We start from the raw sequence: 72089 nt of genomic DNA on the forward strand, positions 1-72089 counted from the left end.
CAGGCCTACAGGGGCTGCATGCTTCCAGTCAGAAGAGACCCCTGCATGTAAGTGCCACGTTAGTATTTAAGGAAGCGTAGTGCAGACAATTGGACATAAATGCCTTGACAGCTTCCCAGGTGACAGTTGGCCTCCATTATCTGACTGTTTGCTGTCAGCCGGTGGGATGATCATGTAAAACCTGTTAGCCACAGGGATTTAAATAACAAGACTTCTTGACACAACTGCCACAGGCTGAGAAGACATGGCAGGACTTGCCGATGCTACAAGCAGGGCGGGCGGCTGCCTGCGGGAGCAGGCCAGGGGAGCCGGGGGCTGCCTGCCTTGGCAGCACTCACTCCCAAAATCCTGGCACCTGCTTGCCCTGGTCCTGCTTTGCTCTTCCACCTCTTCCCAGGACCACAGAGTGGCTACACGCTTGAATTTTGCTTATGCCGCTGAGAAACCCGGAGGCGGCTGTCACGTGCCCAGTTATGGTGCTTCAGTTGACAAACAGTAACTCATTAATCACAGTAATTTGCCCTTAACACACCACTGCAAGAAAACGGATCAAATTCTTCTCCCAACTCTGTTTGGGCAGTTACATGACTTCCAGGAGCTTAAGTGAGGGGAGGATCTGGCCCCTAATCTCCCAGAAGAGTCACGGTTGCTACTCGGAGCTCCTCCTCCCAAATCCTCTGAGTTCTCCAGCAGTTTTCCTGTTGCAAATTGCCCTGGAAGTATTAAAAAAAAATAATAAATCTGTTGAGGCAAGCTTGGCTGAATGTTTCATTGTTCCTTTGTTTCTAAACACGTGGAAGCTGATTTACTTCTGCTGCTGTCCAGATAAGAGAGGAACAAGCGCTTTAAAAAACCCCCACACCTCTGGAAACACAAGCGAAAACAATTGAACATGAATGGTCATAAGCCCAAAGAAAACCATGCCTGGCAAAGAAGAAAAAATAGATAGATCCACTCCTGCTATATATAAAGCAAACTGTATGTTTTTTAACCCATAAGAACAAACACCCTTTGTTTTCTTTCAAAAATGGTGTCATCGGTAGCAGGGAGAAACAGTTTTAATGCCTTGCTGGGGGAACACGGCATCAGCACTTCCCGTCTTTGTCAGCGAAACGTTCCCCAGCCTTGGCAAGCAGCCAGCCCCCTCCACTGCATGGCCCGAGTGCGCTTGCACTCCTCCCGAAAGCCTCGTTTCCCCCTTTCCCTGGCTCAGCTGTCGAGTTCAGCGCTTGCTCTGAGGTCGCTGAATAAGCCTGTTAGATAAGCATGAGGTATTATTAACATTGAAATATTCCTAAGCTGATCTTGTGATTTTTAACAATACTACCGAGGATATGCTAGCGCAGTATTTCTTGCCAGGCAGCAACTGCAGAAGTCAAACATATGATGATAGCTACAAAGGTATTTTCGTGGTCCATGGAGGGCTTTACTGAAAGCGCAAGAATGAGCGCTAGTGTCTGCACACTCCTTTGCTTGATTTCTTATTCATTCTTCCAGGATCCACAAGAAATTTATCTTGCAGCAAGAGATGATTTTGGTTTTGCTATGGGAACAGAACAAATGAATAGTTTTCACCTTAAAATCTTAAATTCTTCTCTAATCTTAACTACCAAAAGATGAGAATAATTTAAGAGAAACCACTTAAAGCACTTTGCGACCTAATTACACTTTTGTGTCCTCTGGCAGTGGGAAAAGGCTTTAAAATGTGGATCCACTGCAGGCTATTTTACCTTGCCAGAAAGATGTATGCAAGTACATATGTCAGTAGTGCAATAACCACCGTCTTCTGTTGCAGTAATTTGAAATTATATGCCATTCTCTTACATCTCCTGCAAAAGCGACAATTAAGGACAAAGTCTAAATGCAGCAAAGTCACCCACTGCGCCTTCTGGATTTTGTAAAGAATGAAGCTTTTATCAAAATTATGCTTTTTGTGACTTTTGTGTTACTTTCCCTGTAAAATGCACAATTCAAATGCAACATTCAGAAGGGGAAAATGCTCCTCAGAAAGAGCTTTCTCTACCCCTTTGATGCTAATATCCACTGTAGCGGAAAGGACCGGGCATCAGGCAAACATGCTGTACTCCTGGTCAGCCTTCCTCTTATAAAAATATTAAACAAATTTTTTCCCCAAAATAAATTCAGTGTATTTGCAAAGGACTTTAAGGATATTGCCTTTATATGCTTAAACAAACCCTGACTGCAGGTGCAGGTTATATAACATTGCCAGTGAATGGATAAGCAGATAAGAACAACAAAAGATAATCTGTTTACCCATTCCAATTGCAAACCCCTCCTGCTGGATGACTTTCTGCTGTCACTTATTGTTGGTGTGATGCTGAGGTAACCTCTGTGCTGTAAGTCCAAATCTATCGCAACACAGGTGAGAGAACCACAATTTGGCTGCCTGCCTCTTTGATATAAAATGCTCTGGACATCCTTTGCCATCAGGCAATGGTTTGCACGGCTCTGCACAGTCTTCACAGGTAATGCATCTCTGCTTTCAGGTGCTATCATCTTTGTTAGACAAATGCCATACGCCTAGTACAAGTTGTGCTTAAAAGACCAGGAAAGTTTCTCCAAGCACTGAAAATGATCTAAGGAAAGGGCACCAAGTTGGAAGTTGAAGGCAAGCATCATTGGGAGTATTTGGGAGGGAGGATATGAGGGCATCATTCATCACAAGCTGGGTACAAAAAGAGATATGCTCTGTTCTGAAACAACTAAAACCAAATTGTTGGTGTGAATTCCTGACATCTGACATAGGTAAAGGCGCTGCAAAACATTCATTAATACAATCAGGTTTCTTGGTACAAATTTGAGGAAGTACGAGAATTATTAAAACTCCTTCATCTTCTCTACATTCTGCTCCCCTCTGTGCTTCTCCCTCTCTCTGTTTCTCCTTTTCACCACTCATTCCATCTCAGGTCTTCAGAGGAAGGAAGATCTGCTTTTCTTCTACCAGCTGCAGCCTTACCCCAACTGCAGGTTGATCCCAGAGGTAAAAGGTATGAACTGCTTGCAGCCCTGCAGCTTTCCAAAGGTGCCAGGTTTCTGCACGTGTCCCGGGTATGCCTAGAAACAGAGGAGTGGGGAGACAAGGAAGAGGGACACCCACAATACCCTCCTTCTGAACATCAGGACATGCTCCTTTCATCCTGTCGAAACTTCCTGATGCAGTATTTAGGCCCCAACAAAACTTTTGCTTGCAGAAGATCCCTTCCTGCCTTGCGTTAAAACATTTTGGTCTCAGATATTCAGAGCAGACCTAAAATGCTCCATCACAGACAGCAGGCTGCCCAATCCAAGAAAGCAACATCATCCTCTGCACCAACAATGATACATCATTTTCTGCTCTTCTCATCTCTCTGTTCATGTGTGCCTCTGCCACAACTCAGTCATTGACCATTGGACTAGATTATAAAATCAGCACAAAGCTGAATGATCATTCGTTTTGTACTAGTAGACAGACCAATGTGGGTTATGTTGTTGTGGGTATCTTGAAAAGATCATCAGATGGGGAAGAAGTAGAAGATGAGGTCTTCTTCACATAACTGGAAGAAGCCTCATATGATCAAAGCGATTTGGAGTAGTCAACATGGATTTATGAAGGGGAAATTGTGCTTGGCTAACCTGATAGCCTTCTGTGAGGAGATGAGTGCCTTGGTGGATGAGTGGATGTTTTTTTATCTTGACTTTCAGCCCTGTCTCCCGTAACATCCACGTAGACAAGCAGAGAAGTATGGGCTTGATAAATACAGTGAGGTGGACTGAAAACTGGATGAATTGCCAGGCTCAAAGGGTTGTGATCAGTGGCACAAAGTCCGTTTGGAGGCCTGTCACTAGTGGTTGATACCAAGGCCAATATTACTCAACATCTTCATTAATAACTTGGATGATGGGACAGAGTGCTCCCTCAGCAAGTTTGGAGATGATACAAAACTCAGAGGAGTGGGTGATGCACTGGATGGTTGTGCTGCCATTCAGAGGGACCTGAACAAGCTGGAGAAATGAACAGAGAGGAATCTCTTGAAGCTCAGCAAAGAAAAATACAAAGTCCTGCACCTGGGGAAGAATAAGTCCATGCTGCAGTACAGGCTGGGGGCCAGCTAGCTGGAAAGCAGCTTTGCAGAAGGCAGCCCTGGGTGTCCTGATGGACAAGTTGGCCGTGATCCAGCAATTCTCCCTCAAGGCAAAGAAGGCTAATGTTATCCTGGCTGAGGGAGGTGATCCTTCTCCGCTGCTCAGCACTGGTGAGGCCATACCTGGAGTGCTGTGTCCAGTTCTGGGCTCCCCTGTACAAGAAAAGTGTGAACTTACTGGAGGGGTCCCATGAAGTGTCAGAGAGATGATTAAGAGGCAGGAGCAACTGTCATATGAGAAGAGGTAGAGAGAGCTAAGACTGTTCAGACTGGGGAAGAGAAAGCTCAGGGGCATCTTTCTGGTGTGTATAAATACCTGATGGGAGGGTATGAAGAAGGCAGAGCCTCTTCTCAGTGGTGCCCGCTGACAGGATGAGAGGCAATGGGCACAAACTGAAACGCAGAAGGTTTCAGCTGAAATAAGAAAACACTTTTTTACTGTGAGGGTGGTCAAACACTAGCTCAAGTTGCCTGGACAGATTGTGGAGTCTCTGTCTTTGGACATACTCAAAAGCTGTTGGGACATGGTCCTGGGTGGCCTGTTCTAGCTGACCCTGACTTGGAAGGGGGATTGGACTAATCTCCAGAGGTCCCTTCCAACCTCAACAGTTACGTGCTTTTGTTCTGTAATTTCTAAATTGCTGTGCGTTTGAACCACACTTTCTTTTATCAGGAAAGCAAATCAGTTCCTGCCCACGCTACAGGGAACAGGCAGTGATATTAGACCCTCTCCATGCATGAAAACATCTGTTTGCTATTTCAGACTCCAAGTCTGGATGTAGATTTTCAAATGTTTTACAAAAAGTTGGACTTGAAGACAGTGTGTAAAAAGAACATTTGTTATATGAGACTCAAATGCTGTTTGATTTTTCACAAGGTTGAATCATAAATTTCTGAGGCATTGCCTGGAGCTGCAGTACTTGACCAGCCTCCTCATCTGTGAAGGTCTCCTTGGGTCCTGTATAGTACATGATGTGCCATCAAGTACTGCTGGATATAACTACAAAGGCATGACATTCCTCTAGTTCTGTAGAGAGTGTGGTGGCAAAATCAAGAAAAGATTTGGGTACAAGAAAGTTAGATGTCATTATGCCTGATTTATAGATATAGCCTGTTCTCAGCAGTGGAAGTTGGTGGGGAGGTACATATGCTACGTCCATACTAGTAAAATGAAACAGTCCAAGGGGGCCAACTCACTGTGAAGCCAGCACAACTCGTGTCCATACAGCTGAACTCCCCTCTGAGCAGTGTGGACACATCCTGCCTGCCCGTGTAACTCTTGAGCCATGCCAGCAGAGTGCCGGTCAGCTCGGGCTGGGACCGTGTGGGCAGTAAGCTAATATGGTGGTTTACCCTCGGCTGGACACCACGTGTCCACCAAGCCACTCTATCATTCCCTCCTCAGCAAGGCAGGGAGGGGAGAAAATAAGATGGAAAACCAACCCCAAACTCGTGGGTCAAGATAAAAGCAGTTTCATACAGCTAAAGCAAAAAGCCACGAGCGGAAGCAAAGCAAAAAGCAAAATATTATTCTCTACTTCCCATCAGCAGCCGATGTCTGGCCACTTCCTGGGAAGCAGGGCTTCAATATGCGTACTCCTTACTCTGGAAGACAAACATTGTAAAAAAACCCAAATGCCCCTACCCTGTTCCTCTCCCTATCTCTCAGTTTCTAATTGCTGAGCAGACATCATATGGTATGGAATATCCCTTTGGTCAGTTTGGGTCAGCTGTCCTGGCTGTGTCCCCTCCCAAGATCTTGCCCACCCCCAGCCTGCTGCTGAGGGGGGAGAAGAAATGTAGAGACAGCCTTGATGTGTGCTGGCACTGCTCAGTAGTAGCCAAAACATTGGTGTGTTACCAACACCTTGCTAGCTACCAATGCACAGCACAGCACCATGAGGGCTGCTGTGGGGAGAATTAACTCCATCTCAGTCAGACCCAATACAGCTAATCATATGTTTTCTGTGCTTCTGTGGCCAGCCAGAACTGTTTGGTTTCCTAGGACTGTATATGAGCACCAAACTTTTTCCAGCTCATGAGTAGGGTTAGGTATCTCCATGGTTCAAAGCAACGAGTACTTCCATCAAAGGGGCTAGTTAATGTTAACAGGCTGTTAAAGCAGTGTTTCCCAAGATGTGGGCTGTTCCCATTGCTGAGGTTATAAAACCTGCTTCAGAAGGCAGTTGGGGCATGACAAAGAACAACTATAGGTATACTAATGTATTACTTGAGTAGTTAGGGAGAAGGGTGACTGAGTTCACCTAGAGCAGGAGCATGGAGCAAAACAGTTGGAAATGCAAAGTCAATAGGAGACACCGAGGTTTTCCTTCTATCCCGCTTACTCAAGGTTGTTAGAGAGGTAGCCCTACGACAGCACTGAGTCCGCTCAAGAGATGAAGCACGTATGTATTCTGCGTGACTGCTGAGAGGGCTGGGCGGGCTTCAACCTTCTCTCAAGGAACACAGCAACATGGCTGCAGCTGATCTAGTTGTCTTCTGTGCAATACTATTGTGTTTGGAGGGCTCGCCTAGAGACCTGAATACTTTAATTCAGTTGCATGCTTGGCCACAGGATGTTCAAATCACTAACAACCACCCCACAGAAGGAGTCATCAGGCATGGTCAAGGCTCCCACCAGAGGAAGAGATGTGTAGGCCTGGTGATTGGGAATTTACCTGCTACGGGAGAGATCTGAGTGGTCCATATTCTCTTTTTTTTGTACCCTACTAGTGACTGCTTGAATACTGATCCAGCTCCCCAAACCCAGGACTCAACGCTACACCTGCCTGCTAGGCTGCAGTCCTTTCTTTCTCCTATGCCCTCTTGTCAACTAACATTCAATTGTGTAAGAATGTAACTCAGGCCAGAGAGCCAATGTTTTCTCCCTGGCAGATGTGGATGCTTAGGGAAAGAACATGAGGAAGAACCAGTACAAAATGATCCTTTCCTGACATATTTCCCATATTCCAGCAGCCTGTGTTTTGAGGATTTCCTTGGGCAGAGACAGCACCTAGACTATGGCGATCAGAACGCTGAATATTAAACCAAATAATAACAATAATAGTAATGACAATGATGATGATGTCACTAGCTAGCTACTGTAGCTACATCTTTTCCATTAATTTGGCTAATGACCTGCTGAACCCTCCCATATTTTGGCCTCCATAACATCTTGCAGTGATCAGTTCCAAAATTTACTTAAATGATTTAATTTTATGTACCCCTATCATGTTACCCCCCCAGATGCCTATTTTCCAAGAGAACAAATTCTAACTTACTTTGTCTCCCTTGTTATGAAAGACCTTCTATTTTTCTGAAAATCCCCTTTGGCCTTGGCCATCTCTCACTCTGTTTTATGCTTTTTGAGATTAGGCAGGAAGAACACTGCACAGTAATGAAGATGTCAACACATTGCAGATTTATACAGAAGTTTAAAAATATCTTCTGTTTTGTTCTTTGTGGTAGCAATAAGGAGGATGGAGAATTTCCCCCCTTTCCAGAGACCCCTTAGATAATATGTTAAAGAATTGGTTTAGGTATGCTGTGAGGAGATTATGTGTGTTTGAACCCTCTGAGGCAGCAGAGGATCTGTCTTTCCACTTTCTGAGAAGTGCCCTAACCCCAATAGTCTCATATGAACTTTGAGACAACATCTGTTTCTGCTAAGCCCTTCTTGAAAAAAGAAAAAGGGCCATTATTGCAATTTGTTGATTGCCATTGCCTGTTGCTTACCTTCCAAACTGAGTCCCTCTGGGACTTGGGCATTGCTGGTTTGGACCATGACTAGACAGGCCTACACAGGTCCCTTGGTGCTCCCCTCTGTCTGGAGGGGTGTGTGCCAAGATGCCTGAGAAATTGGAGGTCAAGTGTGAGAGGGGTCTGGAGCTTACACCCTTGTAGAAGACAACAAATGAGCAAAAGTCTGATGCCTCAACCCATCTTGGAAAAAACTGTTGGCATAAATGGACTTTTATCACTCCCACTGTAGACAAAAAATTGCTGTAAGCCTGCAAAAGCCTAAGTTTGTGTTAGGATCGCTGCCATGAGCAATGTAAACCTTCAGCCACTGTCCCATGGCAGCAGGACACACAGCCACCGTCACAGTGCTGCATCAGCTGTGTCGGACCCAGCTGCTTTCCAGCCTCACCCACGGGAAGCTCCCTCTCCTCGGTGCCAAGTCCTGACGTTTCAACTGAAGCATGGCCAGCAGCCTGGTGTCCCTGACAAATTACTGTTTTACCCCAGAAATGCTTCATTCCTTTTCAGTTTCTATCCACCACACAGAAAGAAGCAGAGGCAGGACAGAAATCTCAGCTTTTCTCAGGAAGAAGGAATTGCTAGGATTTCTGGAAAAGAGTTACCAGTTGCGTCTCCAAAACCGGTTCCACGGTAGCCAGACGCAGAAGAGTTCCTGCCTGTCTCTCTGCGTGCCAAAGCTAACGAGGTAAGAATATGAAAGCATTCCTTGGCAATCATTTGAGGATGTCTAAGTTGCAAGGAGTGGCTCAAAATTAGAGGAGCTTTTTTTTTTTTTTAAACTAATTTTCTTTTTAAGATCAAATTTTGCAAACAAAAAGGCCTTCCACCCCAAATAATATGCCGGCCTGATCTGCCTTGGATGATCAGGCTCCACAGACACTGCCACCCTCTCATTGCTAATCTTCCCTGGCTTTCTCCTGTGCTGCCCACCCTTGGGCTTCCTCCTGATTATCTCCTCGCTTTATCAGATTGCCTTTGGTGGGTTCTCCTCATCTTCTCACCTATCTTACATGGCCTGTGGGTCTCCATTTCTGCTGTCTGTTCTCCTCTGTCTGGATAAAAGCAGAATTTCATTTGCCTATCTCCTTGCAGACAATTCGCAGCTCACTGTCTATGCCAGAATTGCTTTCTTCTGCCCACACTGAAGTCTTAGCTTGTTTCTTTGAGATTAGCTGCCAGATAAGCTGAGCTTGGCCAAACTGGAGCTATTTGGCATCTCATTCTTTTCCTTCTTCATTTTTAAATTTTTTTTTTTGGTTAACCATGGACAAAAAAGCTACACACAGGCTTGCAGCCTGGGCACTCAGTCCCTATGTCCAGGCTACATACTTAAGCCTTGCAGTGTCTTCCTGTGTAAGGACAACTAATGAGGCATTTTAAGAGGACTATTGGATGGCTCATGCCTGTGTCTGGCTGCAGAGCTTTTTCTGTCTCTTCCACCACTTGGGCAGTGGGAACCAGGCACAGCCTCCCACTTTGCATCCTTAGGGTGTGGGGTTGCTGGTGTGCAGCTGCAGAGGGACAGGCAGCTGCCTTGCTCTGAGGCAGGCAGGGTAAAATCAGGAGGCAGAGCTTATGCCAGAGCAAAAGAAGCATTTGGATGAGAGGCTCAACCAGGAACATGTCCTGCCTGGGGAGAGGGACATGGGGGATGGGAAGGTTCTGAAGGAGAAGGTAAGGCAGGCAAAGAGGGAAGTAATGATGAAACTAGCCTTTTTCCCTGAAAGCTGTCTTTGCAGTTCCTCTCAACTAGGTTCAGCGTTGCTTCTTGAAGAGGGCAGAACTCATGGGAGACCTAGGACATAGTGGCTGGGATTTGCTGGGGAATTCAGATTTTTTCCTCATTCCTCTCCAGACAAAAATCATAGAATCATAGAATGGTTTGGCTTGGAAGGGACCTTAAAGATCATCTAGTTCCAACCCCCCTGCTGTGGGCAGGGACACCCTCCACTAGATCACGTTGCCCAAAGCCCCATCCAGCCTGGTCTTAAACACTTCCAGGGATGGGGCATCCACAACCTCTCTGGGCAACCTGTTCCAGTACCTCACCACTCTAACAGTAAAGAATTTCTTTCTAACATCTAATCTAAATCGACCCTCCTTCAGTTTAAACCCATTACCCCTTGTCCTGTCACTACACTCCCTCATAAACAGTCCCTCCCCATCTTTCCTGTAGGTCCCTTCAGGTACTGGAAGGCCGCAATTAGATCTCCCTGGAGCCGCCTGTTCTCCAGGCTGAACAATCCCAACTCTCTCAGCCTGTCCTCATAGGAGAGGTGCTCCATCCCTCTGATCAGCTTCATGGCCCTCCTCTGGACTCATCATCAAGCAGGTCACACAACTGGGAACTTCGTGTTATGTCACTGTTTCCTACCTCATCGAATGAGCTTTAGAAAGTGGCTGCTAAATCACCAGCTCCTGTTGTCGGGCCTGTCATAGCAGCTGATCTCCAACTGGAGGTATGCCATGAAGACACAGTACTGGTATTTAGTGGTTTCAGTGCTATCTGTAACGTCCCCTGGGAGGCACATGCAGCCTGTGGTGTCCCGGGGCACAGCCTACTGATGTCTTCTCACAGTAGGTATCAGATAAACAAAATCTGACTGGTGACAAGTCCTTACTGCCAGCGGGCTCCACCAGCAAAAGTTGTTTGCAAGGAAGCAGCTAGTACAGACCAAATTTATACATGCTCTGTATTTGTTTGTGATAAAAGATAGGAAATGGGTGTGCAAGGCTGTCACCATGTCATCTCCCTCAAACTCGGAGCACAGCCAGGGAAATGTAAAGATGAAGCGGTTTGATGATAAAATCAATCATAATGCTTTTCACTTTAATTGCAATTAGAGCATCAGACTCACTACACCACATCATCCCACGGGCTCTTCTAGACCAGCATCTTGACAGCTGTTTGTTAAGATGTGTGGATCTAACTGTGTGGTGCTGTAGCAAATTATTGCAACAGCACATGTGTTTGGCACCAAAGTTTTCACATTACAAAACTCTGTTGGCTGCGTTAGGACAAAAGGGAGATAAAACCTCCCTTTCAGGAGGTAAGCAGAGCTGGAAACAGAAGACAGCTGTGCTGATGTCCTGACCAGCAATGCCCCTGGCAGATTGTCCCCTCCCCTGGACAGCATGGTCCTGGAGGAAGCGTTCCTCTCCCCCAGAGAACAGCTTGCCCTGGTATATCTTGAAAACCATTACAAAGCTTTGTAAAAACACACGAACACAGAAGGTAGCCAGCAAGAAACACAGCAGCCTGCAGAGCTTTTCCCTGGATACTCTTGTTGCACACTTTGAATCTTCCAAGTTTCCTTTCTGTTGCACAGATTCTGCTTTTCCAAGGTAGGGTGAGAAATAACATCTTGTCCTAGCGTTGGGTTTGGATTCAGGGCAAGCATCACATTTTATCAGCTCCCGGCAAGGCCAAATATGTGGTGCTGCGGGAAGCAGGAGTCACAGCCGGAGGGACCGAAGCGGGCTGCAGGGCTGCCCTCTCCCCTCCTAGCCACACCACATCTTCAAATCTTTGCGGCCTGAGCGGGAACAGACAAATACTGATGGCACCACATGTGCTGGGATGACTGGGAAGCAGAAAGTCAGAATGAGTTTCCAGGAACACATGGACGTTCCCTTCCAGAGCTCTGCTTTTCATATGTGCCTCTGGAAATGGGCCCATCCCTCATCCAGCAGAAGCAGTGGGGCTTGTGCCAGTTAGGCTGTGCCATAAATAAAGGGGAAAAGACAAAAATCTGAAATATGTTACTTTGTGCCATTCACTGAGGAGGCTCAGACGGTTTTTTTAAAGCAGTGAGTTAAGTTTATTGTCCAGAAGTGAATATTTTAAGAGCAAGACCGAACTGCATTTGGAAGGGGAGCCCTCCTGTCCATCTCACAGTGCTCTTCAGGATATGTCATGTTCACGAGCATTTGGATGTTACACTTTTTAATTCAGATGGTGGCAATTTTGCTCTCAGCAGTGCAATTGCACAGCTGAATTGAATGCCTGAAAGGGACAGCTACGGCATACCCTTTAAACACACGCACGCACCGGGTCTGCCCTGCTCATGGAACATATAGACAGCACGTCTGCTGGGAAGGTTTCTGGCTGGGGTGTCCCCTGGGCAGCCCCACCACCAGCCTCAGCTCCCCTCCATCCTTTCCCCAGCAGAAAGCAGCAGGTGAGGCTGCAAAGTCGCGGTAGCCACTCTTCTGAGCTCCCCGAGCGGTGCCTGGGACACCAGGACATGAAGAGGTTTGCACTGGTCGCATGGGCTGGGGTTAAGCCCACGAGTAGACACTCAGGCCAAAATCCACTGAGGATTTGGACCTGAAATATCCTTGTGGCTCTGGCTTCTTTTCTCTTCCTTCTGCAGTGAACAGTTATTTTCTTTCTCCAGCTCACGGTCTTGCCTCTTAACTTAGGAGGCCACCTAGGGCTCGCCCTGGGCTTAGCAATGAGCTTTTCTCGACCTCATCCCTGCCTGTGCCATGAGCACATCCCAGCAAGAACCCTGACCGGTTTTCCACTCTCTGTGCTGGGGTTATTTTGCTATGCTGGTGATGTTAACACTGTCGTAGCTCAGGGATCACATCAGATTTTATACTGCATTGCTCTAGTTCATGCTGCCGGGGTGAGGAATTGCAAACAGAAGAGGTTTGCGCTCGGTTTGTGTCTGAGACGCAAAGTACGATGCAGCCACATCTCCTGCTCACCAAAATCAGGGGGGCTCTGGAGAGCTGGCTGCTGGCTTGGCCTCCCTCCAGTAACATCCCTGGCAATCCTCTCTCCTATTGCTATTTAAAATCAGATGCACTTCAGCTGATGCCAGAGGGATGAGTAATGCTGCAGGGTGGGGTGAAGGGTATGAAATGTTGGTGATGCCGGACCTTGCTTCCCCTTGGTGGAGAGAGGTTTTTTTCTGCGAGGCTTTCCTGTTTTTCATTAGGCAGCTGTGTGATGATCTCTGGGCAAGGAGTCCCAGTCTCTTACACTGCCAAAAATAATACTGGAAGTTCTTGGCCTCTGAATGCCCATGTTGTGAGTAAGCTGGCAGGGATTAGATGTCCAGCGCTGCCTGTGCGTGCATGGATGGGAACAGACGGGAAGGCATATAGTCCAACCTAGTAAATGGTTTAAGGGAAAGAGTAAACCTAACTGAAAATTGTTGAAGAGCTTGAGTTCATCTTGGCACAGCTGCTTCCCCAGCACAAGTCAAAGAGTGGGGAGAAAGCGGGAGAATTCAGAGACTCAAGGGTTATAGGCTTCACTCTTTTACGCTTTCTTCCCCGCTGCCCCCAGCCTCTTCTTCTGAACATGACCTGCCAGAGCAACATGCACAAAGCAACTCCTCGCTTCCACGTAGGCTTGCTGTAGTCAGGTAACAAGGTACTCTTTAAGATGCCTTCATCAAAATCTGTACTGTCATCCTCATAAAAACCTGCTTTCTTTTGATCTAATTGCATTTAATAGGAGCTTGGACTTTCTCCAGAGTAAGAACAGTTGTTGCTTAAATATTTTATAAACCAGTATTTTTCCAGCCAGAACACAAACTCTTGGAAGTCAATGATGAAGAGCCATCAGGCACCAACACTTCCATTTGTGATTTTTGAGAACATAGGTTTACCCTCATGTTGTTTCACTGGAGTCATTTTTACCTTCTCACTGCCAGCATGACTACAGCTTTCCCTTTAGGTCTCTGTAACAGGAGTAGTTTTTGGAATATCTTTGAGAAATGTAACTAAATTCAAGGGATAAATTAACAGACTGTTAGACTGTTTTCCAAGTTATACTTAGAAAAGACTTTATAGTCATTTCTTGCTTAACATAAGCCATAGTATTTCACCCACTTGTTCAATCCATAGCCAGTATTTATGGACAGTTACACTTTTCTTCTAGAAAGACATTGCATTGTGTAAAGGGAGACAAGATGCTGTCACTCCTCTCTCTAAGCCCTTGCTGTGTTTGGCAGGGTGAGCGGTGCAGGCAGCAGGATTCCCTCGCCCAGCCGTGGGGATGCTGCCAGTGCTCGTAACCTGCTGGCAGCTCCGGTGAGGTACGGTGCTAGTCGAGACCGCAGCTCCATGTCCAAGTGGAGAACGGTGACGATTGGCGTTCCTCAGGGGTCGGTACTGGGACAAGAGCTGTTTAACATCTTTGTCGGTGACATGGACAGTGGGATCGAGTGCACCCTCAGCAAGTTTGCTGATGACACCAAGCTGTGTGGTGTGGTCAACACGCTGGAGGGAAGGGATGCCATCCAGAGGGACCTTGACAGGCTGGAGAGGTGGGCCCGTGTGAACCACATGAAGTTCAACAAGGCCAAGTGCAAGGTCCTGCACGTGGGTCAGTGCAGTCCCAAGCACAACTACAGGCTGAGCAGAGAATGGATTGAAAGCAGCCCTCAGGAGAAGGACTTGGGGGTGTTGGCAGACAAGAAGCTCAACATGAGCCGGCAGTGTGCGCTTGCAGCCCAGAAAGCCAACTGTGTCCTGGGCTGCATCAAAAGAAGTATGACCAGCAGGTCGAGGGAGGTGATCCTGCCCCTCTACTCTGCTCTGGTGGAGTAGTCCACCACCTGGAGTACTGTGTTCAGCTCTGGGGTCCCCAGTACAAGAAAGACATGGAGCTGTTGGATTGAGTCCAGAGGAGGGCCATGAAGATGATCAGAGGGATGGAGCACCTCTGCTATGAGGATAGGCTGAGAAAGTTGGGATTGTTCAGCCTGGAGAAGGGAAGGCTCCAGGGAGATCTCATAGCAGCCTTCAAGTACCTGAAGGGGCCTACAGGAAAGCTGGAGAGGGACTGTTTATGAGGGCATGTAGTGGCAGGACAAAGGGTAATGGCTTTAAACTGACAGAGGGTCAACTTAGATTAGATGGTAGGAAGAAATTCTTTACTGTGAGGGTGGTGAGGAACTGGAACAGGTTGCCCAGAAAAGCTGTGGATGTCGCCTCCCTGGAAGTGTTCAAGGCCAGGTTGGATGGGGCTTTGGGCAACCTGGTCTAGTGGAGGATGTTCCTGTCCATGGCAGGGGGGTTGGAACTAGATAGTCTTTGAGGTCTCTTCCAACCCAAACCATTCTATGATTCCATGATTTCTGTCCAGGATGGTGGTATCTCAGCGAGGAGGACCCAGAAACACCCAAAAGTGGAGTGTGGCTCAGCACTGCTGCCTGTAGCTGTGCCAGGTTCACCTTTAGGGCTACCCACCCTACAGCCTTTACACTCCCCTAGCTGATTTGGGAGGGTGTAAGTAAAATAAATCAGGGACATTTTCAGGAAACAATTTCCATTATAACTTGCCAATATGTTCAGAATAAATATCACGTCTGTCAACTTTGATAAAGTCCTACCAGAAACCAGGTGGCCTCTGCCTGGAAATGTGGTCACCGACAGGGCACTGCTGCCTGAGCATTGCCTTTAGCTGCACTGCAACCACCTTTTTAACCTGAGCTTCAGGCAAAGCGGTGGGAGGAGAGCATGTCTCGGACTTACAGCTAAGCAAACTGCAGAAACTTGTATTTAGTTCTCCCATTGCTTTACAGAGTGAATCCTCCTGCCTGAGAGGGAATGGACAGAGAGCCCTGAAGCCTGCTAAGCCTTCCTGACTTCACGTTTCTAGGAGAATGAGAAGAAGATTCTCCTTTCTAGGAGAATCTTATTCCAGGGAACAGTTATTACATATGCTGTTCCCACTTTAAATACTAGCTTCAAATGTCTTTTTTACTAGGCTCTGCAGAGTGCTGTCAGCTACAAGCCCATGGGCTGGAGGGGGGGTCACTGGCTTCCTATGACCCACAGAGGTTTATTGGAGCTCTACTGGCACACCTGCTGCTGTTCTCCTCAAGCTCAGAAGGACCCCAGGGATAAACTCAAAATACAGTGGCCACCTTAAAGAAATCAGGAAATTTCCCCTGAGAGGATGGGAGGTAAATCCACTGAGGCATAGCCATGCATTAGATCGCATGCAACTATATGTAGCAGAAAAGGAGGAAGGTCTGCGATCAAAAGCTTGGGACACTGCACCTTGCTTTGAATACAAACGTCATCATTCACACTGAACTTCCAGAGTCCAGGGAAGAGCACAGTGGAGCAGAGCTCTGTGGGTTTTAGCACCAACGGCAGGGAGAGGTATGAGCTCTCCTCCTGCCATCTCCAAGCCTTTGCTCAGTGACCGCAGGAACAGCCACTGAGAGGCACCAAGGGCAAGCACCCACACGCCAAAACCTGGGGGAGATCTCGACACCGGCCCACAGCAGTCAATAAAAGTAATGCTGTGGCAATCATAAGGATGTGAGATTCACTGCGTTATTTTATCCAGTACATACAGTAATCGTTGTGACCTTCAAAAGAAAATACAGTTAACGCTTTGCATTTTTCCTAAATGAAGTGACGGGAAAAAGCAATGGAAAGTCCCGCTGCAGTTACACCTACATACATGGAGCACTGCACAAAGAGGGAGAAAAGGCTGGATCAAAACTAGAGAAATTCTTAGGTCAGATGCTCTTATTAGAGACCACTGTTCTAAACTTGCCATCTGCAGCCCCTGGAGCTCTGGCTCTGCCTAGGCTTTACACAGCCACGGCTCTCCTTGCAGCCAGTCCCATCCAGCACCAAATCCTTGCACCGCCTCTGCCAGCGTCAACCCATGGTTCTAGTACATTTCTGGAAAGGACAAGATTTTCGTGAGGGTTTGCTGAGGGATTTTTACTTGTTCGGTACTGCATAACCTTAAATGAGGCATTTTATTTCCCTTTGCTTCATTGCCCCTTCCTCCTTCCTGATTCCTTCTGAGAATTTGGAAAGCACTTTGCCATTTCATGACGCTGTGGGGTGTTTTTTTATAATCAATATTTTGATTATATGTTGTTTTACCTAAGAAAAGGCCAAGTGCCATTTTCCCCTCACCCAAGGAGCAGGGGACACAGGAGGTGGCCATCCCTGGGGAACATACCTTGGGGCTGCCAGCACCTGCTCCCACCTGATCCTCAGTATGCTGAGGACACCACAACTCAATTCTTGATTTGCAGCTCACTGAATCCTGATAGAGGAAATATTAAAACGCACGTAGTCAGAGGGGGGGAACCCAATATCCCATCTTCTAGCTCAGAGTGATGCTGTGCAGGGCAGATGAGGGAACTGTGAAGTACCCTGGCTGCAGAGGACTGCTGCTGGCCAGGATGGCCTTCGCCTTCCTTGCAGCAGCCCACACTGTGCTTTGCACTTGTGGCTAAAACAGTGTCGATAAGCCACTGGGGCTGTGGCCGTTGCTGAGCAGTGCCATTGCTGTTTCCCACATCAGCACACTGAATATAAGCCACTAAAAATATTAAACAAAATGACTGCAAACAAAAGATTAGGTCATTTTCCGATGCAGCTTCTACAAGCTGCACTATACTTGTTTCACACAGGTCAGGTTGCTTTTGCAGGACCAAAGGATTGTACAAAGCTCTTGCTGCACCACTCCCAGAAAGGCAAACTGCTTGCACAGCTCTGCACACACACAAGAGCAGCCACATTTTGAAAATTTAGGCCATGATAAAAAGCATAGCTAAAATAATCCAGAAATGAGACACTTGTACTCAAGTAGTTTCTGCCTCTCGAGAGGAAAATGGGGCATCAGAGCATTGTTTATAACATTGAGACCTCTGGAAATCACAACAGGATCTTCTAGCTGAAAACCAAGTGGAAGGCATGAAGCAAATTACTAGGGTTGAACTGGGGCCAACACATTAGCAATCACAGGAAGGGCTGTGACTGACACATTACTAAGGTATCTGGGCAAGGAATCAGTCACATTTCACCTCAAGTGCTTGGTACTCCTTCCCCTCCCTGTACTCAGGTGGCTGTTGGAAACATTATTTCCATGAAATCCCTTTATTGGCTGCAGGACCAAAAATCCTGAATTCATAGCCCAAGAGCATTTCTCATGCTCTCTGCAAAACATCGGCCAGAGCTTGACACTTGACCTAGGGCTTGCTTCTCCACCTTTGAGCAGGTGCAGATACCACACAGCCACCTCCAAGGTATATTCAAAACTAATGGCAAAGCTTGCCCTTGCCTGCAGCAACTCTGGTTTGCCCTGGGAGAGCCTTCACCATGCCACGCCATTGAGAACAGGCTGGAGCACATACCTGAACTCTTCATCTAGGGAATGTAAGCTGCTTAGATACCACAGCCATGGACACCTCAACAAACAAGCAATAGTTTTGTGTTTGATCTTTCCCATCCTTTCCTGAAAACACACATACAAGAACTCACAAGGGAAGCTTACAGCCACAGCTTTCAGGGATCATGACAAGGTTTTCTCTCACATACAGGACAGTACTCACCTACTACAGGCCAGAAGGGTGATTTAATGTTAAAGGGAAAAAGGACACATGTTGATGCAGTGCTGGCAGGAAAGCATTCCAATTTTTAGGGGTCTTCCAAGCACAGAAGCTGATGCTGTGCAAGCAAGATGCTACCATGACAAGGGACTTCTCTGTCGCAGGAAAGGCAATTTGCCATTAAGCCCAAGAAGTTTGCTGTGAACAGTGAGTCTGGATGAGTTGTACTTGCCAGGTACACAACTCCTTTTTTGAATCTGAAAACGTGGGTTCAAGTCATGCAAGTGACCAAAACATACTGCAAATTTGATTTTTATTTCCTTATTACAGAAACTAAATGCCTACATCTTGATTAAAACAAGTTCACCACCACAGGAAAAAAGCATTCTGTTTATTCTCTAAAGCACACCTGCTGTGAACACAGAACAAAGTCTAATATCAGTACACAAACGCTTCTTCTTAGTGCACCTCTCCATTGCAGTTTCTCCATTAGTTTTTTTAAAAAATCATTACACCTTAGGTATTTATATATGCTTGCATTAAGCTTTGCATGATCTACCCATAACACAATTCACTTCTAGAAGTCAGTTAAGAAGCTAAATCAAAAAGGCCCCTTAAGTTTGCTTTATTTACAGTTGCAATGGCTAAATTTTAAATACTTTACAGTCGCTCCCAGCACTGGCTCCCAATTCAAAGTATTAGTGCATTCTGTGATTTCTTTATAACTATTTTCTAGAGGGGATTAAGTTCTCCATACCTACAGCTATGTAGGTACCTCAGCTATCTACATAAGTACCTTATAGGAAACAAACATGCTGACAAAAATATTTATAATAATGAATGACAAATGAGAAACTCAACCTTTAGGAAGAATGGACAAGCATTTGGTTTTCTGCTGCAGTCATTGTTGACTGTGGGAACAGCAGCAACATGGAAGAAACAGCAGTTAAGGAGTGCTGAAGTCCAGAGCGGGTATCTCTGGTTCCTTTGTAAAGACAACTTTATATGTTCAGCTCATTTCCTCCTCTCTTTCACCACCTCTCCCCCATTACTGCTTTTTTGTTAAATCAATTGCAATAGCATGCAAATTTACTTCAGAGGGCAAAAATAGTAACAATGCACCTGCAGACAGGCAAACTTGTGTTACCTGAATAAAGACAGATTGTTCCTCTGAGCTTTACAGTTTATGAGTGGACGCAGGTCCTGTGGCAATTGAGAAACTGCTGTAAAGATTAACAAATAGGATGCACATGCATTTATCTGTTCTCACATACTTTCAAAACCAAAATGGAAGGAAGAAGTATCTGTGATTCAGGTAGGTCCAGAAGATTTTTTTTTTCCCCTCACACAATAAGGTACATTACTTAGCACATTCCAGGTTAAAAAAAATTACAGTAAACATTCAGTAACTGGAATGCATATAATATACAAGTACCATTACATTTACAAAGCTGTTCAGGACAATTTTTTCTTTCTAGAATAAGCATAAAAAAGTTACAAGCTAATTCACAATAACTTTAGATACAATGTTATTAAAATACATTGATGTTAATCATAAAAATATTTTACTATTTACATGTATATTGTATAAACCTTAACAATAAGAATATGCCCATTTTAGGATGCCTTAAATGAATATTTAGGCAAATTGGCCCATTTTATAGTGCAGTATCCCTGTTTTGGTCTTCACACCATGAAACTGTACCAGATTCACAGTATCTTTGCTAGTGCTTTGCTAAAAGGCTTAAAACTTTCTATTGTTTAAAGAAACATTCATTCATTACAAAGAGTCAGTCTTGTTTCCACTTTGTTTCTTATTAAATCCTACCCCCAATAGTTCAGGACACTCTGCCTGGCCTTGTGCGATTTGGTTGCATTTCCAAATAAGGCTGTAATTCATTTCATCAGTTATCACGCTATCTTGCTTGTAGTCTGGATGCTGTGCAATAAATTCTCTCATCCATCGAGCAACCGTCATTAATTCTCCTGTGCGCAAGGGGAAGTCAAATTTCAGAGTTTATACATCTAATTTAGCAGTACTATACCTAAAGTTCCATGCGTGTTATATGCAATTAATGGATAGTCCATGCTTTCATGAGAAACACATTTCTATACTTTTTAAAAAATATGGCTAAACTACAGGCATAATAAATTAAGCTGACATATTGCTGATAGTCAAAACCCTTGTGTCATGCGATCTTCAAACTTTCAGCTGTTGTAACAAGACAGTGCAGAGAGAAGTAGCTACTGGAACAGGTGTTACCAACAGACTGTATAGCAAGAGGGCTTAAACATGTCATTTAACAGAGAATCTGCCCGAGACAAACCAACAGTCACCGCTACAGCAACTACATATGTATAAAATAATTTTGTAGCTGATCCATCCACCTCGGCTGCTAGCTTTGCTCTGTCTACCTTGACTTAATCTTCTACTTTCTACCTCTGGCAGCTCCCCTAGTAAAAAAAAACGCAGGTTCTTGATTATACCAACTCCTGGCTCATACACAGTACTTCTGCTTTACTACGCAGGGTTCAGCTGACCACAGAGCAGTCAGCAGGTGCTTAAGGGCCCCTAACACTTGTATACAGGGTCATCAAATGGCACACACGACTTGCAGGAGACCTGCATCCCTATAAAGTAGCAGCTGAAGGCCAGCAGGACACCAGTGTTTAAACTCCTGAATGCAGCACATGCAAGCAAGCATCAACTAGTACAAGTTTAAGGTAACTCTGACAGTAAGACATTAGGGTAGGCTGACGGGAAGCTTGAAGAGTCTAGCAAAACTTTCATTGCTACTGGAACATCACAGCATCCTTGTAAGATTAGAAAGGGTCAAGGGCTTCCACTACACAAATCTTTGGTTTAAGAGTATTATAAAAAGCAAGAGGAATCAAGTTAGGCAAAGCAAGGAATAACACACAAGTAAAAAGCATCCAAGACTGTTTTAAGGTATCATATCAGTGGTTCTGAACAGAGGTACACAAACACAAATCAGAAAAATTGTGAAAAGTACAGGAAAAGCAGAATAAATACTGTTATTAGAAATAAGTGTTCCTCAAAACCCAGAGATCATGTTTTAAAGAAATGAGGCCAGTTTACAGTTCTATATAAAAAAGGCAGGAAAAAAAATTACCCAAGAAGCATTATTTGTTGAAGGCACTAAAAACCTCACACAAAAACTTTCTCAAAGCAACAAGCCAGGGGCCTGCAAGAAAATCAGTGGGGCTGGGAAATGAGCAGAGCACAAAGAGACATTTTTGGACTAAAAGCCACTGCAAGCTGTGAGCATGGAGGAGGTGGGACCACAGTCCAGCTCACACCACCACAGACACCTAGTGGTCGGGCAGCCCAAGCACTCCTCATCCTTTGAACTGGCGTAAATTTGCAGCACCTTCATCGTGAACACAGGGCACAGCGCTCAAATAACATACGAGTAACAGGAAAAGGCACCGCAGACTGACAAAAGGTGTGAGACAGCTTTCAAGCGAGCAGAGACAAGACAAAGGGAATTGCAAGTTTGGAAGCAATACTATACTTGAGAAGTTTGCAAGATCATGAATGTTCATGAGAAGTGACTAAAACATTATCCTACAACGCAGGAAATATCAGTTATTTCATGATAAGCCTTCTGAGAGCATTGTAAAACTACAGGAAATACATTTTTTCAAAAAGCACTAATACAATCGTGGCATTTCTTATTGTTTGACTTTATGGGGACCATGCTTCAAGAAGGGCAAGGCAACAATCATGGAAATTGTGTTTGCAAATGGTCACCAAGCACCATGATTACTGCACTGCCTTTGGCTGAGAAAGCACCTACACTGCAACAGCCAGGAACCAGGAGAGCATGCCAGGACAAGGGTCACTTGATGTTGCTATCTTAACATCGCTTTCATGAATATTTGGTGGTGGTGGTCAGCAGCTGCTGCCTGCCTAGCAAATCTGTAGTCTCACTGAGTGCTGGCAGTCACACAGCAGTGAGATGGAGACCAGGAGGGCAATACCTAGCCGTGCAGCAAGTAAAGATGCAACTGAAGCACAAATGAACAGTGCAGAACAAGGTTAAAGCCACAGCGGCTAAGGTGCTAGTGGTTAACACTCATCAGTGCTCTGTGTCCACCATTTGAAGAGAGAAATCTGAAAAATGGCCACTCTTTGTGGACATGTCCCATGCTAGACAGGCTGCAGTTCAGGAACATTTGATTTAAGATTCAGAGTAAACTGGAATAATCCAAAGCTCACAATTGAGAAACATCATGGCACAATAATACAATCCCTAATGCTTTTTATTCTGTGAATTCTGGTTCTTAGGAAGCATAATTTAAAAGAATCACTTCAGTTTATGGGAGTTAAGATACAAACGCTAGACTCTATCTACCTACCTCACTCTCACACCTTTTAGGTCTGTGTAAGTACACGAGCTGACTTTTGCTATACCCACGTCTTTGCACCAGGTAGCAAAGTTGTTCTTTGGAAAGGGAATACCTGCAATAGGGGGTCGAGCCCAGGTCATTAGTTCTTGGGGAAAAAACCTCCATAGGACTTACGCACTTTTTTCCCCCCTCAACAGCACCCTTCTGAAGGGAAAAAACCCAACAACAAACAATGAAATATTTTGAAAGCATTGCTATTTTGAGGGCTCACGTGCCTCAGATTTTTTCTTCCTGCCAGTGTTTCTTCTCTCCCTCAGTTAAGCCAAGCATTAAATCCCCATCTAGGTTACCTGAGGGACAGAAGCCTCCTACAAACAAGCCAGCCTTAGGAAAGAACATTTACAGTGAAAGCTGTAATTAAAACTTGTGCCCATTCTGAAGTACTGCTAAAGTACCGAATTACCAGGTGAAAGAAAGTCCTGATTTCCACCTCTGCTTTAAAAAGGTCTTTATCTAGAAGCTTCTACAGCAATTTTCAAGAATTAAAAAAAGGAATGCAACATTTTAATTTAAAACCAGTGAATATATTTCATTGGAAAAAAAAGATGCCTTGACTTGTAAGACTAAAATTAACTGTCTAGCTAAATTTACAGCAAGGCAGGCATACAAAGGATTTGCACATAGAAAGGCATAAAGCTGCTGCAGACTCTGCTATGTGCCCAGCTCTGAATTAAAGTTTAGCCCGCATCTTTTACTCACTATAACACTGCATTTTAAAAAGCATAAAAAGTCATTATGTTGCCTGCCTTTGAAAACACTGCAACATGGAGAAGACAGGGGAAGAGCCTGGTTTGTTCTGCCTTGACAGTTTTGCTACTTAGAGAAGGGCTTAGAGAAGGGTGCTGAAGACTAGGTCCCACCCTCTAGCATACCAGAATTTAGACTTATGAATGCTTTGGAGCAGCACACTGAGTCACACCAGTAACAGCAGGCTATCAGAAACAGCCTCACATACTCTTACAATGCTGAAGTGACAAGCAAATGGGATTGTAGTAGTTGGCACATATACTAAAGTAGACAATACACTGGCAAAAACAGCATTAAGCGGTGCTGAAAGAAATCTTGGCTTGGAGATACAATTACAGTGTAAGGAGTAGTCTAACTGCATCAATTACTCCTAATTTAAGTTCTAAAATGGATTACAAAACACTTATAATCAGAATTAGACAGGACCAGATTTAAGCCGGAAAATACATTCTAGTCCTTTACTCCTGAGAACTAGAGAACAGCCCAATTACTGTTTAAGTAGAAAAATGCCAGGAAAATTAATGTCCAAAGGCATCAAACATACCAGACGCTCTCTTTTTAATTAGCTTCAGGTAGTTTAGGATGGTGCACCTCGTGTCCACATCCACTTCCATGTTTTCAAGATAGGAATTCAAAATTGGGATCAAACCAGGAAAGACTCCTTCCTGTGTAAGAGAACAGAGTCAGCATAAAACACACTCAATCTGATTTCTAGGAGGGTGGAGTGGAGGGGGATGTTGTATGTTCCAGGTAGAAGAGGCTATGACCTTCCCATTGATAATTGTATCAATGCTCATTAAGGTATACTCTTCTGCATCGGTGCCTGTCCCGTTCTGTGCAGAGCCACATCCATCCACAACAGCATTTCCACCTTCATGGGTGACAAAGGGAAAGGAAGCAGTTAGAAGGCAAGAGATGCAATAAACATCCACAACAGTGTTAATCAGATTGCTGCTTGTGATACCTTTGCAAATATCTTTTCTGAAGTAAAACATTCCCTGCCGGACAGCATCTCTTTTCTGGGCCATCTTCATGTTTTCATCCACCTGGCAAAAAAGTTTTTCAGAGATTTGTGACATTTTAGAAAATTGGATTCAAACTCTCACATTTTGGTCTCATTAGCTGAAATTAGCTTATTTCATCACACAAGGCCAAGCTGTGGAGACAAGTTTTGTTTCATTCTTCAGAGGTCCTTGGCAAAACCGCAAAGAGATGATGTTCTATGAAATTAGGTCTCCAGCAAAACAGGTAATACTATTATGTTAGAATGTGCTACTCTAATCTTTTAAATTTGGATGAAAACACAGGAACAGCTATGATTAACAGGTTGCATCCCATCTGGCACACTTCTTTGCATATTTAGATGCAATTTAAATGAGTACAGAAGGAGAAAATTGCTCTTTCCCTAGCCATAGGTTGCTGCTTCTACTAACAAAATCATTGAAGTCTTTAGAAGAGTTACCACTTTCAGAAACAGAATTCCAGTAACTTTGTATGGGAACTGTATCTATTCCATACTCAAACTGCTGTTAGATAAACTTAGTCTGCTAGTAAGGAAGTTCTAAATTGCAGGCTTCAACGTCTACAAACTACAAAGCACTGCTTATATGCTCTGCAAATGACATAAGCATTGCTCTGTTTTTCTGGATGGAAGACTTTGTCCAAATTCTTTGGTTGGTATGTTGTCAGGGAATTAACATCACGCAACTTTGAGATATTACCTTTACTGTACTGTCATCAGAAGAAGGGATATGACTTGTCACATTCTTTGTCTGACCTTTAACTAAGGGCAATGCAAAAATCTTCACTTCTTACCTTTCAAAGCTTTGTTTTCAGAAGTCTGCTTTCATTCATTTTATATTATGAAACTTATTTACACAACAGGCTGTTTTCAAAGTTTAAAAGAACTCCAGTCCTAGCTGACAGGAGCACTACCGCACTCAGACAGCAAAGATTAGTGTGAGATTAGCCCCATAAACCTGTATTATTTTACCTGAAAGAGGCAAGCTTAGCAATGGTTGTGCAATTCTGTGTTGCATTACCTCTCAAATTGCTTGGCAAGCTCAAGCAATTCTATGCCCCACCTCAGCCCCCCAACTCTGTTCAGGTTCTTTTGACACCCAATCTGTTTTTCAAATCTTTCTGTGCTTTTGAGTTACTGCATCATTTCTAGAATCTGGACTCTCTGACATCAGAAAGAAAATTCCTCTTAAAAAATCATACCAACCGTATGGTATGATTACTATTAAGTTAGAACTTCAGTATTTTTCTACATTTTAATTAAAAACACTAAGAAAAGCAGCAGGATACTACTGCTATACTGTAGCCAGTGCTGGCAGCATTTTCTAGTATATAGCCTGTCAAGCCTGCTGTGCTACAAGACCATTTGAGAAGAAACTTTCTTGTCAGGTGCCTGAGGAAAATGTGCAAGGACAGTTTTCACCCAAAACAGTTCAGCAATTGAGGAAAAGATAAAAAGAGATAAAAAGCACGTTTTGCACGGCTGGTCTGTCTAAACAGAAGTCACAGTTGCGACCAGAATCAGCAGTATTTGTTTTCATTCACATACTGTGCAACACTAAGCACACTGAACTCCTCCTTTTCCCTCTCCAACAAGTACAAACAAAATACAGAACAAGAACATGACACACAGGCAACAGTCATGATAAAATAAATGCCTAAAATTTTTATTCTGACCTCTACAGGTTATTTTCCTCACAAGTAAAATGGTGGAAACATGCCCTTTCCCAGTCTTAAACCAATTTTGTGACATTTCTGCAGTAGTCAGACACCATTAGACACCACAGAAATTCCCACAGTATTTGTTTATAAGCTTAGTTCCATGAAACAGCAGTAAAATATTTGTTGAATACTGTAGAGTTGAAATTGATTCAAAGTACTGGTACAGATGCAAACTGACTGAACTCTAAGTGTATAAATATTAGTTCCTAGCTTGCAGAGAATAAAAAAATAATCAGACTTGATGTAAATACATTGCAGGTCTAATTAGATCTGATCTTTCACACCTACCTTGGACAAAGGAATGAGAAAGTCCAGTTTATACGACAGAATCACTCTGGTTAACAATACCACGAACACAACATATGCAGAGTTTTCAAAGTCTGTTAACTGGACCTAGGCATGAAAGGATTAAATTACTTTAGTGGGAACACACTCATGGAAGTGGATAAATATCTGGGAGAGTATAAAACATTTTGACTTAGATGCTCATGTTGGTACTTGTATTCATACACACTCTACTAACAGAGATGGTGATGCACGAGCTGGAATCATCAGCAGTGACTTTGAATGCACAGTACATGCACACGCTTCAACAAGCTACCCTTTAATCCAATGCCAAAACACACTTGCATTTCAAAATACTATCTAATAACCTGCACCTTCAGGCTCTCCGTCTAATTACAAGTGTGTAACAGCTTTTAAATTTCTACTTTAAAGGGATTAAATTCAGAGAGCTCAGAAATAGACAACTATAAAATAAAAGCACTTGTGAAAAACAAAACAAGTGACAGTGGAATTGTTTGCTACCAGGAAAAGTACTGGAGAAATATAGTCCCCAGAAGCTAAATGGGGCTTTGTTTACTGTTGCTTTAATACAAGTCTAATTCCTTTCCCCATCACCCCAAATCCATTAGCATGCTTTGCTGTGCTGCAGTGGATTCTCCTGTCAGTTACATTCCCACAGTCCACGTCTGATTAAACACTGCTGTCCACTTCACTTGCATCTAGCAATTCAGAGGGGAGAAAACACAGCATAAGTAATAAGGGGTTGATACTGGATGGCAGAATGCCTGGTACTTTTCCACTTAAAGGGAAACATGCCTCTGTGCATACTGACGCCTTCCTTACCTCCATAGGTCTGAATTCCACTCTCCATCCAATATCTGAATTCGGAGGAGGAGGCTTAAACCTCATTGTCTGCCAGTTTGTAGACTGAATATTCTGCAAAGAACATGAAATAATCTGTCACAATCAAGATATGCATCATTCTATAATATAATCAAAGGAAAATAAGCAGCTAACTAATATTTTCCCTGGAACAGTCCATCAAGTTAGAGAAGCACTTACAAACTAAGTGGCATTACTTCTTAAAAACCACAGTCTAACTACCCACCCTACGAGCAAACGTTACACCTTCTTATATGTAATCTTCAAACAAAATAGCATAAGATACTAGGGGGCTGAGATTCAGCTGACTTTTTTTTAATGAGGGGTTGATGCATCCCAAACTTAAAATATCTAATATTTTTACAGCCTTATGCAATAATAGCTGTGGTAGAGACATTTATATATAAATGTAATGCAAAACAGTTTTGCATGCAAAACAGTTTTTAGGAAGCCATAAAAATACAGTTCCCCATAACACTTATATACATAGCTATAGTTTGGGTCCTTTATATTTTATTGTGTTTAAAGTATAAGCCACTACCGTCTCCTAAATAAATGATGAAACAAGTGTGCTTATACCTGCAAAATCATATGCCAAAGAACTAGTTCAAGCGAAAAATTCAGGAAAAAAATAAATCTTAGCTAATGTAGTCATCCTCCAATTAAGCAGTACTATAAGGAATAAGCAATTTTATGTATATATTTATTAAATTGCTCTAAATCAGCCACAACCTCAAAATGGTCAGATTCATTTGCATCATCTAGATGTATTTTCTCCTCAAACAAAGTCAATGGGTCTCGAATGAATAAGTGTGCAATATGCTGTGCCAAAAGGTGGTCGATACCTACAAAACGAAAATTCAAACAAACAGTTCAGATGTAGCAAAGCGATAGGAAACAGTGTTTTACAAGACTGAAAACATTCAACTGCAATGCTACCTCAACCCACCACATCCTGTTAAAGTTTAAATGATGACTTTGGGAAGGAAGGAAGCGATTTAAGAGAAAATTAAAACAAACCAACAGATTCTTGGTTGGAAATGGCAGCTAAATATTGGTGTGGCTGCCATTCTTCCTGTTTTCTGATGCACTTCCGTGCATGTTTCATAAAGCAGTTCTGCTCTCTCCACAAAGATAAAACATTAATGCGTCAAACACTGAGATTCTCAAGTTGGAATCAGGGATAGTTTCCACAACAAATGAATACTTTTTAAAACCCTCAAGATCATGCTACACAGATACTTCCTCAGTAGGAGTCACTCCAAAGGATGCAGAATGATTGAAACAAACAAGAATGAAAACGTAAAATATCCTCACATACTGCAAGCATAATTCTTAACCTGCTCATAATGAAGCAAACACTTACCTTCCTTTATTAGGTGCTCGTAGATCTCTTTGTCTATTGTCAAATCAATGTCATTGTATTTCTCACCACATTCAGATAGATAACTGTCTATGGAATCATATCTGGATTTACTGATTCTATAATGGTTGTTCTTCAGTGGCTATATAATTTAAGAATACAATATTTTAACAGCTTGTTAACAATGTTACCTATGTTTTGCTCACTAATGACACTCACGTGAGAATTATTATCCTGTTTAAAAAACCCTACAGCCTCAATTAAAATTATTCAAAGTGCAAGTCTTAAATAGGCTTAATAGAAAGCGATCCTGGAATTATGATTACTTTGTTTGTAGATGTATGTACCTGAGCGATAAAAACAGTCATCACACATTAACTAGAATTCTCTAAGAGTGGAAACATTTTCCTGATGTAATATACCATTACTCAAGTACCTGGAAAGCATTAGTATACCTATTAAAACGCATACCAATACTGTTTCATTATGCACACATTGTCAGAGATACTTTTAAAACGGGTAGCTCAAGAAATATTTCAAGTAGATTTAAATTTTTTTTCCTGTACTTTTGTACATGCCTTGAATATCAATTCCTGCTTAGAGAAACTCCTTAAGTTCACTTTCTGACAACTGGCTCTCTTCACACAGTTCTGGTTTATACTACTGGATTACTCAGCAGCACCTGCTATTTCATCCAAATCAATTTTTGCTTTACAGGCTCAAGCACAGATTGGAAAGTTTCATCACAGGGGAACCTTTTCAGCTGCAGAGGAGTGAGTAGAGTTGTACTGGGACTCCATACCTAACTAAAAATACATATTTGCTAACGTAAACTGTACAACCAAGGCAAATGTTTACACCATCTCTCCTATATTTACTGCAAAGACTGCCATGTTCCCTTGTTAGGGATTCTGATGAGCACAAGGAGAATTTGATACTAAAGAAGATTTAACTTTTTTTTGCCTGAAAAAATCAGACATCTACTACCTAACATTGCTTACCTCTAGCCCCCTCTCTTCTCGCGTTCGATCATCTACAGATGCAGAGATTACTCCCCAGCGACAGTCAATATCAGACACGTAGCCTCTGTAGAACGGAGATGCAGCACTCAACGCCATCTAAAATAAAACAGCCCGATATGAAAACAAAGGACAAGCCAAGGAACCAAAGACAAAATACAACCCCACTTGGAAAGGGAAACTTGCTGGTCCAAAAAGTAACTGAAGTATGTATTTCAGTTTAACATACAGACAAAGCCCATACAACCACAAATCTCTCAACTGCTATCTCCAGCAAATGCCTTGATGAAGGCTGAGCATTATTGAAGCAGCATCTGACACTCTCCAAATTTATTACCTCTACAGATCAGCATTTAAGGAACACAAAGATGATACAGGCAGAAGCAGCTTCGTGACAAAGCAGCAAGTATTCTGCTCGCCCACTCCCAAACTCCACTTGGCAATCATTTTGTTTATTTTTGTTTGGCCAAGCACCTTAGCAACACAGCTGGAACACACTTCACTGGGAGCAGGATCTGCTTAACACCTAGACCAGACCAAAACTTTATTTTTATAACATCTGTTATAAACACCTGTTTACAATCACATGTTTACAAAAGGGACAGTTTTAAACAACTTAAGCTGAAACCCTCTGTAACATCAGACCAGAGTTAAAAAATTAAAAACTCTTTTAAGGAGTGAGCTTGTCTTGTTTGTGTGAAAGATTGCCCCAAATGTATTTCTAGAACTATTCAATGTAAGTCTCATGCATGTGGGAAGGAGGGCAGAGGAAAAGAAACAGACATCATCTGTTTTGTGGTGTCATTTAGACATTAAATAAATCACATTTCTCATGTTACAACCTATCAGCAGGCTGACATTTCTCCCAGAGTACCAAATTTGTGAGTAGCATTCAAGGTTGTTTTGGTTTTTTTTTTCCTATTTAGATTTTTTTGGGTTTTTTTTTTTTTTTTACATGTAGATGCTTTTGCACAAAGAACTGATGTGGTAGAAGTCCATTACTTACTACAATGGGACAGATCGTGGCTAGCTGATCATAGAGATACCTTGCTTCAGAAATGCTACAAGCCTGGAATGTTACCTGTTGGAAGAAATACAATTGCTATCACATTTTCTATAATCATAGCATAAGCACAGTCTTCCTAGATTTAGAATCAATTATATAATAAAACAATTTAAATACCAAGAATTAAGGGGTGTTTGTTTGGCTGATTTTAGGTGAGGTTTTTTTTGTGTGGGTTGCCTCTCCACCCCCCAATTCTTGGACAAACTTTCGCCCCATCCATCAGCAACATTTCTATCACAAGCTTCTTTTCATACCATTTCCATGTTCATTAAAAGATTTTAGACCACAAGGCTTTGGCTGTGAGGCTAAATATACAAACACTTGACAGAACCAAAAGAAAACTGAGTTAACATCTACAGTGCACATAGGTTGGTAATGCACCTTCAGGAAATAAGCCAGGAACCTACTTACTTAGAACAACAATCAGAAACTATTGTAGATTTAACATTTGTTTTATGTGGCAGCTAATCCTGTTTTAAAGAACATTTCAAGACACCTTTGTTTGATCCTGCGAAACTGAAAAATAATTATCTTCATGACTACTGTAACTTTATTTAAAAAAAAAAAGTCCAGTTTTGCCTGTATTAAAGGCCAAGACACAGCAAGAGACAGAAAAGAAATGTCATTTGCAGAAGCAATTAATGATCTGGAAGCCCTACCACACATAAGCCACTGGAAAATAGAAGTTCTTTTGAAACTTATGGTGAAATTTGCTCAGTGTCAAACACGAGACATTTCTCAGAGCAGACCTTGCCCTCCAGACTTCCCAAACTGACACTTTATGCATTTTAAAAATGCAGAGGAGGATCAATCACCTCAAAACTGTTAAGATGCTAAACAGATTAAAAGCCTCTTTCTCCTTCTTTGTAGTTTACATATTCATTCAGAGGATAACTTAGATGGGAGTGTACCCCTGTACCACTATCATAACATTGTAGAGCAGGCTTCAGCTCTAAATCACCATCACTGCTTGCTGTCCTGAAGAATGCCAGCAGAACACAGAGTTTCCTCTTCTACAGATTACATTTAAGAGTCCCACAAAATATACAGGTTCTTCTCAGGCTGCTGCTGAAGCCTGATCCCAAGTAAGCTTAAAATAATTAATCAACAAAAAACCCACCCAAACCCCCAAAAAACTCTGCTATCAGAAAAAACACCCCAAACCCACACTCTGAAAAGACTATTTAATTCTCTTGTGAGGAAGCAGCCAAGCATGACTTCCAATCACTAATTTTGGACTTCCAGCACTAGGGAGCTTGCTTTGGGACGGGGAGGAACAGGACACCCTACGCTCTTTCCTCTGACACAGCCACATCCGCCTCCCCTTCCCTTTTACATTTATTCCAAATCACAACAAAACTGGGATTCCACCTGGTTTCTAGCCAGGCATCCCAGTACAGAGGAAAAGAGCATGGCAGTCTTCTCCAGAGGAGAGCCGCAGGCACCGCAAGGACTGCAGAAAGTGGCAGCCACGAGCACAGGGCTCAGCCACCACAGGGACGTGAAGCCTCAAAAGTGGCAGGAGCGCAATGGTTGGCCTTGCCCCACTGCGGGCTGTCCCAGCCGAGCTCATCAGGACATTATTTTTAACTTTGGAAATATATCAAGCCAAGTTGTAGCTTGGTGCATAGTGAGGGGAGGAAGAAAAAAGAAAAAAGAAAAAAGTAAGTATGCATATTGTGAACTACCTTACAGAAAATAGGTGGGGAATACATTTTCTTCTAGTTGGTTATCAAGAATTATAAGCTGATACATCAGCAGCTGCTTATAGCACCCACTAGCCTTGTTTTCATTCTCCCTGTGAGGATAACAAGGTTACCGAATTTGAATTTGACCACTGACTACAAGAATGGGGAATAGTAAAATGGTATTCTGTAAAAATGTATTTTTAAACAAGTTCATACAATTACTGAATGGTAAGGCTGTATTTCTTTCACTGGTCTTAAAAAAAAAATAGATGGTACAAAATAGACCACACTTAACACCTTGTAAAAACACAGTATTACATACACTTTACTACTTCGTCAGATTCTCCCTGAAACAAGAAATCATACTTAGCTGCTGTCAAGAACATTTTATTTATTCAGCTTTTGTACTTTCTCAATCTCAAAGGGAAGTGCTTTGAATGGGGTTATTTCTGCCACAGCTGTCAAACAAGAGCTTGGAGAATTTCCTTTAATCCTCTAGAGACTTAACACTAGCCTCTTCCTAGCTCTGCTTCCGAGACAGCAGTGGCAACAGGCAGATTTTATCAACAATCAAACAGATCACTCCTACCTATGCCATCAGCCCCTAGCATCAAGTTACTGTGAGAGAAAAACATTTAAAGCAAACAGATTTGAAAGGATTAAAGCACTCCCAAGATACAGCACCTGGATTTAAATGGAGGATACTGTAAGATAGTAGTAACTCAGGCAAGTGAATGGAAACAATGAAAAGGGAGCATGCATTAACAGGAGAAAACAGAACAGAAAGGTCTCCCAGCATGCAGTAACAGAAGACAGCTATCCATGTGGATTTGGTAGGTTCACAGTACAAGCAGTGAGAAGACAAATTCTTAGCAGATAGCTAAAAATATTTAAGAATGAGAAATTTTATACAGGAGTTCATGCTGTTTGTAAACAAACTAAAATTACACAGAAGGAAAGCTACTTATTTTTAAAGTTATTCCAACGACTCCTTGTTATTCCTTGCTTTTGTTGTTCTAAGAACGGGGAAGAGGTAAAATACCCAAAATAAATAACCAAAAAACCCCATGTGTTCCTACAAGACAGCTCAGTTTCTATTCCCACAGTGTCTTTTGGTCATGCCTGAAAGGCCACCACAGTGGAAAATGATCTTTTACTCTTGAAAAGTGCTGGACTTCCAGAAGGTCCTTGATCAAATGGGATTTAACCAGTTCAAGAAACCCTTTCAGCAAGGCATGCAATTACATTTGAATATTAGCAGAAAATAAACATAAAGCAAGCAAACCTGGATTTTAAGACTACCCTCCAGGTATAAGATTAAATCTGTTGTTTTAGTCCCCCTTTTGCCACTCTGAAAACAAATCAGTTGAATTAAGCTAGAGAAGTTAGACACAAGGCAAGTCTAAAAAAAAAAAAAAGGGAAGTGTTTAGGGAACATTCAGTAACATCTTGAAAGCAGACGCATTTTACCTGAAGACAACAGTTTCCCATTCCAAAACCCATAGCATCCATGTATATATACTCTGGCTTAGCTGCCTTTGCTGCTTCTCCGTCATCATTAGGAAACGTTTCAATAAATGGTGATGGCGTGTTCTTATCTTTAAATACTGTGTGAAAAATGCAGGTACTCAGTAACCCAGAGCATTAGCTTGCACAATTATTTTGAAAAAGAAAATAGATAGATTGAATTTACTCACTTGGTACATTTATCACAACCTTCTCTCCTCTTCGGTGCCGAATGTTTCTGGTCAGTGTACTACAACAATAAAAAAGGTTGCTGAAATATCTGACAGTTTCTCTTTATACAAATGTTTTTGCAGTTAGTTTCTCAGACATTCTCAGAGTTTTAGAATGTCAATTTTCTATTTATTTTGAGCATTTTCCTTCAGGACACTTCTTTTCCTAGTTTAAGACACACTATGACAGACAACACTGAATTTTTCTTCAGTAAAGTCAGTCTTATTTTGATGGACTTCACAGTACCATGCTGACAGAACAGGCAGAAGTAAAAGGCTACTGACTAGAAGAAGGCTGAATGAAAAGGTATGCTTAGCTTTTAGATAGAATGATTTTCATTCTCCAGTTTCACCTTACAATAAAAACCTCTCTCAGACTATACAAGTAGTTTGATGCCATGCTCTGCTTCAGAGTAACTGAGATGTTGCTGTGACATATCTGAGCAAGAGCTAGATTAACTGTGATGGAAGCAGTTAGCCATGGGATTTTAAAGGGGAAAAAGTTTTGCAGTAGTATAATCAACACCTTTTTCCCCATAATGGTGTTAACTACTATATAAAATTACTTGAACCTAACAGTTTGCTTTAAGTCACTTTGACAAAAAATACTGTCATCATAACCATCTCTGTTCAAGTCCTTGGGATATCTGCAGCAACTAGTCACATACCTCCCTATTCCAGTAATGTAAAGAAATTGCAGGCATGCCTATAATATTTAAGCAGAGAAAAATAGTCAGCTTCTCATTCACACTCCCCAAATACTCTTACCTAAATCTGGGATGTTTATTGATGGCTTCATCTGGAAAAAAGAGGGATTTTGAAGCTCCTCCTTCTACAGGCGTTGGCTTATATTCTGGCAGCGTAAACCCAGGACACCCTAACCTGTGTAACATAAGAGAGATCCAAGCTGTAATGAAAACAGACTGTGATTTTAAAACAATCAGATGATTGAAGATGGGATTCTAGTAGACAAAAGAATAAAGAGATTTTTTTAAAAACTTGCATCTACCATGAGTATTTCTGAAGCGCTTTTTAAGACTGCTGTCTATGCATGTGGAATTGCCAGAAAGAGGTCTTAAAAAAGTTGCTGTTCAAACATCAGCTGCTTACCAACAACCAGCCTTGTGGTGATTAAAACAGACCTTTTATTTATTTAAAACCCACACTATTATTAGACAGTAAACATGGACCTTTTCAGTGGCTGAAGCAAGAAACTTCAGTGTTATGCAGAGTACACACACATTTTAGAATGTTAGCACCTGTCATTAGATTGGATATTAAGAAAAATTTATTTGCCAAAAGAGTTGTCAAGCACTGGAACAGGCTGCCCAGGGAAGTGGTTGAGTCACCATCCCTGGAGGTATTTAAAAGACCTGTAGATGTGGTGCTTAGGGACATGGGTTAGTGGTGGACTTGGCAGTGTTAGGTTAACCGTTGGGCTTGAAGATCTGAAAGGTCTTTTCCAACCAAAACGATTCTATGATTAATACTGACAGGCAGTTGCATTCTGTGACTTAAAACAGTTTCTCTAGAGAGTACAGGTTAACATTGACCACCCAAGATTTATCCAGCTCTGCTCCCAACAATCTACCCCTGTTAAAAAGATGTACCTAACCAACCCTAAGAATTAGAGGTAGTTTCAAGTGATACACACATCCCAAGTGTCACAGCAGTTTGCTATTTTAGAACTCTGAAAAGAACCATAAATGAGATAAATGTAATAAGCAAAGAAAAAAGATACAGCTATTAGGTGTAAAATGCTGAGAGGCATGCAAGTAAGTCAGAATACAACTCTCCCCTTTGGAACCCTCATTCTAAGTTTAAGAGTCATCTGAAGCAAGAATAAGTAGGTTTTCAGTACAACTGAGACAAAGGGGCATTTGACAAGTTGGAGGTAAAGTTGCAGAAGATTAATTTATCCATGCTGCACAGTATAAAGGGAAAAGATTGAGCTATCTTGAGAGGGTCTAGTATTTGGATGTATAAAAAGGGTTAGTTGATACAAGCAGCAAGCTTTTCAAAATACCAGTAAGCACTCACATTTCTGGGAATATTATTTATGCTCAACATGTATTTCACTATGGGTTTCTTCCTGGTTTGAATATACAAATTGTCCTAAAATGTGTAAACTCAACTTCATCACTTAAGTGCAATGTTGTAAACTGCATCACTGCAGTCCTCAAGAAAGAAAACAGCTTTCTGGTCCAGTAGTGAGGGCTCACAAATTTAAGAACTAGAGATGCTCGTTTAGCTTCTAAGCTAGTATTTTTGAATATTTAAGCATTTTCATGTTTGTTCATTTTTAACTGAGTTATTTTAATTTGAATAAGCCTACTACTCTACCTTTCTTCTGTCAGCACTCTAACAATTTTTTTTTGTCTTTTCAGATGCAGAAATTTTTTTTTAGTTATACACACATGTATATGCACAGACACGCACAGGCATATGTACATGTTACTGTAGAGAGAATGTAGCAAAGAACTCCAAACTCACAAAACCTCAGAAATATGTTAGCAAGACTCCAGTCATACCAACAGGTACTTGAATGGCAAGATAGCAAAAGGCAGAAATCAGAAACTAGATAGCCTAGGGAGAGCAATTTCTGAAGGATGAAACTATGTTTGGGATGATTGATAAGTAATAAACTACATTTTATTATTTACTGGCTTTCACTGAAGTTCATTGCTCATAGAATGCTGTAAAAAGTAAATCTAAATACAGTAGTGCTGTATTGCTCATACAATGATGTAAAAAGTATTTATCTGTATCTACAAAGTGATGAACTCCTCCGCTCCCTTTCTTCCTTGCAAGATTAGGTCTGAAATGTTTGTACACAAAATTTATTAAATGACAATCTATTTGTGAGGTTGCAGTGCAAAAAAAATCCCAATTCTGTAACACACTGAGAACTACTTAACCACTGGACTTTAAATAAGTTCTTATTACTTTAGAGATATCTCATATAACTCCCACAAAGAGGAAGCATATTTTGTCAGAGCGTTCTTAAAATAGCATTCATGGGGCATAATGCAGGCATTTTGGTACCTGAACTTTGCTGCTAAGTCACATTTTGTACCATTCTTGCTCTAGACAAGAATTGAGGGCCACTGCATTCTGTAGTGTACAAGCAACAAGCCAGTAAGGCCAGCTACTTCTCTTCTACTGCAGAGCAGATTTTTTTTTTTTTACTTTAAGCATAACTATCTTCATTCACTTGACTGACCAGGCCTGTTAGAACGAACGTAATAAATCCCTGCCTAGAGTTATGTTTGAAAGTAAGGTCACAAAGTACATCCTGAATTTCCTTTCTTCAATAATCTCTTTACAACAATAAAAAGGAGGAAATCTACCCTTTGCAAGGGTGTTATCAACCCAGGAGAGGTGCTCTCCTTTCTAGATTCAATAAGTACAGTGTTATTGAGGTTTTAAGTCTTAATTTTGTAAGGATAACCACATTCCTGTTCTACCGTGTGCACCAAGCCACCAAAAGAAGTTTGCATGTGCTTTAATGAAAAGGTAGTGTTAAAAAAAATAATGAGGTTAACCATGTTTTACACAACTGCTATTTATAAAGATCAAAGGTTGCAAAATCAGGAAAGAGAAACCTTTTATATATGATTTGCCATATCAACTCAAGATGGCAGACTACTTTATATACAATACTTTCTGTTATGAAGAGTCAGGTATTCTCTCCTAATACAAAATCATCACAGATTACAAGTAACTTAAATACAAGAGGTGCTTGTTTGTCTCACTGCAATACAAATTTTAGGAAAAGTGACTGCAACATTAAGTACCTTAATTAAATCATGTTTTGCTTGGTTTCATTGTACAGTTTAGCTATATGCAATAAGGAGAAAAAGCATATAAGGGGAATGGAAAATGTGGCATTACACTTCAACAACCATCTCACCTTGGAAATGATGTCACAGTGCAAACAGCCTCATTTTCTTTGAGCACAGAAGCAGCCTCTTGCCTTCTTTTCCTCATGTTGTCTTGCACTGTGTTGAATTCAGACATGGTTCCCCCATACGGCTGCCCAGGTGTCCCTTCAATCATGTAACTTCCATATTCTGGTCGCCAGAGTGTTGGGTGGCTGTAATAAAAGAATAGCTTCATTTACATATTTCTGCAACTTCAAAAAAGATGGATTACTTGCGAGAATTTCAGAAACAAATGCAACTTGCCAGAAAAATCTCCTAAATTTGATTATTCGATAGAGTAACAGTGTACCTCATTACCAGGTGAGGCAGTGAAAAGAAATTAAGGCACAGCTTGGCAGCAGGAAGTGTTGATGTATAGTGCAATAAGCTGCATTTGCCCATGTCAAATTTCAATCACCTTTAGCATCTGTCTCAAGTTTTGTTTCTTGGGGTTTTAATTGAAACTGGAAAATACAGAACATCCAACTGCTTCCACAATACAAGGCAAGGCAAAAGTTATGCTCAATTTCTTCTTTCTGCCGTCCTGTTGCACAAATTGATGAGGTTAGGAAATGAAGTTTGAGGGCACCTAGTCACCTTTGAAAAGTAACCCCTTCCCATCCCCTTGTGAAGCCATTCCACCTCTACGGAACACACTACCACAAGCAGAGCCACATGTCCCTTACTGCTCTTGTGGCAGGAGCGGTTTTGAGCCCAAAAGCAAAGGGATTCCTTCTTGCATGCTTTCAATAATCCCTCTACCGAGAAAGACAGACAGGGAAGCCTTACTGGATGGTTAAGGTACGTAGAAAGAAGCAGACAGGCCCAGGGCACAAAAGCCTTTCATTGCTACAGCAGAATTTATCTACCCTTCTGTAAGATGTGACCTGCTTTTGGCTCTCTTCAGCCAAAACACTTTGGTGTCTCTGGTCTCATCTCTCTGCTGCCATCAGTTAGAAGGTAATTCACAGTTGTCTGGCTAGCTGAAATAGGGATATAATCTAATTATTCCTGAAAACTCCATGGGAGATGATGGGGAAGAACTGCTCTGCTGTCCTTACATCTACCTTCCTAATCCTGTCAAAAGTGGGAGAGTGTTCTGACAAACAGGCTTCCCTATACAGCTCTCACTGGCTCCTGTAGTCAGGGATACAGGGGTAAGTGCACACACATGCGCTTTACAGGGCAGGAAAGGTCTCGTACACTATTACTGTGTACACACAGACACAAAAACCAGAGCAAGACAAAACAAATACCCAAACTGCAACTTCTGTGGGCTCACTGTTAACATCCTCCTTTTTTTCAAGGTGTAACGTAGAAGGTACACAGAATACCTGCAAGCATGTTAGAAATCTTTCACTTCCTGCACCCCACATTTATCTGAAAATATCGGTATCTGTGGCTTAGTTTTACTGATAACAGACTTGAAATTTAAGCCAGGTCTACAAAATTCTGTACAGTATCATAACAGGAGAGAAAAAACAGAAACAGGAAACAGCTACTCACTTGGGGTTTACCTTCTCCCCCTTGTCTTGCAGTGTTTGAAGAACTTCCTCACCGCAGAGCACCAAGCGCACTTTCTTATTCTCATGGTCAAATTTTACTAACATATATTCCACCTTGTAAATAATAAAAACAAACCAAACAATTAAAAGGTAAGATTTTGTTCACACACAAACGTTCTGGCACATAATTTCAAGCATAAAGGGGAAAAAAAAAAGGGATGTCAGACTGAACTTCACCTCTACAGAAGCTTAAAAACCATCACTAGCTATGAATATACCAGAGGCCATGGCTGCAAGCTTATTTCATCTTGAATAAAGAACTGAAATCCCTTGAAATTGGCCTTGAAACTTTTCCCCCTCCATTTCTAATTGTGGCTATTTTGCAAGACGATTCCTGAATTTCTATTTCCCTCCACATAATTCAGACAAAATAATTTGAAACCCCATGCAAGCTATTACCCACAAATCTCTGTCATCCTATGAGTTATCGTCTCCACTGCTGACAAGAACCAAACCAAACAAAAAAGAGTCATTGTACAAACAAGACACACATTTACACCCATCACTTGTTGGAGCTATTTAAGACTAGCACAACAGAGCCTCATTTACACTACAGAAAGCCCATGGTTGTTACAGACAGCATCAATCCTGCTGTTAATGCACTCCAGCTCTTGGTACAGCACGGGGATTTGCATCCATTCTTGATTCAGCTTTGCTGCCACCTTTTCTTCCCCTCCTGCCCAGCAGCATACCTCGCCCCTGGACCTCTGTCTCCTCACCCCTGTCCCTCCCTACCCCACAGGGCAACCCACACTCAATCCAACGAGTCACTAACGACAGCGGTGCTGTGTCCCAGTGCTGGAGAATATTGTTTCCCTAACAGAGATTATCTGAAAGCAGCCAAACCTGGAACACCCTCATGTCAGACTTTCTAATCTTCATGCGTACTTGCTATCAAAGCTCCTGTAAAGACTTTTAGAGCGCTACCCAGTATAGCAACAGAACAGCTGCCTGGACCCTATAGCCCTTCCATACTTACTGATACAATCTATTTCCTGATACCTATTTGGCAGGGAATGCTTTGTGCTGTTCTGGGAAGCGTGAAAGACAGAACAACCCCCAAGTGCAATGTACTGCCTAAAAGCAGAAGTCATACCTGGAAATGCATCACAAGAGTACTGGCTTTGAAAATCCCCAGCTGGATCAGTGGTGATACACAGTGCCTTTTGTTAGAGGCTCTCAAACCGCTGCCTTGAGACTGTCACTAACACAAACATCAACTTGTAGTTAAAAATTCGGGCTGCAGTTCCACAGCCTAGAACTTGTCAGAGGTTTTGCACCATGCTCCTCAGTTTTGTTTTCTGACACTGCCAAAACACACATCCACTGGTACTTACCACACACCACTGCTCCAGCCTAGTTCAGATTCATGCAAGATGCTGACGTTAAAGCTGCAGCATACCAACTCATGGCAGCTTCTATTTTGTACAGAAATCTGATGTGTATACGAAAGCAGCTTGCCAAAACACAGGGAACTTGTGCAGGATTTTCCAGCACACTGTAAGTAGATTTGTGGGCTTCATGTTCTTTGGTTGCTTCAGTGTTCGTGGAAGTTATTGCTAGCTACCGTGACAACGAATGTAATCCTCTGTTGGGATTTGCAATTAAATCACAAGCAGCATTATCCAAGAGTGTTCGTAACTCTACAGAATCTGATTAGATGCAAACTCTGGAGAGACTCATTCAGCAATTATACATGTTCTCTTTATTTTTTAAGACCAAATTTTAATCCCCTGAAGAAAAACAATGATTTCTAGTTTCTGTGCAAGACAGTATTTCTTTGTGTGGCACAGTTTGTGGTTTGCATGTATTATGCCACAATAATCTACTTGAGATAACTACAGACTATAGTCAACCAGAACGCACTCTAGCACTGATTTACTTGTTATATGGTACCAGTCTCCCCAGTGACACCTGACCTATGATTATTGGCAATACAAAGTGACTTCTCTCACACCTTCCAGTTTTCTACTGCATTCAACATTATCTCCTCCTGCTTTGGAAAAGCATCATCCTCACTCAGACCCAGCCTAAACTAGAGGAGGTATGCAAGCGCACAGTTCTCAGGGTCATACAGACAGATGTGTGAATGGGCATCAAGCCCACCGCATGCCTGACCTCCTACCACACTGCCCACATGGGCTGGCAGCAGAAGACAGGGCAAAAGAACTGCAGCTGCCATCAAGAGACCCCAACGTTGAACGTTTTTCCACCATTACATGAATACATTACTGTGATTAGCCTCTCATCTTAAAAATCCCTCTCCAAATGTAACTGCAATGAGCTGGTAGTGTGAAGACTGTGCTTCTCTATAAATCGTATTACAAGTTTCACAAAAGAAAATAAGCCAAAAATGTAAAGAAACATTAAGCTAAGGAGGCAAAGCCAAAGAAATCAAAATGTTTCATAATCCAAGTGCAGTAGTGAATAGATTGCATTTATGCACCCAGCTTTAGAAACAACTACTCTTGCCTCCAGAAACATTGACTAATCTTCAAAGCTGTCTTAACACACAGAAGATCTGCCATTAATTTTGACGAGAAAAGAAAAACCCCAAAAACTTCAGACAGTTGCCAACAATTCCAAGTAACCCAGTGTCTTGCCAACAGGGGGACTGACTGAATGTGCATACTTAAAGAATTTAATTTAGTTCATCAAAAGATTTAGCTTACAGCTAGAAAGACAGAAACAAATTCAGAGTTCACACATTTTTACATTTAACTTCAGCTCATCACTCACAGACTTCTCAGATGTTTTCTATCCACAATAAAGTTGAAAGAAAAGCATCAGCGCACATGGCAGAGCTTCAAGAGTCCGAAAACCAAATATGTGGTGTTTCACCCAACATTCATAATTCATCATTTTGCCAAGCTCTTTAGAATTCGTTTTTCTCTAATTTTAACTAGGCTCCCTAGCAAGCAGCAAAATACACATCAGGTCAAATTACTGACGCAGATGGCTGACAAGCAGCCTTGCTAAAAGGAAAGCACACCTTGCCACGGTAAGAAAGGTGGCCACTTTGGCCTCGTGTGCCTAACCGGTGCTCTCACCCTGCAGCAAACCCTGCGCATCTCTATCCTCTGGTCGGCACGTGCTGCAAGGCTGCTGAGGACAAGAGGTGGCCTCCCCGCTTCTTCCTGCGGACAGACACGCTCAGCACTGATGCAGGGGATGAACCTCCGCAAGCCAGTCAGATCTGGGCTGGTCGGAGAAGTGCTGTGGCACCTTAGCAGGAGAAGGAACAACAATTTGGCCAGCAAAGTTGAAAAGCAAAAGCTGTAAATCCACACACATGCGCACACACACAGAGCAAGCCTAAAAAATAGTTAAAAATTAAATGCATTAAAAAAGCAAATAAATTCTCAGTTAAAGCAAATAGTCTGAGCATAATAGATCTATCTACCCATGAGCCAACACAAAGAAAAACTTTCTTTGCATGCTTCCTTCCTCTTAACTACTGACTTGCAACATACTGCATCTACAGAGTACTTCCAAGCCAGCTCCACTCCACTGCCACATCTTCTCAGGAAGGAGCATGCACCACTAGCTTGCCGGCAGGACAGCACCCAGAACAGCATTACTTCACTTGTCACAATTATTTCTCACGGTCAGCTGCAAGGAAGTTTCAGGCTTTTGAAAATTCTTTCCTGTCACCTCTGTAAATACAACCACAATGAGACCTTGAAGCCCCTCAACTGGGGAGGAGCCAAAGCACTCTCCGTATGTTAAGCCAGTCGTGCTGGACTTTCCCAGTGGCAAAGTGAAAGATGACTGTTTTCTGAGTAAGAATGTCTGAAATCGTGTTTGAATGCTTGAGTTATTTGACCATAATTGCACCTATTATTTCTGCATAAAACAGACTACTTCAAAAGGAAGAAACATTAGTCAAGTGACTCTTCAGTAGCAATTCTAAGGAACCAGGAGAACTGAAGTCAACATACATTCTACATGGTATCGCCATCCAAATACGTGCCTTGGCAGTGGTCTGCATTCCAGTATCAAAAACCCTCCTCACACACTCAATTTCATAGAACTGTAGAATGGTTTGAGTTGCAAGGGACCTCAAAGATCATCTAGTTCCGACCCCCCTGCCATGGGCAGGGACACCCTCCACTAGACCAGGTTGCTCAAAGCCCCATCCAACCTGGCCTTGAGCACTTCCAGGGATGGGGCATCCATAGCTGCTCTGGGCAACCTGTTCTAGGGCCTCACCATCCTCATTGTAAAAAGTTTCTTCACCATCACATTTAACACCATTGTACTAAGTACACTGGCAACAAAACCTATCTAATAGTTGAGTAAAGCCTCTACTCCAGAGTTAATGTTAAAATCCTTTTAACATTCAAAGTATTTGACAGAAGGTATTTCTGCATATGAAAACACAGGTAAGCATACAGTCTGGACTTTGGTAAGCTCAGAAGGTGCTGAGAAGATTACATAATAGAGGAAAATAGTTTAAGAAAGATCTGAGGAGAAGCTTTTTTGAGAGGAAGACAATGCAAGTGTGTATGCTCTCTTCCTGTGAAAAACATATCCCTGCATTCACCTTTTACCACACTCCTGATCATCCATCTCAGCTATGGATGCCCCCTCCCTGGAAGTGTTCAAGGCCAGGTTGGATGGGGCTTTGGGCAACCTGATCAAGTGGAAGATGTCCCTGCCCATGCCAGGGGGGGTTGGAACTAGATGATCTTTGAGGTCCCTTCCAACCCTATCCATCCTGTGATTCTAAAAAACCTGATTGCAGGTGATTCATGGACCACCACTGTTCCTCAAGGACAATCTTATTTCTTTCTCCTTCCACTGGGTAACTACTGCCACAGGTACTTGGAGCAACCGTTTGCAGTCTCCTCATATGTACCTTCCCTCAGGCTTGGAGCTTTAAGAGAAATTAGAAATTTTTCCTAAACACTCAATGAGGTCTCATGGATTTTGTTTACTATTACCAAAAGCCACTACAACACTTAATGTAAACATTTTCATGCAGTATGCCTCATATTTATACATACATTAGAAAATAAAATTGAGGTAAAACTTTCTTCTCAAGAGCATCAAAGAAACAAAACCCATTTCATTAGTTATTAAGCTCCATTATGCCAAAAAAGTGTAGTTCCTCCATACATTTATTGTTCAGTTAATGCATCATTAAAATACCATGTATCATGAAAATGACAGTCTACAGGAGAACAAAGTTTTAATAATCTAACCATACATTAAAGGACCTCTGCCACAAGTTTTCAGTGTTAAGATGGAAAAAGCAGGGTTTTTTTCTGTAGGTACACATACTTCTGGATGTACAGCATAATACTGAAGATTTTTTTTTAAATGTAGTTATTTTCTCACCACTGCTGTGATAAAACATGGAGCCACAGTAATAACCAGCTAGTAACGTATCTTTAATGAAAGGTTTACTGACCCACAAGGCGAGTCTAAGCCCTGAGGGAGCAAATTTCAGAGAAAAACAAGTCTGGAAGTGCCACAGAGGCTGGTTACCCAGTTTCTAGTCAGCAAGCCCCCAAACCATGCACTGGCATGAGGCAGAGCACTTCCATGCTCACTAAAGTACCAGGAGTGTTCTCTGCCACAGAACTAGTTTCAAAAAATTTGTCACAAACAGCAAAACCAAGATACAAGTGTATTGCCCAAAACGCTTAATTTGATCAAGTGGATTGGAAGTGGCCAATCCAACAAAGCACCATCTCCAGCTCTATACAGAGCGGACTTGCAGAAACTATGCCCTAGAAACAAAATACAATTGATGCTTTATATTACATTGACAATAAGCAAAAAAGAAGAACTTCTACACCGCATTAATGATGACCATGGATAAAGAAAATGAAGATGCAGGGACTCATCTCAGTCAACACAGCCAGCCCCAGCTAAGTGCTTCTACCTGTTCCCCCTCCTGCTTGCTGATACCAGGGCTGCACATTTTCTTCTGCATGTGATACAAAATGACTAGAGGATGTCCTGTGCTGCACATACCACAAACCAGGAAGCTAGGAAACTCAAATCTAGATGTTATAACCATTTCATGCTTCTAAAAAACAAGAGGTGGCACACTGGAGAACAGAAGAGTGTACTGTATAACACCTGAGGTTAATATTATAAAAAAACTAGGATAATATTTATTTTAGATTTCTGCACCAAAGACAACTTTAAGACACTCACTTACTAATTTTTAGATTTAAATGAGAAAAGTAGTAGGTTTTCTGGCACAGTTCTATTTTCTATTCCACACAGGCTAGATGTTTTTATGGACTAGTAAGAGACCATTTATTCAACTGTGAAACAAGATGCTGCAAGCTTCTAAGTTTCCTCTTGCATCAGAAAGCAAGGATAAACAAAAAACAAAGCAGCAATATCAACAACAAAATTTTTCCTGTACTCATCCTCCTGACTCACCCTTTCTCACAGTTAACTAAAACAAGGCATCTGCACAGCAAGAAGAGGAAGCCCTGTGGCAAAAGAGGAATAGAGAACAATCCTGTGACAAGACCGTAGCAATTCACTTGACATTCACATAAGAAAGTTCACTGCAAACAGAATATTTCTTTATCAGAAATGTACAAACAGCAGATAATTTAAGCTTTTCTTAGTAAGATCTGAGATTGGGAAGGAGGAAATCAATGCATACCGTGGGGGCTGGTCACTATTTATGACAAATTGCAGCTTGTTTAGGAAAAAAAACATTCCAAGCACAAAATCCCTCCAAACTGGTTTCCATGATTTAGCTTTTGAAAAAGCATCTCACTATAAACCACAGCAAGTTCTGCATGGTCACATGCACAACACATCCAGCAGCAAAGCTCACAGGTAGGTCAGTGGTGCTGCACTACAACCTATGCTTATCAACCAGCCATGAAAGAACTGAGCAGGAGGGAGATGAAGCAAAATAGTCAGTCATCAGGGAGGGTAACACATCACCCACATTTCGAGAGTTAGAGGGTTTAGATGTTTTTCAGTTTAGGCCTTCCCTGACACGAGGATCAAAGCTAGGCAGAAAAAGTAGTTTCATGACCATCAGGGAAAGCATCCGGGGAAGGAATAAACATGGAGACTCCTCAAGGGCACCTATCTTGTTCGAGTCAAGACTGAAGGAGTTATGTTTGGGTACATTAGTGTACTCATTTTAGAGGTTGCATATATACACTCAAGGCTGTCAAGCAGTGTGAGCTGGTGCATTAACATCATACCTTCTGACCCTGCCCCAGAAATGCCACTATGATAAATAGCAGGTGCAACTACAAAACATATTAAGGAAGCACTAAATCTATTTGTAAACAAATACCACCACTGTCCCTTTATTTAGCCAAATAAAGCTCAGAGAAAGGATGAACAAGCAGACATGTGACAGATAACCAAATCATTCACGAATACTGCTTCCCCCCACGCGGCAAGCAGGCGAGTACATCGATTAAGACAGCTCCCATTCAGATGCATCCACACATGCCACATTTGGCAGGGGGCCATCATGAGGAATTTCTGCATGAAAGAAATTAAAAAATGCATTCTGTTCAGGGAATTTTGCTGGGAAGGGGGAGACTAAAAATGATTGTCTTAAAATGACAAGAGCTGAAATGTAAAAAACAATTTTGTAAGACTTCAGACTACATTAGCTTTATTGCAAGCATGAGATTCCCATGAAAAAGCTTTAAAATAAAGCTATTTCTGCACACCAGTATATTGCAGCAGTTTGTACAAAGGAAATATGTGAGATCATCATAATATTGACAGTACAATGACTTGGCTGAATTTTTTTTAAAGATCTATTACTGAGAGCCAGGAAATACAACAACTATTTTTTGTGATTTTGTTTTGTTTATAACATACAATAAAAAGCTAGTTAGAAAGTTTCAGATGATCATTAAAGAAACCTTATGAGTCATCTGACAATTATCTAAGTGGTTTGGATAGGGGGATGTACAACTTGCAGCACACAGAATTTAAAGAAGCCATAATAAACTGTCTATTGTTGTCATCCATGTAAGTGTCTATCTCTGCTTCAAAGCTATCATGTGGCATCTTGTTCCACAGGACATCTAGGCTTTGTAAAGCAAGTAATTATCTTAAAAGGACATGTACTGCTTTTCTGTTCCATTAGGATAGCCAAATTTCTTGTAAAATGAGAAAAGAACATCACCTTTCCTGTACACTGTGATGCTCTCTGAACCTACTGTTTCTTTTGTCAGTCACAGTCCTTTCTTACCTCTATGTGAACATTTTTGCACACGCACGTGTGTCTCTCACCAAGTCTCACTGCTGTCTTTTAGAGAAGAGATGACCAAAACTTCATTGGTGTATTTCAGGGATAGTAGCTGTACTTATTTTATACAGCTGGTGAGCTACATTCACTGTTGTTAAAAAAATGCCCTAGAGTTTGTTTCTGGTCTTAAATGGCTGACAAACAGGAGCCTCAGACTGTGCACCTGAGCCCAAAACATAAGATGTAGCAATTATTTTATCAGTCTGAAGTTCTGCAGACTGTAATGCAACATCACAGATCATACCATTTACACATTGCTGGTGCCTTGAAAAAAACCACAAAAACAAATAGGCTATAAACTGCAGTAAGACATTAATGCAATAGCTAGGTCCCTGGGAACAATCATTCAAAAAGTAAAGGAGCTCTTTTCACACCCCAGCCTTTCATTAGGAAAAAGGAAAAAGCTTTGAAGACAGTCATGCATCTTCTAATAAGAAGCAACACCTTTGGGACATTTTGGTAAGAAACCTCTGGCCTCTCTTCTTGAAACATCCAAAAAGGACTGCTTCACTTCTTGCATGAGAAAGTGCTGAGCAGCAAACATTCATTTTAGTTCTCATTTAACTTATTTACAAGGTATAATTTAAAAACCTAATGGGTAAGGAGGGGAATGAATCAAAACTACAGAAGAAAGACAAAAAGAAGGTTAAAAAAAAAGACTGAGAAAGAGATAAGATGCAGGACAAAAACCACAAACAGAACTACATCAAGACTTCAACTTGCAAGCCATGTGGTTGCACATTTTTCATGCTACCTCCCACAATTCATTACCAAATCTGTTTTAAAGGCCTCCAAATTTCACTTCAAGTCTCCATGAAGACAACTTTCTAAAAGCTGAAGATGCTTATTGTGTGCTATGTCCCAACACTGACAGGAACAAGACTCATACACAACAAAAGGGTCATTATGTCCAATTTCACTAAACAAGGCTGGGCAAGTCAGATTGCCATTTCATTCACATATACTTTCAAATAAAACCATCGTGTTTTGCCCATGCTTGCTTTCTACATCTCTCCTGAGTGGATCTCCTTCCAGTGTGCCCTTCTCGACTCTTTCATATGCTGAAGCAGCTCCTCCTTACTCTTTATTGTTCCTTTGTCCTCACCAGTTATCCTTTTCCAACTCTTCTTGCTTCTACCATTTCTTCCCAGTCTGGATAGGTGTTCAGCCTGGAGAACAACCAACCTGTCCCATTTAGCAGAAAAAGAGACCACAGAAAAACTTAATCAAGTATTACATGTAAGTACGCACATATGAATACATATGTATATGAAGTTACACACAAACTGCCATGATTTGTACCCCTGCACGCGGGCTCAGCACAAAGCGATGGCAGTGAGCCTAGTCAAGGGCCAGCCATTCCACTTGTCTGATCCAAATGTCTGCATTAAGTTGCAAAGTGAAATTTAAGCAACATCCGTCAGCTACAGGAATGCAATCAGCAGACAAGAGGCACTGAACAGCACAGGAGATTGGTACTGTGCTGGCACATAAGAGAGCTTTTTGGGGCAAAAGCTAGGAAGCAACAGAATAGGCTTTGCCTTACTCTCAAAACCCCTTTAAACTCTTTTGGTAGACGTAACATCTGCCAAGCTGCACAACTGATTGTCTCACATAGTATCTACTAACTCTACTGGAGTTCAAAACACCGTACTGAAAAGTTGCAGGTTTTTGCATATGCTGCACAACCCCCCTTCACCCCCCAACTTAATGACCACTACTCTGCAAATCCAAAGATAAGCATACTTTGTTGGATGGGAGAAGATGATGAAAACACAAGGAGACCATGAGACCAGTTCACATGGCAGGGTCTCCTCAGCAGGTCTAACTGTTGACTAACTTTTGTGGGCATTAAGGCAAGGATAATAAGGAGGGGGGTGATGAGGGATAATGAGATAGTTCAGTGTTTCATATTTACCACAGTCAGGAGAAGCCAAGCATGAACAGGGAGGCCAACTGTCAGTTTTAAATGAGGCAGAAGAATCATTAAGAGGCAAAGGACCTTTACCCACAAATGCAGGTTCAAAGAGACCTTTAGAAAGATTTTTTTTAAGCAAGTCTTATTCTCTGTTACACTCACATCCGTAAGTTTTTTTTTACTATTGCAAAGACTTAATAGTTGTGAAAAACACAGTAAAAAATAACTGCCCCCAAAGGAGAAAACAGCTGTTGGTAAACCCCTTGGTTCTACTAACTCTGGAAGCAAGACGACTGCTAACTTTTCAAGAGGTAGCAGAACCAGTGTTTTGACTTTCCAGCTCTTTACTCAGGAGAGGATGGGAGCACTAGAGAACACTACCCTGCAATGCAATTTGTGATGCTGCCTCACTTCCTTCAAAACAAATGTCACCACCCTGCTCCGTCAGCATTTAGCCTCAACACTTTTGTCTGGCACCCAAGAAACAGAAAGCATACGACAATTCCCCACAGTTTCATTCAGGGAGGTTACAAGCACCCCAAAGGGCCACCACAGCTCTTGTAACGAGTCTTACACACCATGAAGTGGAGTCCTGTTGAAAACGGATCCAAAGCAAAGGCTGGTTCTCACAAGCAAATGCAGGACTTCTTTTTCACAATGGCATCGGCCAGATAGGGAGAATCTTTGAAATATTCACATACCTTCCCTGAAAGATAGGCTAAAGAAGTTTTTTCCTCACGAGCATTCCTTAAAGATGAAGTAAAAAAAATACATCTTTTGCCAAACACGGTCTCAGAAACTTCTCTCAAACACAAAAGTAATTTTGTTTATTATGATTTAATCTCTACCATTATGCAAGGGCTGCCATCTTCATTCTTGATTTCTATCTTCAAAAGGTTTTTAAGACAATAAAACCCTCAGGCTGTAACTTCATATATGAAGGTCAAAGTACACAAAAAGCTTTTTATGAAAATTGTCCAGCTAGTCAGTTGATTCATCTAAGCTGCATCTACATGTGGCACCACTTTCTAGTAACTAGATATTTGAGAGGAAAAACAGAAAACAAATTTACTGCTCTTCTCACTAGTCTCTCTACAGCACAGCTGAAAAGTTAGAGACAGGTGCATTTTTGTGTTTGCACAGCAAGAGCAGATGGGCAACAAGTATCTAGTATATTAACACACTCTTAAAAGCTGTATTATGTAAAAAAATAAAAATGCATAATACAGTACAATAAAGATAAGTTGCCACACCTGAGTTTATTACCATTTGCTAAAATCAGAGGTAGATGATGAACCAAGTTACCTGACCTCTGAATGTTCACAGCTATTTCAAATACAGCTTTTACCTCCTTATCAGAAACACAACAGTAATCATATTCAAATAATTAAATTCTACCTCTTGCCACACTGGGCATGAAAAAAGCAACTTGTGACTCTCCTTAAACATCACACACCACCATTTACCAAGCATAAACACTTTCTTCAGTAAGGTCCCCGTGCCAAAGGAAGAACAAGGCTCCTGGGGTGCAGTCTCACCATATGGCTAAGCTTACCAAGTGACGAGCAGCAGGTGCTGCAGGGGATGGCTCTGCTTGACCCTTTCCTCCACACATCCCTGCTACTTTCCTCACATTAAGTACAACTTGTCAGACCTCGCAGTGAAATAGCAGAAGCTCTGCTGAGAAAACCAACCACCCTAGAAAACTGAATGGTAGAAGAGTGTTCTGCTGGTTTAACTTCTTGAACTCGCATAGCCAGTAACAACACAAGGAAGGCAGAAGAAACACGAGCCTGGAGCAAGGGGAGGGAAGCTGAACCAGCTCACTAGCAGATCAACCCTAGCTATCTTGTGAAATCTCACCCTGACAAAGCAAGGACAACTAAAACGTAACACCCATTGAAAAGTGAGTACCCCATCTTAAAGATTAATGAGAAAACCCTTGAGCTAAGTCTCAGAGCAACAGAGCAACTCTGCTCTGTCTGTATTCCTGAACTTAAAGCTGCTTGTGAGGCTCTTCTGTCAGAATAATTTCAGTCATACAAGAGATATAGCAACACAGAGACGTCAGACAGGGATAGACAGAAGTGTATTTAAACTTCCTGAGTTCACACCACTCTGGCTGCAAAACCCTGCAGTGTAGACTGGACATGCTGGCAGCATCATTCCGTTCACTGGACAGATTTTAGTAGCCAAGCCCCCACTCTTCTTGAAAGCAGCTCCTGTGCTCTGATGCTTGCCTTGCTCAGTTATGTGAAATATGACAGCAGTTCCTTTAAAGAACAGACAGAAAGAAACAACAGACTTTAAGAAACAAAGTCTCAAGTTACACAGAGGGAACAGCATTTTCCTCTGGCAAAGAGGATCTGCAAGCAGCCACCGTTACCACCTGGACAAAGTTTTCTCACAAATGCTTTTACTGTTCAGAAAGGAACTGGAGCACGAGACTGAGATGTGATGGCCAAGCCCCTACATTGCTCCCTTCCTACTCTGCTCTATAACTTCCCTCCAGTCACATCACAGACACCTCCAACTGACAAACACTGGACCACACCAACACCACGATTAAGAATGGCTTTTAGCGCAGCACATACAAAGCTGTTCCCTGTCTCCAGGGAAAGCCGGGTCCCTGAGGAAATCCTCCTGATCCATACAGGAGGGAGACTCTGCTCCTGGCAGAGTGCTGTTAGGCTGCGACACAATTCAGTGCAGGTTTGCGCAGCAATGTGGGTGAGACCAGATAAAGTTAGGGTCCTCAGGCATAAAACATCTGCAACAAACCTCAAGTCACAACCCGAACTATCCTCCTCACCCTTGTCTGAAAGGCAGGCTGACTCATGCCGCACACCTGGAAGACTGTGGGGAAGCAAGGCTCGGTGAGCCCCTTTCCCACAGGGGCAGGCCAGGACCACGGAGGTGCCTGGGGAGAGGGCTGCCACCACCGAGCCCACCTCCAGTCCTCGCTTCCCTCCTCAAAACAGAGCCTGAGCCTCAACTGGCTCTACCTTGGGGTTCAGACATACACGTGCTTTAATCAGACCTCACTCCAGAGAAAATAAAAAACTCACGGGAACGAGTAAGTGCTGCCAGGCATCACGGCTCCCAGGAATACACCTCCCGAGGGGCTGCCCAGGCGGATCTACAGATGCCTCACGAAAGCACTGAAAGTTGTTTTAGCGCTTAAAAATCACGAGGTAATACTGGGGCAACGCGCTGGGTAACCGGAGGTGGCGAGTGAGCGAGAGCATGTGTGGGGCAAACAACGTCCCACCGGCAGCCTGAACTTTCCCCTCTCACCGAGCAACCGCGGCCAAACCCGCTCCCAGGCACGGCGGCGGGCAGGGCCCGAGCCCGGGCCGCATCGGAGCGGCGCCCACCCCGCCGCCGCGGCACCTGCGCCCGGGTCGCGGAGGCCGCGGCAGGCCGTGCCGGTCGGGACCGCGACAGGGTCTCACCTCGTCGCCCCACTTGAGGACGTCCTTGTGGCGATCGCGCAGGGCGCGGTAGATGTGAAGGAACTGGATGATGCCATGTTTCCGCACGTGCTCCGCGTGCCGCCGCGTCTCCTCCCAGCTCAACGGCGAGCCCTGCGACAGCAGCCCCATAGCCGGCCCGCAACGGAGCGGCAGCGCCGGGAAGGTGAGGAGAGCGGAGCCTGCGCAACGCTATATGTGCTCTGCGCCGCGGCAGCGGCGGCGGGAGCCGTCCAGCGCCACACACGTGACGGCGACGGCGCGTCAGGCCGTGACTCAGCACTTTCCGCCGGTAGGCCCCGCCCCCCGGCCGGGGCTCGCTGCGGGCGGGCTGAGGCGCTGCCTGGCGGCGGGGCGGTCTGTTGCGGCGGCTTCTCCTCAGCGCCTCCGGGATCTGGTGAAGAGGGAAGCGCCTGTGGAAAAGCAAACGCTGGGGAAACCGTGGCGGTGTGAACGCCGCTGCTCCGTTACTTTCCCCCGGCACGCCCCGAACCCGGCGGGGAGGAGGCGTCCCTTTCCTGCGGAAGGGCTGCTGAAGTGGCGGCGGGAAAATGTCCTCCTCGGTCCCGAGTCCAGCTCTCACCGCGCCCCTGGATGTGGGAGCGGAGGGGTCGGCCGGGGCGCAGCGCTGGGACCGGCCGGGCGGGCAGGAGGGGGCGTCCGCTGTCGTCCCGCTGGCCGGGCTGGTGTTCTGCTGGAAAGGCACCCTTGTGTCACAAAGGTGTGACTAAAAGTGTCCAAATTAAGGTCATGGCTGAAAGGTCCTAGAACGTGGACGGTGGATTGAAAGCTGGTGTGTATTTATTTCAGATCAGAGCATGCATCTCAAAAAAAAAAAAAATGCACATGGATGCTTTGGGTGGGTGGAGTGAGACTCAGAGATACACCTCATCTCACGAAGACGTGTCTGCTCAGCCCACATCCAGCTGTGCCAAGAAAAAGCCCAACCAATGAAGATGTTAAAAATGAGTTAATTATCTGGGAATTGTCCTGGAGGGAATTGGAGCATTCATCTCAGGAAGGAGGAAGCAGGGGCACGTCATGGTGTGTATTTTACATTTGATGCAAAATAGAAGAAAGGCCTATTGGTGCTATTCCAAGTGTTTTCTAAATGAAGAGACAAAAATAAGGAACTGAATAGTGCATGAAGAAAAAGGCTCTCACTTCTGAGAAGGCTGTCCTTTAAGGATACCATTCAAAAGGGTGGGATATAAAAAGCCGACAACAAGGACTCAGAAGCTGAAATTCATTATGCCTCAACCCTCATTTTCATCACATTCAGAGTTCTTTCTTCTTGGGCCTTGGGGACAAACACAGCTGGTATGTGGTAGGATTGCATAGCTAAGGGCTTGAGGATTAGTAGAATACTTAAATTGTGGTATAGCCCACTAATGGATGAATTGTATTACTAGATATTTCATTAACTGAATGACTATACTGACAAGAACTGCCTAATTGTCTTTTTTCCAGGATATGAGGTGCCTCAAGGACAGGACAAGCTTCCAACACATTAGTATAATAAATCTAAAATGCGTTAGTTAAAAATATCAAATATTAAAGCCACTCAAAAGTAAAATGTTTTATATCTTGGTTATTTTTTTAATGACCTAAGTTTTTATACAAAGAGCAGCATTGACAGAACAGGAACAAGCAATGACCATTATAATTAAAATACAAACATTTCATTTCAAATGCGCTGTTTTTAGGGGTTTACGACTTTTTTAAAACTCATGGTTCTGGCTAAAATTTTAATGGTTGATCTCTAACTGAAAGCAACACTGCTGTTGGTACTGTTGTAGATCTGGAGAAGGCCTGTTAGGTTAGTTTCAGGGAGAAGAAAACATTATTTTAATTAAAAAGATCCCACTGCCTTTTTAATTTTTGAAAAATCAGGAGGTTAAAAAACCTCACGCTTGGCAACAGGAGTTTGATGAGGCATATCCCTCATGTGAAAGCAGACTTGTACTTCAGATCTGAGAGGACAAAGAGACTTTATGCATCGCCCTGCATATTTGAGGACAGTTGCACCAAAAGATCAAGATCCAACATTGGTGCCACCACACTGCCATCCAGTCTCGGGTTTTCCATGGCTTTCAGTTCAAGCTGGAGCACCTGAGGAGCCCCAGCAGTGACAAATGTGGCCAAGTAGCACCTAATAGTGTTTCTGCCAGCTGTGTTAGCCCCTTTCCTTCTCTTGGGGCAGTCAGGCCTGGTTTTGGAGCAAACATCATTATATCAGAGCAAACTTAACACTGTCGTCTTATGAAGCTGGGCAAACCTGTCCAGGTTATTTAGGATCCTTGCTCCCATTTCACTTGGCTGATAGTGAGAGCACTGTGTGGCTGAGAGACATTTTTGAAAGAATTGGGTATTTGGTATGATCCCAGCTGCTTTGAGCATGCTGCTGTGTATAACTGACTGTAAACATTTCCAGCAACATACACAACATTTCCAAACTAAGATCAGCTTTATTATAACTCAGGCTGCTATTACGCAGCCCGTACTCTTCAGCTGACCACTAATGCTCCTCTTTGACCTGACATTCAAAAGCACTTTTTCGCTTTCTCCATGTTTAAGCACAGCTCATTTTTGTGTTATTTCAGTGCCATTATCTACTCTATTTCTAGTCCTGTGTGCTTAGTCTTATCAGCTGTAGAGCTAGTACATTGTTTATAACAGAAATCCAAGACATTTTCCTTCTGCACCAGTAAAACTGATAAAAATGTAAACTCTGTTTTCTCACATTGTAATCTTTAGCATAACAGCATGGCAAGTCAGCTGTGTTTATGAGGTGTTTACCATCTTCAGCTGAAGCCTTTTTCCCCTCAGTTCTGATGTATGTGTTCTGGCAGCGTGGGGCTATCTATAGCCTTTTTCCTTTTCAGGGGACTGTGGCACAGAGGAGGAGTATAAACCATTCTAAGGCTGACAGCATCACATGCAGAAGCATTCATTTGCACATCACATAAAATATGACTTCAAGACAAACCACCATTGTGTAATATCTGCCTACATGCATAATGTTGTATAATTATTTCCAGTACACTTATTATCGTGTATAATTACTTCCAGTACACTTCATGTGAAAAAAAGCTTCTCTAAACATCCAGGCAGTACTTTGGATGGTGTTAGTAGTTTAGCTCCGTACCAGTATCTTCAGCCCCAAGACTTGACCGGTTTCTCTGAACATTCTAAGGGAAAATCTGGATTCAACTTGGAGAAAAAAAAAATGTTTGCTAGAAAAACATTTTGCGGAGGAGAAATGTCTTCTCCTGAAAAACATCCTTTGCCTAAACATAGCAACATGGAACTTTTGTAAGAGTAGACTCAGCCCAAATTCCCCTTAAACCCCCGCTTTGTTCCAACAAGATCTGTTTTATAACTAGGCCACTTTATTATTTCCTTATCTCTTTGACTAGTTTCTCATCAGTCCCAGGGAGGGACTATTCCCCATCCCTGATGCAGTATCCACTGATCACAGAGCAAATTAGCATTTATTTGGGAAATGTGACCAGTGACTTTAGTACATTTTCGATCTGTTGGGTTTTTTTGTTTGTTTTGGTTTGGTTTTTAACTTTGTGTTCAGTTGAAGCAATTAGAATAATTGCTCTAATTAAATTGTATGTCCAGTTACCCAAATACCAGCTTTTCTTTTTTAGTTCTCTTCCCTGCTCTGTTTTAGAACAGAAACTTAATAGAGAAGCCTTGCCTTGTATGAAAAGGAACACAAATTGTCTGCGTCAAATTGTAAAAAAGAAACAACATCTATTTTTTCCAGAGATGGAAAAATCATTTCCAGGTGAAATTCAGCTGTTTGTTTATGATAGTATTGATGCAGCATGACAACACTCAGAAATGTCTGTGCCAGGAAACAAAAATATCTTAAGAAACCAAGATGTACTGAAGTTACAAAATCATCAGAAATCGTACTGATCCTTGCCTTGAAAACCATTAGAAAACCATCACCTGTTAGAATTTAGATGAAGGGATCTGGAAATGCATTACAGTTGGAATAGCCGTAGAATCATAGAATGGTTTGGGTGGGAAGGGACCTCAAAGATCATCTAGTTCCAGCCCCCCTGCCATGTTGAGCTTCTCATCCACCAAGACCTCCAAGTCCTTCTCCTCAGGGCTGCTCTCAATCCATTCTCTGCCCAGCCTGTATTTGTGCTGGGGATTGCCCTGACCCATGTGCAGGACCTTGCTTGGCCTTGTTGAACTTCATGAGGTTTGCACGAACGTGAAATTTCGCACGAATGTGCAAGTTCACATGAACTTAAAAGTACATGGGCCTTTTCCCTTGACTAGTACCTTCCAGTACCTGAAGGGGCCTACAGGAAATCTGGAGAGGGACTGTTTACAAGGGCATGGAGTGACAGGACAAGGGGTAATGGCTTTAAACTGAAAGAGAGTAGATTTAGATTAGATATTAGGAAGAAATTCTTCACTGTGAGGATGGTGAGGGCCTGGAACAGGTTGCCCAGAGAAGTTGTGGATGCCCCCTCCTTGGAAGTGTTCAAGGCCAGGTTGGATGGGGCTTTGGGCAACCTGGTCTAGTGGAGGGTGTCCCTGCCCATGGCAGGGGGGTTGGAACTGGATGATCTTTGAGGTCGCTTCCAACCCAAACCATTCTATGGTTCTGTGATTCTAAGTTGGAGACAGTAGGTGGTGGGAGGAGAACATATGACACGGCACCTGCAACTGTGAAGAGCTGCCCTTAAGGTTCACATGTTCCCGTCTTCCTAGAAATTCCACAGAGGACAATCCACTTCATATTTTGTGTATCTGCAAAGCTCTTCAAATCAGCTGCCACTAAATCTAAATAGAGTAGCTCGGCACTTTGAGAATATATCCGCTGGGAGAGATGAAAGATGTGTAGACTCATGGGTGAGACCACTCCTACTCCTTTCTTTTACTGGCTGTCAGTAGAAGTAATAAGTAAAAAGTAGATGTCTTGTGATGAGGCTGTTATTAAAGAGAAGAAAGAAAGGTTTGTTTTTCTTCATGAATCATCTGCAAAATTTTTTAAAGCAGTATTGTTTGAGATGATTGTTGAGTTGACATTGCTTAATATTGTGTTATTCTCTGAATAAAACGAAACCAGATGGAACAATCTACTTTCAAAGTTTTGGAATGATATGTTTGGTAGAAAAAAATATCATTGTCTTTTTTTTGATCAAATTTTTATGCTTCCAGGTCTATAATTTATGATGTGCACCTATGTCCAGTATAATTGACTCAGGGGAGCAGCAGATATGATAACTGCCTTCTTTTGAGTAAGGAGGCCTCCAGGCATTTTCTGAGGCACTGGAGAGATTGGTGCTCAGGCAATTATTTCTTGATGCAGAAAGTCTTGCCAACTAGTAACTTGGATTAAATAATCTATTTGGGGAGAGAGGGGAGTTACAACACTGAAAAGATTCAAGTGAGAGATCATCTGAAGGATCTTCAAGTGAAGGTCTTCCCACTCTGCAGTGAAGAAGGTGACTGACAGACTTCTTGCAGTCCAAGTTATAATGCTGATTCCTCTCCAAGCTAACTTGTGTTATTAGTGTGTGAAAGATGCTGTTGTGACTTCTTGCCATTGCTTTAAAACTTCTTTTTCTTGCTCTCACCTGATATGTGGAAACAACTGTAGTAGGACTAAATTCTGTCATGAGTCTGAGTGGTGCCTTTCTAGGTTTTTGTGGGATTTCTTATTCATACAATTGGTTTTGAGGGTTCGAGTGTTTTACTGCAACAAGAATGAATTCTGCATTTCAGTCTATAAAGTTTCATCTTTTCAAGTGAAAATCATCACATTTTTTCACCACTTTGGTCTGTATCAGCATATTCCTTTTGCAAAGAACTTGAATTTCTAGTTTCTTAGTAGCCCATATATTCTTTTGCTGTGCAGAATACATGATTACGGTGCCTTGATTGAGTCTGGCATATCTAATCATGTAATGAACGCTGCTAGTGGTAATGACAGAGGTTATTGTGTGTGAGTTATTCTGTGTACAAAATGCTGAGCTCCTGCCTCTCAGAGCAGTCTAGCGTGGTGACTGATGCCCATCTCATCTTGTTCACCTTTTCTCCTGCCATGACCTGTTCCCTTGGAGATGCCTTCTCCCACCAACTTGGGATTGTTGTCGCTGTCGCTATGTCCTGATCTCTCCTAAAGAGGCACTTTGGTGATGTCCGCAAGATACAGAGTACTTCCAAAGAAAGTAAGAACTTCCAAATTGTTTCCAGCATCTTCTTTCCAGCATCTTCTAAGCTGGAGAGCCTATACTACAGGACTATCTTCATATCGTTTTCCACAGGCTGACCTCATTAGGGTTTTTTCTTAGTAAACACTAACTGTGTAAGATAAGATAAAAGAATGCCAGGTGCTTAATAACAAAGCAGAAGACTGAGTATCTTCTCATCCTCTCTGCATGCCAAGTTGTTATTTTTAACATGTCATTTAATTCATCATCAATATCAGAAACAGTAAAATTTCTTTTTAGGCATAAGATAGGAGAAACAATAGAGGCACAACCTGAAACAGGGGCTGTGTGCAAAGCCCCTCCAAAGGCTTTGTTGACAGCTAAGCTTTACAAAGGACTGAATTTGGATGTGTGTGCAGCATATCAAAGAGACTGAGTTCCTGGATTATTTGGATTCCCACCACAGGCAGGGGCATAGGTCTGTGCACCTTTCTTGCACTGAAACCTCCTGAAAACAACCCACAAACACCCAAATATTAGTTGAATATTAGTAGAATAAATAAATAATATTTTTCTCTTTAGCAACAGCCTCGTCTTTCCTTCCATACTCAAACTGTAGCATATCTTTTTTATACAGAGTAGTTTCGCAGCTAAGACTAAAATACAGATCCATATTGTAAAAAAGCAGAATTCCTAAGTAAGATCATAGAATTACAGAATGGTTTGCGTTGGAAGGGACCTTCAAAGATCATCTAGTTCCATCCTCCCTGCTGTGGGCAGGGACACCCCCCACTAGACCATGTTGCCCAAAGCCCCATCCAACCTGGCCTTGAACACTTCCAGGGAGGGGGCATCCACAACCTCTCTGTGCAATCTGTTCCAGTACCTCACCACCCAAGATGCATTAGTAGCAGCTCTTAGCTTGATTTTAGCACTAATTTTCAGCCTTAAGTGTTTTCCAGACCAGGAAATAAAAGCAGTCTCTGAGCTGCTGTGCCAGGTATGCCCCAGGCCACCCAGGGGCAAAGTGGCTGTAGCACCACGCTGCAGTCCTGCCTTGGAGTGGGCCATGGCAGGTGGTCTGGGCTCAACGGTCCCACTGGGAGGCATGTACCTCTGCCAGGCAGCAACCTAGAGCCATGAGCTTTTCCCATCCTGGGAGCAGTTTGATGTGTCCTTGTGTAGTGAAGTCTCCCTCCCAAAGAAAGTAGATATCTGCTCTGTATATAGATACCTAATATGAATCTCCATTTCTTCTGAAGCCACATGCATTCAGCTCAGGTCCAGCTCAGATACTGAATTGCCACGGTATTGATTCTGCAAAGCTGGAAATACCACAAATTTCCCAAGACAGGATCTGTCTCCCCCCCGCTTTGTGTATTTGTTGATTGCTTGCCAGCTTTTTGTGTGTTGCAGTTCTGTCTCCTTTCATCATTCAATATTGTCACTGCGGTGTAAGTGATGGTGGATTGATTCCTGGTGGGAGTAGTCAATATTTACAAGATTGCTTATTCTGTAGGCTTTTGGTCATGTAACAATGAACCAAATGGGAATAATCCTCCAGCGTTTTAAATGGCCATACATACGGGTGTTCGTACCTTAGGTAAAACAGCAGCAGGAAACAACCTAACCTTCAAGAAGAAAATGAGATAGCAGAGTAGGATTTGATAAGAGAACAGTTTTTCAAAAACTATAGTGAAAGCTTTCCACGCCCCTAGGTAAGTCCAGAGTCTCAAAAAATGATCTGATTTGAACACTTAATCTTTTTGTCAATTTGAAGCAGGGATGGTCACAAAAAAGATTACACATGAGTTTCCTTCTATTGATTTTTGTCCAATGCACTAAGTCCCAGACAGTAGCTTGGTCTCAAGAACTGCATCTAGTTATAAAGGCTGAGGCAGTCAGCAAATACCCTTTGGTATTTTTCTAATAACCAGGTCATAATTTTCCTTAAAGACTAACCCATTCTTCACATGGCAAGAAAAATAATAATTTACAGGCTTTTATATAATAGTACTACTTAGCTATGGCCATTATAAAACTCTTGAAAAGCAATCTCAAATTTCTATTGAGTGCCGTACCTTAGTTCCTCTGGCTTTTGATAGCTAGTGGAGACTAATCTATTTTCAGACATATTATTACACCAAAGTATTTTTTTCAGGAATATAGTGAAAAAAACAGGATATGTTAAGTAGCAGGAGTGGAGAAAATAGTCTGCTAGTAATCACATGCTCAATAGTCTCCAGAGATCAACTATGCCTTCCTCAGCTGCAAGTTTATCTCCGAATCTTTAATTACAAAGTATTTTCATCTGATCTACTTCATATTGTGTATGATCTACTTTATATGGAGCATAAAGTTCTACTGAAAAGTTGAAAAATATTGGAAATACATTCTCCTTGTCTCTTTGATGAAATTGATTGGTGATTTTCTAAAGGTTTTAGACAGAGATCAGTCTAATATATGCCTTTTGTGACATTTCTCTAAGTGGACTGATACAATTTTAAAAGTTGGCCTAGTACTTAGAGTAACAGCATTTTTTAATATGTTGTTGTTTATAGCACCTCTGGGGAACTGGCAAGTGGTTGAGTGTACAGGTAGATAAGATGAGGAGCAAAGATGTCAAGCTGCTTCGGGTGGGATCCAGGATGCTTAGTTTAAGTACCTAGAATAATTATTGCTTCCCTTAACCGTAGGCTGCCAGCTCCAGGGGTTGATCCACTAATCTTGGAGTAAAAGCCTCAGTTTTCCATAAGGTCTGCTACAAAATTACTGCATAAGAAAGAGTAGTGACCTCCCCGTGGGTGCTGGTAGCAGAGGGTGACAAACCTGCCAGGGAGGGGAGGCTGCCTGCAGGATGCAGAGCGCTCAGAGGCAGGGCATACAGCTTCCCTCCCCGCCGTGCCCCGCCGCCATGCCTGCCTTTGAGCAGGGACCCCCAGGCAGTGAATTGGGCAGTGTTTCAGCAGACATGGTTTCTCGTCCTGTCCTCTCTGCTTGCATCTGTGTAGCTAACAGGACCCAGGAACTGGTTGGTGCCATCCCTGCCCTACGCCAGCCTTTAAACACTAATGAAACTGCAACTTTGGTGGGCTGTAACTCAAAAAAGAGTTTAAGGCAGGTGCAGCAGTGACTGGGAAGTGCAGGGGAGAGCACCGGGTCAAAGAGGACTGTTGAAAAGATCAGTTCTATTGAGGGACCCCTTGCTAAAAGCTGTACATTCCCTGACAAACCCCTGACATGGGACTTGGAGAGGACTGATATCCTACAGATCTCCCTGTGCAGAAGGTTGGAGGAGCGGGTAGATGAAGTGTGTACTGTGTCCTCGCCCCTTCTCAGACTGGTTGCCTTGGCAGGGTTGACAGACCTGGCCATTCAACAGCTGATACTAAGGCCATGGTCATAAAATAATAAAGATACACAAAAAGCTTTTAAAAAGAGTGCTACACATTTATATAATCGAGTCTGTGTTTATAACCTTGCTTTGTGCAAGGTACATGTTTCAGTTGTTTATATTCCCTGTTTCAGCTCAGGCTCTGTAATATATAAATGCCTTGTGTGTGGCATTCAGCAAGATTTTTGCCTAAAGTATGAAGAAATAGTTAAAGCTGAGCAGGTGAGGTAAGAGTTGGAACCCAAACTGTGCTTTGCATTACTAAAACTCCCAAGGCTCCATTGTTCTAGTATTTGAGGTTTATAGAATATAACTGCCTGGTTTCTCTCCTATGCCTGTAAATGATTTTATGTCTCACATTTCTAGCCCTTGCTAATATTGCCAGTAACAATAATACAGCCTCCATGTGGTAACTCAGTTTTCACATCCATATCTTCTTTAATCTTTGTCCAAATCCCAATTTCTGCCAAAGAATGCATCAGGCACCACGATAAGACTAGGGGAAATGTAACCCTTGCCCCAAATAACCTGTAATGTACTGTAATGTTTTATCATAAGAACTGTACTTTGCACAGTTGTGTAAAAAAGCAACCATCCACCTGCCAAACCCACAAGCACTCCCACGCTCTGTGGTGCTGACACCAGGATTCCTGGTTTTTGCCTGTGGGATTAGCTGCTGTCAGCCAGTTCCTTCCAAAACTAGGATATCAGAGTAGCAGTGCCAAGGTAGCATCACTGGTGGGGTTTGTGCCCTGCATGGATCCATGCATGGTGCAAAGGGGCAGAGAAGGCTGCAAGGTTCGCTCAGTGCAGGCTGTTCTGGTCATATAGTGGCAGAGCTAGAAGGAAGAACAGCAGACACAGCCAAAAAGCCTCCATGATCAAAATAATCCAGTCTAATACTAGTTATTTTCTTCTTGGGCTTAGTACCTTATAACCTCCTTTTTAGTGTATGCGATGTGCAGGTTTTGGTCATATGGATCATCCTATGAGAAACCTTCGTTCTTCTCAAATTTCTCATGACTCCAGTTCCACCAGTCTGCTCTAATCTTCCTTTTCATAAGAGCTGGATAATTCTGTGGCACTCCACCAAGGAAAAGGCTTTAACTAAATCATTAAATAGTTGTTCAAAATCCCAAGTAGAAACCTGTTTATTACTATATATAACAGAATATTAAATTTATTAATAAGCCTAAGCATGTTCCAGGCATCTCAAGAGTGAAACATGCTCTTAGCTAGCTCAGCAAATACTAATGAAGCTGAAATGCCTATTTGCAAATAGACCTCCTAGATCAAAAAAAGAAATGTTGGCCTTCCATTGAGTAGTTCAGGTATTAAAATAATTTTCCTTCCCACTTGTATCTTTCTTTGGCAGGTTGTATTCCTGGATAGATCTTCAGGTCCTGAAGAATGGGTGCAATATGAGCTTCAATAGCTCTGCTTTCTCCCTGTGAGGAACCATGTTGTGTGAGGGAGTAGGTCTGCCAGCTGCTGTCTCACCACTGCTCCCACACACTGTGTAAGCATTGCTGTTACAAGTAGCCATGGACCATCAGCTGCAGGGTGTTTGGTGTTGTTACCACACTTGTTTCTCACACTGTGTTGTAGAAAGACACAGTCCTAAATGACCAAGGAGGTTGTGTGGTGGTGAGGGCCAGGTTCTCGAAGAAACAGATGCTACAACTAGAAAGACATGCACAGCTCTCAAGGGGTAGCTAAGCGCTTTGGAAACACCTCAGTAGATGCTACTCTACATTTTAGGCCTCTGAACACATTTAATATCTGCTCTCTGAGATAGTTTTCTCTTGGAGTTCTTTATGTTCACCAAATATCACGCTACTGTTCAGTCATCTGAGCTAGGCTATATAATTACTGACAGGCTGCAGATGGCTGTTAAGACAAGTCTACAGGGCACATAACAAAGAATTAACGTGTCTGCAGCAAAGCTGCCATAGGTGAAGTTGCACGTTTGGGCTTGAGATGGTCTAACAGCTCATTTCCACATAAAGGAAGAGGCTCTGTGCCCTTCTCCCTGCTCTCCTGCCTTGGCCCTCCTCCCCTCATGTGCACTGGTTTGTGTTTTCTGACCCTGCACGTAGCCAATTCAATTTACTGGAATCAAGAAGGATATTAAACTAGGAAAAAAGGTGAATTGTTTTGTGATGGCATATGGAATTGACTCAAACTGTGAAGAGCACATAGTCACACATAGGATTGTGTGACTTGGTTTGCATCTAGGGAAAGGAAGAGGAGGAAAAGGAAACAAGAGTTTTAAAGCAGTGGCAAGCTGGTAAATATGTTTTGTTGTAATGTGCCACTATCCTTGAGTAACAAAAGACCAAGTTCTGTTCATACGCAAGTTCTGTCTACCTTCAGCACCATCCTGTATATATGTGTTATTTTTATTTGCCATTATGGATTTGTCTTTCACACTGTGAGTATATGTGGATAAAGCTGGGAGTGCAATATGACAGATTAGACAGAAAGATGGCAGCGACAAGGTTTTGCTCTAAGGGAAGATGGTCAAAAAAATCTGCATATTTTGTAAGCTCATGTCTCAGCTCCCTCCAAGAGATAACAGCAATCTCTCTTGCCTTCTCCATAGGACCTAAGTGGGCTTTCTTCCTCCAGGTTTTTTTTTTTTGTTTAGCTGGGGTTTTTCTTATCATAGTGTCCTGGTTTTGGCTGGGATAGAGTTAATTTTCTTACTAGTAGCTGGTATAGTGCTGTGATTTGGATTTAGGATGGGAACAGTGTTGATAACACACTGATGTTTTTGTTGTTGCTAAGCAGTGTTTATGCTAAGTGAAGGACTTTTCAGCTTCCCATGCTTTGCCAGTGAGGAGGTGCACAAGAAGCTGGGAGGGAGCATAGTCAGGACAGCTGACCCAAACTGGCCAAAGGGGTATTCCATCCACACCATGTGATGTCATGCTCTGTATATAAATCGGGGGAGTTGGCCAGGGGAGTGCTGTGCCTCGGGAACTAGCTGTGCATCGTTTAGCGGGTGGTGAGCTATTGCGCTGTGCATAATTTGTTTTGTGTAAATAACAACAACAGCAACAATAATATATTATTTAATTATTTATTATTGTTGTTATTCATTATTATTATTATTATACTCTTACTTTTCTGTCCTATTAAACTGTCTTTATCTCAACCCATGGGTTTCAGTTTTTTCCAATTCTCCTCCCCACTCCACTGGGGCGGTGGGGGGAAGTGAGCGAGTGGCTGCATGGTGCTTAATTGCCAGCTGGGGTTAAACCACAACACATAGATTCTAGAAACAGATCAGCTTTTAATCTTCCTCTCAAAAATCTGTAGAGCAACTATGAAGCTAGACATCAAATAAATGAATGATAATTAAATGTACCGCCCATGAAAGATTTAACATGATTGAATTGGAGAAAAAGGAGGAGAAGTAATGATTGACAGCAACTAGTCATCACTCCAGTTTCAAAGTTTTTGCAGATTAACTCAGACATTTTCTGTTTCTGTTGAAGTCAAAGACAATATTTCCATTGGCTGCAGTTGGAGCAGTTTTAGTCTTTTAAGTTTTGAACAGTCCTGGTTTTCAATCTAAAATAACAAGGTACAATATTATTTCAAAACTGGCTCAGTTATCTGATGTGTGGATTCATCATTCATTTTAACACTTATCTGACTGTTTCCTCATTCTTCTGCTGAGATTAGTTTAAAAGAAAAGGCACCTCACAAGTGATCCTCCCATGAAAGGTCAACTAAGGCTTTCTTTTCCACTTTTTAAGCTCTGTGGGAAGTACAGCTTCAGCCTCATTAAAAACAAAACACAGCCAGAACAACCCGTGTTCTTCTTGCAACAGTGTCTTGGGGTGAACATGGCAATGACTCACTGTTGCCTTTGGCACCCTGCTTTAGACAAGCACGTGCAGTTGGCAGCTATGTGGGAGCCTTGGGTATATGGCAGCAAATGGGCTATGCGCGCCAAAACTGACAGCCTTAGGGAAATGGGGAGCAAGGCAGATGCCTGGACATAAGCTACCAAGGGTAGCTAAGACATTGTCCACACAGTGCTGCAGATACACCATAGGACCTATTGGACCCCCCTGCCCTCTGTGTCGGCAGCTGGGTGCTGGGTGGGATATCCTAGAGTACTCAAGAGGGCATCTACATATGAAAACCTTCACCCTTCTAGAAGATCCCTGGAGCTGGTATGTTAAGAAATCATGGATGAAAGAGCTAAGCCACACAGAGAGCATACTTGCTGGTTTTCCTGAACAGGTTCTCCTCTGAAAGCTTTAAATGGATGATAGCTTTCCACTTCAGCCTCTTTTCAAGAAACAGGGTTTTTGTGTTGCTTTTTACTTTGCTGTAGTGTAGTGACTTGGCAGTCTGAAGATGGAGGCTTCCATGTTGCAGCTGCCACCACCTTACAGGCAGGAATCAGCCTAGTGCTCACAGTACCACAAAATGCAGCCATCGTGTTGTCTCCTGGGAAAGAGGAGAAGTGGATGCTTTACCTTATTACGTGAACTTTGGCCAATCTGTCCACCTTCAGGATCCTTCTACGATGGGAGTCCATTCTTCTGTGTGCATGCATGTGGGCATTGGATATAGTGGTCAGTTCTGGGATAGATCTGAGGAAATTTCAGGTTTTCAACTTCACATTTCCCTATAATACCTTTAGGTATTTTTCTGTACTGCAGAATAATATCTGTACTGCAGAAAAATTTCTGTACTGCAGAAAATCCTACAGTCAGTCAGTCAGAAAAGTGGCAGCCTGAGGACATTGGCGTAACTGTATGAGAGGAAAAGATGGACATTTTCTGGGGTTGGGCCAAAACATGCTGCTCCCTGAAAGATCTCTGCTGCATTTGCTGCAGAATGTGGAAGGCTTTTAGGGTTGAGCGGGGAACTTGAGAGGAGAGTAGGACTAGTGCCACAGCGAGTGCAGCTGGACATGGCTATGTCATGCAACCTGGGGGAGGCAAGACATGATTTCACAGCTTCCTTAGTCTTCATTTTTTAGTTTCCTATCTTGGACTACTGAGTCTTAGCACTCAGGTGCAGCTGCATTCAACTTTCAGAGTAATGACATCAAATATTACATTTTTAATTTTCTACTCAGAGCTGTACTGGGAATAAGTTCAGTAAATAAAACAAGGTGCAGAAAGACAGTGCTAATAAAAATCCTACCCAGATTCTCATTAAGAAATCTCTGCTCTTCCTGTGTAATGAATGAAGCAGGGATCTCTTGAAAGGAACATAATGCAGCGGTATCATTAAAAAGGTGTATCATAATATATACACAACAGGGTACCACATTAAAGGCAAGCTTAATTCTGGTATTTCATGACATTAGAGGGACTGACTTTGCATTGATAATTTTCTTTTAGTCCAGGCCCATGTTTTCTGGGGTGGGTGTGTGAATAACCTCCTAGGTTTACAAAAAACAAAGGTGAAAATGCAGATCTTCTATGTAGCCACCATACATACTGATGCTTATGCATTCATCAGCAGGTCAGACATTTTCAATTCACAGCACTGACGTCTGCCATTTGAACTTGTGCACTAAGAGATAGGCTGTCCACCCCAGCGAGTCAGTCCCAAAAGGATGCTAAGACACACGTCTTCCCACTGCCTTTCACACATTATATGCTGATCAAAGAAATCTGTTTATTCCCAGCTGCAGAAGAAGTTGAGATGAACTGAACACAGAACTGCTCAGCTATTTTTTTGTCACTTCTTTGTGATAAGTGTGTATCTTGTGCCGATCCATTGGGTCCTTGTGCTGATCCTTGCCTTGCGCCCTTCACAAAAGTGTGAGGCTGGCCCAGCTGGAGCAGCTTGGGGACGGCAGATCTGTCAGACCCTGCTGAGTTCAGAAACCATCTCCAAAGACTGGTGTAGCAGAGTATCCTGAGCACTTACAACCTGCATTTGTTGGATGCATGGAATTTGAGGAGTTCCTCATATAGCTCAACTCCCACCTCTCCAAATGGGAAATTCCCCACCAAATTCGTAGCTACTGAAGAGCTGCTCAAAGGATCAACCGTAGTTTTGTTAACCTAGGAAACACGGCATGTTTCCCACCTGGTCATCTTCTCAACAGTGGCTGAACCCTCAAAAAAAAAGACTTATTTCAAGCCTTGTCTTATTCTCAGCAATGACAACCATTTTTGTCAATATTTTCTAATGACGGGCATTCTTAGAGATATCCAGAATGAAAACTTTTCAGCTGTATGAAAGTTTTGCAAAATCAAATGAGGATCTTCAGATGCGAACTGCTGGACACCCGTTCCTGCAAATGCTGGCTCTGTTTATGGTGCCAGTCAGAAAACACTAAACAGATCTCAGTCAGAAATTGCTGTTTTCTGTCCTGATTGAAATGTTATTTTTACCTAAGGCATATCACTTCATTTTCCCCACTGTAAAATAAAGATAATAGCTGCTATTCAATAGCATATTACACTTGTATTTGTGAAGGAAGCACGTTTCTGCTTCTCAGGTTTCTGCATTTGATAACTTGTCCCACTTGCACACTTGGCTTTTCCAAGACTCGCAGAGCCGATTGGTAGCAGAATCCAAGACAGAATTAAACCTGAGAGGGATCAGAAGACAGAAATTGTCCTGGTTGATGGGGAAATGTTTGCTTGACTGTACAAAGGATGGAGTCAATTTTAAATATTCTCATCCTTTTGAAACACTAAGAGATCTACAAGTAGAAACTGCAACTTTGAAAGGAACATTGTTATTTTGGGGGGTGGTACCAAAAGTAATTGTAATTGCCAAAAATCCATAGAAATATTTAGTATCATAGGATGGTTTGGGTTGGAAGGGACCTCAAAGATCATCTAGTTCCAACGCCCCTGCCATGGGCAGGGACACCCTCCACTAGACCATGTTGCCCAAAGCCCTATCCAACCTGGCCTTGAACACTTCCAGGGAGGGGGCATCCACAACCTCTCTGGTCAACCTGTTCCAGTACCTTTTTTGGAAAAAAAAGAATTTTTTCCAAATAACTAATCTAAATCGACTCTCTTTCAGTTTAAACCCATTACCCCTTGTCCTGTCACTACATACCCTTGTAAACAGTCCCTCTTCAGATTTCTTGTAGGCCCATTTAGTTGTTTTCTGGCAAGTGTGGACCAAGTAGAAGAGCTCTCCTGAACCAAGCTGTGCTTTAATTACTGACCCGCCAGTAGGACTTTAGCTTCTGAAAGCAGAATCCAATAAGCTGCTGAGTTAGCAAATTCTGACCGTGCTCCCTGTTACTTCTGACAACCTGACTAATTCCATCCAAGCCAAACAGCTGTTCACGTGCCCCTCTAAAATCTCACCTTTCTCCTTCCATCTCAGACCCACTGGAGATGAAAACAATTAAAATTTGTGGATGGGTTTCTTTGTTGTTGTTCTTTATGTATCTGTGGGCCATACTATGGTTATATATAATCAATGCGGCATGATAGACTACATCACTACATGGGAACAGTGCTATGAAAATCAGGTCTCCAGTTCCTTGGTAGTTAGAGACCCAATATGATGCTACTTGGAATAATCTAAAAGAGACAGATTTTCTTTAAGAAAACAAGTGAGCAGATCCTTTTTATCAGTTCAGTTTGGTTTTCTGCTGACACATCACCAAATGAAGCCAGAAATACATGGAATTCTTTCAGGAGGAAATTCATCCATTTCTTATCTCTGTAAAACTTAGGCTGGTCTCCATTGTTGAGCAATGTCATGCTATTCCTCTGAGCTAATAAAAAAGACCAGTGACTCAGCATGTGTAGCTTGTAATTCAATATCAGGTGAAAAGTTTGAACAGCATGCCAACATTTCGTCCTAATGTTAATGTGTTATCTTCAGGAGAGTCCAAAGGGCAGCCTTCTGGAATACAAATAAATGAATACCTTTAGCCTTAATTAATTATAAGCCCTCTGCTTGTTTTCTAGATGGCACCCATTCTTCCTAAATGAATTTAATTCCTCATTTGGATCAATAGATCAAATTTGCCACCAACTTTGCCACTTTTCTACTGAGAGTGGTAAGAAGCAGTCAAAGACAGACTAATTGTGACAACTGATATCTTCTCTGAGTAGCGACTTGGTTTATTTTAATCCTCTGTACTGTAAATTATTTCCAAAAGCTTCAAGTGGAAAATGCAGAAGTAAACAGACTTTTGGTACTTCCAGGGAGGACAGCTTGCACAAGAGTTTCAGGAGAAAAAATAGTTTCAGGAATTAAATTCAGGTGACTTTCTTATCACAGTGCATTTCTGTTTGTGGGGAGAAGGGGGTGTACAGCCAGAGGAGACAAGACCCTTTAAAGTATTTGTGGGGAGATCACAGTGTAGCAGCATCATTTCCCATGAGTTCACCAGCATGGGGTGACCTGGGAGCCCTCCCGGGGGGAGAGCAGCTTGTCCAGGTCTCTCCTGCCCATGCCAATGAGGAGCACACACGGAGAAGCCTTTTACACATGTCATGGTCTGATACAGCCCAAATCTACTAATTACTTCTGCAGAGGGAGATGTGAATTTCTCAAGTTACTTAGTCACTACCAACTTGAAGCATAATTAAAATAATGGAGCAAAAAGCCCTATATACCCTTACCCATGTAATAACAGTCCTCTCCAAAAAATATAAATTCAGGGTAATTTAATTTAAATTTGAAAACATAATTGGTTTTTAACATGATCCTAGATTTGCTGAATGTCTCTGGTCTCAGGCTACGGTGCATCTTATGTGCCATTGTGCCCTTCTATAATGTGACAAGACCCTATAATTTCCGTCCAGTCATCCTCTGTTGGCCCTGTTTCACATGAGCAAACTTGCTAGCAAACCAGTAACTTGGTATTTGCACGATATACTGACCATGAAACACCTAGAGCCAGGTGGCACTGGGACAGACTGTCATTGCACAACTCTGCTACGCTATCAGCAGAAGAAAGCTGACACTCCTTCACCAGGCTAATAAGAAACAGTACTGAAGACATCGGAGAAAGTCTTTGTTTTATTAAACTGTATGTCTTTCTAACACAGTATAAGGAACGCCCTCATTTTTTTCTATTTTTTTCTGTTTAAACTTCTCAAAATCCTTAATACTCCAATGTTAACAGCCACAAAATGGCAGGTTTTTGCAACTCTCAGTGGACCCAGCAACTTTAATTGGATTTCTGTGGGC

General features: G+C 42.5%; 1 protein-coding gene across 1 annotated transcript; it reads right to left on the minus strand.

Annotated features, from left to right (window-relative positions):
* Positions 1-18605: 18605 nt before the first annotated feature.
* Positions 18606-53598, minus strand: GCLC (glutamate-cysteine ligase catalytic subunit). The gene is made up of 16 exons (XM_075747352.1): positions 53325-53598; positions 39627-39739; positions 38111-38293; positions 34966-35079; positions 34159-34217; positions 33932-34068; positions 30714-30788; positions 29690-29806; positions 28692-28830; positions 28058-28170; positions 27287-27379; positions 26447-26551; positions 24381-24462; positions 24184-24287; positions 23961-24081; positions 18606-20221 (listed from the first exon to the last, which is right to left on the minus strand). Exons 1-16 carry the CDS (start codon positions 53472-53474, stop codon positions 20016-20018), a joined length of 1911 nt encoding a protein of 636 aa, XP_075603467.1. The 5' UTR covers positions 53475-53598; the 3' UTR covers positions 18606-20015.
* Positions 53599-72089: the final 18491 nt, after the last annotated feature.

This window comes from Balearica regulorum, chromosome 3 (assembly GCF_011004875.1).
Source record: "Balearica regulorum gibbericeps isolate bBalReg1 chromosome 3, bBalReg1.pri, whole genome shotgun sequence".
Classification (NCBI taxonomy): domain Eukaryota; kingdom Metazoa; phylum Chordata; class Aves; order Gruiformes; family Gruidae; genus Balearica; species Balearica regulorum.

Bases quoted from the DNA above. Each gene is read 5' to 3' on its own strand.
- GCLC (XM_075747352.1), bottom strand. From the start codon at position 53,474: ATGGGGCTGCTGTCGCAGGGCTCGCCGTTGAGCTGGGAGGAGACGCGG. The intron at 35,080-38,110 runs GTGAGATGGTTG...TATGTTACACAG, and splicing joins ACTGTGACATCATTTCCAAG to GTTAGGGTGTCCTGGGTTTA. The intron at 26,552-27,286 runs GTAAGGAAGGCG...TTTCATGCCTAG, and splicing joins TGGAATTCAGACCTATGGAG to GTCCAGTTAACAGACTTTGA.